A 72,089-nucleotide genomic window follows, 5' to 3' on the forward strand; every position below is an offset into this window, starting at 1 on the left:
AAGCTGTGGGTGGTGACCCACAACTATGCGAGCATCCAAGAGGCCGCTCCAAGTTTAGGTAGAAGGGCCCCGATTCAGAGCGAGCGCTCTGGTCAGAGCGTCCGGCTCTGAATCAGGCCCAGAGTTCCAGCAATATACTTTCATTTTATTTTATTATTATTATACAGTACTCCAGTCGGATGATTCTGACATGCATTGGGGGAGGTTTTGGGAGATGTTGTTTCCGTACCTCAAGAATTAGAATCTAGTTCTCAATTAATCTTGGCGGTCAGGCAGGTCCTTAATTTACCTGAGGACATAGGGCCTGATTGAGAGCCGCTCGTAAGCGGCCATTCGTTCGTAGTCAGACGATGTTGTACAACCACGCATGAGTCGGTGTAACAGTGCGCATGTGCGTACGTCTGATTGCGGTAATTTTTCAGTCGATCGTAGACACAGCGAACAGGAAGTGACATGTCAAATGTGATTGACAGAACTGTCTGTTTTGGGGTGGTGACGTGGGTGGAGATGGAAAAATGCAGGCGTGTCGAGGCGTTTTTTGGGCGTACATAAATTATCTTATGCGAGCGCCAAATGTGAACAGAACAAGTGATACGTCACTGTCTGATCCAATTTCCATTAAGACTGCTCGCTCAGCTTGTGGTCTGGTATAGTCTACCACAATGACGATGGTCTCTTCGTACTTCCCTGGGCTCATTGATGGTGTAGCGATTTATCAATTGAGGCCACAAAAACAATCATCTTTTAATTGCTAAACTGCTTGTAAGGTGTTTAGCAAATAGACCTTTTTTAGTAGCTAAAAACCGAATGCAGGTGAACTACTCAGCTGCTAATTTCTTGGTCATACAATCAATTAGCTAACAAATGTTTTTTTTTTTGTGGGCTTTTAAAATATTTGTAAGTGTTTCTTTTTTAGGGAAACAATATTGTACGCATGTTTGTTTATTTTCATATTTTTTTTTGGGCCAAGAAACCAATCGTCCTTTTGTTTTTTGATAAGTGTTAATTAAAACTCATAAATTGTTTTTAACCCTTGTTTTTTAAAAAAATATTAAATGTTTCTATTTCCGTTGTATTGTTTGTAAGTTTGTTTGAGGGATTAACCAGTTTTTGAATAAATCAACAATAGAATTTTGCAGATTTTGAACATAATTTTATTAAATGATCGTGTCCATTTTTGTTTTTTTGTTTTTTTGTTTTTTTACATAAACATATTTATTTTAAGGTAACAAAATGTAGAAATGATTTTGGCCACACACAAACAAAATAAGTGGCATTTGAACTAAAAAAATAAAAAAAATAAAAACAATTCACAAGAAAGGAGAGGGAGGTTTTTGGCATGAAGGAATATAGGGCAAACACAGAGATGGATTGTGGGGAAATTAGCCAGTGCTGTCATCACCTTTTAGGCCGTTTGGACAGGGGTTGGAGGGAGCCTGAACGGGTCCAGGATCTCCTTTGGCTGGCGTGGCCAGAGGCCGATGTTGTGGCCTCTGGACTAGGCATAGGGCTAGGCACATTTGGAGGGATGGCTGTTGTTGTGCCAGAGGTGGAGGGTCCTGATGTTCCAGCAGGAAGGGAGGCCGGCTCCAACATGTGCTGGCGAACGAGCTGCTCCAGGGCATTTGCAATTCTCTCGTTGGCCGCAGCAGTTTCCTCCAGGGCGTCCGCCACCCGTAGCAGATTGGCGTCCATCCTCAGCAGAATCTCGGTGTGCTGAACCGATTTAACATTGAGATCAGTGAGGAGGGCCACTGCCTGTGAGGGGGAATACCCTGGACTAGCTGCCACAGGGTCCCCAGCCGGATCTACTGCTTCCTCCCCTGCAGAGCCAGAAGAAATTCTGCGGCCAAAGCTCACCTCTGGAGCAGACTCATCCGCCTGCGTCTCTGTGATAAAAAAGAGAAAGGAGTAAAATTATAATCTAGATATTTTACAAAACACATTTCTGAGTTGTTAACATTACAACATTTACATGGGGCAACATGAGGAGCCGCAAAGTCTGGCATGTCGGTATCCATGTTCGACACGCCCAACACCTCCTCATCCTGCACACACCCCTGTGCCAGCTCCTCCAAATCCGTGAGCTCAAGTGACACAGGGGTGGGACACCCACCTGTCCCCCCTGCATGCTTAGCCCTATCAGCCAGTTTTTGTTTAAGCCGATATTTGAAGTCGCTCCATCTGTTGGTTAAAAAGTTGGCATTATTACTGCAGTATTTGGACCTGTAAACACTTTTTAGTCAAATGTAGTTTTTACGTACCGGCGTTTGGCCTCCCGGGTTGAACGTTCAAACTCACCCACCCCATTGACAGCACTGGCTATGTCGTCACACAGTTTCCATCTCTGGGTTGCACCCATATTCCTTGGTGCCTGTGCCAGGTTGTCGTTGCACATTTGCACCAAAACCTCCATCTCCTTCCTTGTGAATTGTGGCTGGCTTTTTTTTTGGCCCTAGTTTACCTACTAGGCCCAGCAGCCTCTTCCATGGCATCCTCCACACCTTTTTTTTAAATGGTTTAAAAATTTGTAAAGTAAAATGTTTCAAAATGTAATGTAAAACATAAGCATTTTCCCATAAAAAAACAAATACTTACATGGCGCCTCTTGGCTAGTACTTTGCTGCTCTGTACTCATTGTCTTTTCTCAATGCAGCAGACCGATTTGGGCCTTCAGTGTCGTTTTTATACATGCATCAGCATTATTCGGCCGCATCATTCATTGTGCGCTCCTATTGTCCGTCCTTAATTTGAGCGGGAAAATAAAGACTATTTATGGCTTGGTGTGACTCCATTCGAGGTGGCATTTTTGGATTGTTGGAGGTATTTCGGTGTAGAGTGGTTTGTTGTTTGGTTGGTGGAACGTGAAGGAGTTGTTTTTTGTTTTTTTTGAAGGAGCTTTTTTTATTACTTTCTTTGTTTAAGTTAGCATTTTTGCGTATTTTTATTTGCTATTTTTATTTATATTTTTGTGTAAGTATTTCAATAATTCCCATAAACATTTATTAATAAATTGTTTAAAAATTTTTATATTGTTTTTTTTTTTTTTTTACAGTTATTTTGGCTGGAACCCAAGTGACCTTTTATAACTTTTGGATATTTCTGTCTGTTTTTGGTAAGTGTTTTTGGTTTTATTAATTAACAAATTAGATGTGTTGGTCTTAGCATATGTTTCACTAAGTAATGTGTGCTTGTTCTGTGTAAAATCATGTCTTAAGTCTAAATGTAGCGTACTATTTTGCAAACTGATGTGTGCTTGTTCTGTGTAAAATCATGTCTTAAGTCTAAATGTAGCATACTATTTTGCGAACTAATGTGTGCTTGTTCTGTGTAAAATCATGTCTTAAGTCTAAATGTAGCATACTATTTTGCGAACTGATGTGTGCTTGTTCTGTGTAAAATCATGTCTTAAGTCTAAGTGTAGCGTACTATTTTGCGAACTAATGTGTGCTCCCTTCTCTAAATGTTAGTAAACTATATTTGGTTTAATTCCTAGTTTATGAAATGGTTTTCTTTGATAAGATAAGTATATTTTTCTTAACACATTTGTCTAAAACAACAACTACCTGGCTTAACATTTCAGGTTGATGTTGGTCGTATTCTCTTGGCCATGGTTCCAGAACCCGACCAACCTCAACTTCGTCCCAGGCATAGGCCTCGTAGGCGTGCAAGGCCCCAGATATATAGAACACGTGTCACCCTTTTTGGAATGCCAGATGATGAGGTGTTAAGGCGCTACCGTCTGTCTCCAAAAATCATCATAGACACTCTCTCATTAATAGAGAGTGATCTTGAACGGCAAATTGACAGTCCTACAGCAATAGCACCACTTACGCAATTCATGTCGGTGTTACATTTTTGTGCCTCAGGATCCTTTCAAACCACCGTGGGAATAGTCGCAGGAATCTCCCAATCCTCCTTTTCTAGGATCCCGAGGGCAGTGATGGATGCACTATTTAAACACCTCCATCATTTTATTAAAATGCCATTGGATATGGGTTCCCTTAATGTGGTGAAGGATAAATTTTACCAAATTGCTGGCTTCCCACACATCATAGGGGTTGTGGATGGCACTCACATACCACTTCAGCCTCCAGCAAGGCTGGAGGCAATATTTAGGAACCGAAAGCACTTTCATTCGATGAATATAATGGTGGTATGTGATGCCTCCCTCCAGATCCTGTCCCCGAATGCCAAATTCCCAGTCAGTGCACATGATTCCTTCGTCATCCGGCAATCAGGGATTTGGCACAAATTAAACAACCTTCAAGCTGGTGATGCGTGGCTTTTGGGTAAGTTGACACCTTCTGTTGAAACCAATGCAAAGCTTGGTACACAATGGTCCTGATGTTGTTTTTTATATTTTCACAGGAGACAGTGGTTACCCTTGCACGCACTGGCTGCTCACTCTTTATTTGGTTCCCACACCAGGGCCACAAAGTCAGTATAATTCCGCACTTACAGCCACCAGGCAGGTGGTGGAGCGCTGTATCGGCCTTTTAAAAGGCCGATTCAGATGCCTCCACCGCTCTGGTGGCGACCTCATGTATTTGCCAGCTATGGTTTCCAAAATTGTGGTCCTGTGTGGGATTTTTCACAACATCGCCATAAGGAGTGGTGTCCCAATGCAGCCAGAGGATGCCTTGCCTGAGGATGCCCCCCCGAGGTTGGTTGGAGGTCAGTATGTGGGGGTGCCATACGCGATCAAATTGTTGCCCGTTTTTTTAGGTAATTAGTTCAACAAATTAATTTAATTGACACAATGTAGACGTTTTTTTAATGTACACTTTTAACTTTTTTTTTTTATTTTTTCTTCCCTAAAATGACCATAAAAATCCTTGCATACTACCTGATCAACACAAATGACTTTATGTGGACACATTGGATATAACTTCGGGAACAATGATTTCCTCTCCTCATTTGTGGATTCATGTTGGCATGCTTCTTCAACAAACAGTTCATGATTTTTTTTTATATATTTTGGGTTTTTGGAATTTTTTGGACTTTTGTGTGTGTTTTAACTGTGTGATTTTGTTTTGACAATTCACTTGGTGTTTATTATTTGTGTGCAATAAATTTTTTTTCCATTAAATAACCATTTCCTTCGTAAATTACAAACAAGTGAAACCTGTTCCAAAAAATGCAAACATGCTTAATGCATAACACTGTAATTTATTAATTTCTAAACTTTTGTACCCTGCTTTGTTGCTAAAAACAAACACCAAAGGTATTATGGTCAATCAGTATGTTTACAATTCTAGGCCTAAGCAGGTTGCTTTAATTTTTACATTACCCAAAAAATAAATAAGACTATTTTTGACGTTAATTCTAAAAACCTATTGGTATTATTATGTGTTTAATGTGCAAGCTTACATACTTACTTGACCTTTCTACAAACAAATTGTCATTACTTAAAAACACAGGGACAAATAGTAGACTTATGTAAGGTTCAACAATCTAAGATTTACAGACAAGGAATGAGACTTAAATAAATCAAAATAGACTTTATTTTTTTTTGTTTTTTTGGGTATAACGCAAAAAAATTATTGGCGCAGGATTGCCAAAAGGTGGTCCAAGGCCACCAGCATGCCAATTACATGGCCCCGGAGTTCCGCCAAGCCTCCTACAATGGCCTCGTTACGCCTCTGGGCCTCTGTGGGGATCAAAAATGCGATGGTTACTAAAATGACACCTTCATTTAGAATGTTCAAACCCAAATAAAATTCTGGATATAACAAAAATAAACATCAGTTACAAAAACCTGTCCTAAAAAAAAGGAATGCAAAACAAAAAGATTTACAACAAATAAGGGGCCAAAAAGTAGAAATAACCAAAAAATACCTATGTCTTAAACCTAAGCAAAACTATGACATTTGTTGGTACCGTAAACAAGAAAGACACAAGTGGGAGTGTTTGGACATGTGTCATATGTGTAAGGGGAAAACATCCTTGACATTGTTTCACAAAGATATATCTAAAAAACATTTGAACTACTTTACTATTTTGAACTGCACAAGCAAACAACATCAACCAAATTAATTTACAAATTAAAAAACCAAAACTAAAAAAAAAATAATTTACAATGTAAATATACCAGCCACACTGTGGACTGGGCCTGGAGCCACGAAATCCTCCTCATCTGTGGTGGGCCAGTGGGTAATTGAAGGAGGGGTTATGGCTGAGGGAGTTGAGGGTGTGGAAAAGTGAGGTGGGGTTTGAGGGGAGGGGGAAGTTGGAGGGATGGTCAGGTGAGGAGAGGGGGATTGAAGGTTGGCAAGGTCTGGGGTGGAGGGGGAATTTGGGGAAGAGTGGGCAGGGGACGAGCCACACGTCAGCGCCGTCTGACTATCCACTCTGCCCCTAAATGATGGAGAAAAACAATTTTAATAACATATTTAAAAAAAAAATAAAATTTGCATTAAAATAAAAAAACAGGGATATACTGTAAACAAGCACACGCAGGTATGACCAAAATATATATATATATATATATATAAAAATTATAAACATACACAGAAACACTTACTTTGGCCAATCCGGCGCCGGAAAAGGTCCAGCAGGCGTGGTGATCTGCGCCGCAGATCCAACCACCTGCGTTCCAACTGCCCTATATTTCGGCGATAGCCGAGGGAACGCAGGCGGCGGCGCAACTCCGCGTAGGCCCTACGTTTTTGTATATTGGTGATGGGGTGCGGCTGGTTGGTAATGCGCTCGTCCATCACTTCTGTAAGCACCATTAGCTCCCGCCTACAGAAAGCGTTGGCAATGATTTTTTTTTTTACACAAAACAGTTTTAATAAAGGACCTAGAAAAAATTTGATTGGCTAATGTACTTTACTAATGTACTTTATAAATTAACAGAAACAATTCTATTGGTTACTGTATGAGTCATGTGACCTACACCCTCACAAATATAATGTGAGTTATGATAGGCTTGATGCAGTGACATGCGTAAGCTAATTTAAATTTAAACCAAAAAAAAAATCAAAAAAAAATCTGCTTTTAAAAAAAAAAAAACATTACTAGCATTCAAACAAACTTTTACATTTGAACAACTATCCCCTTGGTCAAACCGTACGTATTGTGCAGAAGAAATTACACACACTAACAAGAATAAATTTTATTGACATTGAAAAAAAAAACAGGATTGCAAACATGTGAATAACAATTAAGGTAATTAATATAGTGATTGCCAGTAATCGATTCAAGTATGTTTGCAGAATGAAATAGCAGGCAATCGAAAACTGAGAGGGCCACTTCCGGAATTGACTTGTGCGAGCGCTCCCTGCAACCAAAGAGGAGACGGACGCTCGCTATTTTGAACGATCACTAGCTAGAGGAGGGCTTGGGAGAATATGGGGCGGAAGGTTAGCTACGAGCGAACATACGAGCGAGCGCTTGGATTTAAATATTTCCGCTCGTACGGCGGACGAGCGATCGGCCACTTGCGTCCGGCTCTGAATCAGGCCCATAGTTCATGAAGCTCAGGAGTTTGATCTCTTTGATAAACAACATAAGAGGTCTGTTGTTTTTCCCTTCTCACAACAATTTCAGGACCAAACTTTCCGGGGCCTGGAAGCAACCGAAAAAGCGTCGCAAGATTCCACGACGTTTAGTCTCCAGCTATCTATTTCCTTCACCTATAATGGAAAACCCCTCCTTCAATGGATGCATCCAATATCTCGTCTAGCAAGGAAAACCCTCCCAGTCCCTGGTGCTACATCAATCAAGGACCCTTCGGATCATAAGCTGGATACAACACTATGATCTGTGGGCCTGATTCAGCAAGGATCGCAGGTAAGAATTTGCTCGCAGTTGGCCGATGTTGTTTCTATGTGCATGCTTGTGCGTCTTAATGCGCATGCGTGAGCCAGTCATTGCGATCAAGCAAGGGATGTTATGGCATGCGCAATTAGCACTGAGAGAGCTCCGATGTTGATTGACAGGAAGTGCCATTTGTGGGTGGTGACAGGGGGTGGTCGGGCGAACGCATTTGCGTCTGAAAGGAGTTAAAGTGGCGTGCATAATTAAGCTTGTGCGGAGGCATACGCAGCTGTATGTCTGGATGTACACCGGAAGCTGCCACAATTCTGTGGCTGGTTATGCGTATGGGGTCGATGGTTCTCGATGTCACCGATGTTTTCACTAGCCTGCATACTGATCAAGCATAGAGTAAAGGGAGGTGGGCTGGCCTTATGTAGTGCTTGGCGTCTGCATCTTGTGTTGCAATTGCCGTACGTATGCATTCATTAGCATATTCTCGCAGTGGCCAGCTACCTGCAATCTCTTCTTTGCGATCCTTGCTGAATCAGGGCATGTGTGCACTACAATGGGAGCATGACTCAGACCAACGCTTGTTAGTACCTGGGTTAACAAGACTGTAGCCTGCTGTGCGGAGCAGTGGATAACTTCTGGACTCTGGTACTTCCAGTGCAGAGCTACAAGTACTAGCGGAACACCATATCAGTATATGTATACCCAATTTCGCTATTGCAGCATGCAGAGCATTCTGGCTGTGCTCTTGGCAGGCAGACGCAGAATTTAAACAGGGGTTGAGGGTCTGCAGTTCTCTGGTAATATGCTTTTCAGTCCAGAGCTGGGCAGTGGATATTCCAGGCTACAGGGGGTAAGTCTACTTTCCTCCTTTCAACTGCCCCCACACCCAGAGGGATTTACGCTGATCCCACGTTTCATACCTTTGATGCCCTGCAGCCCTTTTGTGGTACAGCTAGAGGTGCTTCCACGCAGGCTAGAGGTGGCATAGGGAAAGGTGGTCGCACGTCGACAGGCACAAAAGCCAGTTGTAAAACAGGTGACATTACGGTGTCCCGTCCCACCTGGGATCTCCTAGAGTAGGAGCTCGCTTAAAGACTTTTCAACAGGTTTGGAGTCAGACCTCTTTTGATCCGAGGATTCGCAGGTTACTCGCCATAGGATACAGGATAGATTTAAAAGTTTCACCTCCAAATCGTTTCTCCTCTACGGGTCTGCCGGTGTCAGCAGACACACAGTTCTACAAGAGGCGATTCAGTCTCTCCTGGAATCGGCAGTGCTGGCTCCGGGGTACCCAAACCACATGGGCCTGTCAGGTCCATCTTGAACCTCAAGTCTTTAAATCAGTATCTGACGGTTATCGCTTCTATATGACGATCACTATTAGCTGCGGGCGTTGCTTCGGCACCCCGTGTCTTCACCAAGCTAACGTCTGTCATGATTGCACACCTTTTGGATATCAGGTGTGACCATAACTCCATACTTAGACAAACTGCTGATCAAGGCTCCATTGGAATCTCTTCTCTTGGACCATGCCTTGCTCACATGCAAGACCCTGAGGATCAACCTAATTCCAGTTTCTGGGGATGATCCTGGATACGAGGTTACAGCGGGTGTTCCTACCCTGAAGACAAGACCCTGGACATTCGGCTACTAACTCAACTAGTTATCAGACAGAAGAGGTGTCTTTACTTATTTGTCTTCATCTCTTATGGAAGTCGGCAGCTCCCTTAGAGGCAATACCATTTGGATAATTTGGTTGGCCACGCTACCCAGGGTCTCTCTCCTCTGGTCGATGCAACCCAAAATCCTCTTGGCAGGTCGATGATTCGGAGTGTGGGATGGGATAATCGTGACAACAGACGCCAGTCTCCGAGGATGGGGAGTGGTATTCCTAGACTATCAGTTTCAGTGCCACTGGTCTGCACAGGAAAGAAGGTGGCCCATAAAGGTGTGGGTACTCAGAGCAAATTACAATGCTCTGCTTGAAGCTGCACACTTACTAAGGTCTCAACTAGTGAGGCCGACAATGCGACGGCCGTCGTTTATATCAACGACAGGACGGGACGCGAAGTAGCATGGCTATGCGAGAAGTTACTCAGATTTTTCAGTGGGCAGAAAGTTAGTCAGTTATCCTATCAGCGGTGTTCATTCCGGGAGTGGACTCTGGGAAGCAGATTATCTCAGTTGCCTGGATCTCCACCCTGGGTGAAATGGATGCTTCACCCAGATGTATTCCAAACCTTGGTCCGTCGTTGGGGGTGGCCTCAAGTGGACCTCATGGCATCTCGATTAAACCATCAGCTACCAAGATATGTATCCAGAACTCTGGATCCGGCTGCAAAGGCAGTGGATGCACTAACAGTTGCTTGGACCTACAGAATGGTTTACCTGTTTCCTCCAATTCCACTTCTTCCTCGTCTACTAAAGCGAATAGAACACGAGTCTGCCTCTGTCATACTCGTGGCTCTTGGACCTTCGGACTCATTTAGCAGACGACCCGTGGCCCTTACCACTTTATCCGGTCCTCCTGCAACAGGGTCCTTTTGTGCACCCCAACCTAGCGCAGCTGCATTTAACGGGGTGGCTGTTGAGGCCGCTATATTGAGATGCAAAGGAATCCCAGAATCCGTTATCCCCACTATACTTCGCCCAGAAAACCAGTTACGGCTGCGCATTACCACCGCATTTGGTGGTTTTATGTGGCATAGTGTGAGTTAGTCGGGCCTTCCATCTAGGCTTTTTCGTTTATCTAGGTTATTGTTTTTTCTTCAAACGGGTCTAGATGCTGGTCTCCATTTAGGGTCCTTAAAGGTGCAGATATCTGCCCTTTCTATTTTCTTTCAATGCAAATCGGCCCTCATACCTGAGGTGCAGACTTTTCTTCAGGGAGTATTGCGGTGTGCAGCCACCTTTTCTTCCACCTACAGCTCCCTGGGACCTGATTTTGGTTTTTGTGTTTCTTCAGTCTTCCATGTTTGAGCCGCTTGATGAGGTAGATATCAAGTATTTGGCTTGGAAGACTGTTCTCCTCCTGGCATTGGCTTCGGCCCGTCGGGCTTTGGAGTTGGGGACCCTGTCTTGTAAGCCTCTGTACCTTTATCTTTCATGATGATAGGGCGGAGCTCAGGACACAAGCCGCTTTCCTTTCTAAGGTTGTCAGCTTTCCACATAAACCAGCCTATTGTGGTGCCTTCCTTGTTTGAGGATTCCGGAGTATCCTAGACTCTGGATGTGGTTAGAGCTCTCCGTGTCTATGTGGCTCGGACTTCATATCTCCGTAGGCCAGTTTAGTTTTTTGTTCTGTATGATGCTGTTTAGAGGGGTTGGCCAACGTCAGAACAAAGGTTGGCAAGGTGGATTCGACTGACTATACGTCAGTCTTATGTCAGCAGCAGTAGGCAACCTTCTCCGTCTTTTTCAGCACATTCCACACGCTCTGGGGTACATTGTTGGGGGAGGTATGTCGGGGCACCTCCACCATGCAACTGTGCCATACGGCTACTTGGTCCTTGGTACATACCTTTGTGAAGTTTTATAGGTTTTACACGTTTGCGGCTTCAGCTTCACAATTTGGTTGCCTTGTACTGCAGTTTCCTCAGAGTGCTCCTTTCCGTGCGAGAAAACTTTGGGACATCCCCAGTGTAATAGCTTCTAGGGTCCCCTGGTGGATTAAAGAGAAAATGGGATTTTTGTACTTAGCGGTAAATCCTTTTCTCTGTTTCCACAGGGGACACTGGACGCATACCTCAGCGCTCTTCGCCTGCCTGTTCAGTTGGTTCCGTGTTTGTGTAGTTCTGTTTTATTGTGTGATCTGCTTTTCTCTTAACTCCTGTTATTCTCCATCTCCTCTCGGTCTTAATTTTTCTAAACTGAGGGCTGCTGAAGCATAGAGGGGGAGGAGCTTCACACTTCTAAATTATTTACAGTGCCAGCTCCAACTAGCCACGCCTCTATACTCCAGTGTCATAGCTTCCAGTGTCCCATTTTCCAATATACATATACAAACACAATCTAAAAGTAATGCCTAGCTTTGCCTGGCTTTCTTTTTATTTTTTAAAACTATTGCTCTCTTTCTTCTGCTCCCTGTTTCTCCTTCCCTCTTTCCCCTTTTTATTCCACTCTGTATTTTCCCAATATCTCTTTCCTCCCTCCACTATTTCTCTTTCTCGCTCTGATATTCTCTCTGCTATTTCTCTCATCCCACTACCTTGTCTCTCTCTTCCATCCTGCATTTCACTTTTCCCCCTCTCGCTCTCCTGCCCCTCTATGTCTGTGTCTGTTTCCATTCTAACATTCCGTCCTGTTAATTTTTTGTAATTGATGGTGATTGTATGTTATTTAGCGTGAGTGCCAGGGTAAGTGTGTGACGGTAACATTGTGGATATTTGTGTGGCACTTAGCTTGAGTGATAGTGTGACTGGCAGGAATACTGTAATTGATGAGTTTAGGGACATTGAGGCTCAGTGTGAGTGATACAAAGGTGAATGTGACTGAGTGAGAGGACAATTAGGGTCAGAGTAAGAACACAGGAGGGGGGAGGGTGTAGTGAAGGCAAGGTTACAGCTAGAGAAGAGCACAGACGGTCTAATGGTTAGCATTACTACCTCACAGCACTGAGGTCATGAGTTTGATTCCCACTACGACTTAACTGTGTTGAGTTTGTATATTCACCCTGTGCTGATGTGGGTTTTCTCAGGGCAGGGCCGGATTAAGGTGGGGCAGAGGGAGAAGGTAACCCGGGCGTCCTTATCTTAGAGTGCCCCCCAGTCAGAGCAGTCAGCATACTGCTGCACTGTGACTCCAGTACCTACTCAGTCCCCTAATCCTCTGCACCAATATCTGGTCCGTCAGCCTCCCATATCTGTCTCATGCAGTGCACTCTGGGGGATGTAGTCATTTCCTTTACTGCTGTCATTAGCTGTCGTCTCCCAGAACTACACTTCCCAGCATCCCCAGCATCTGGCTTCCCTTATCTTGGCCTGTGGCTGCTAGTTGCAGAATGAATATCAAGCAGCACCACACAGTAGGGATGGCCATTGGAGGGGCGTTCATCGGTGGTTACCATAAATGGCACACAATCCATCTATGGTGAACCATCCATGGTTTGCACCCCTTGATGGCCACCACTGCAGTGGGGAATGGCGGGCCGCGGGCTAATCAAAAACAGGGGCGGGGCTGAGCTCCACCCATCCAGAAACAAAGAAATATATGTATCGGCTTCCACTCATCCATCAATGGCAGAGAACCATTGTTCTCTGCCATCAGTGGTAAAAGTATTTGACATTGGCCATAATCCATCGATGATTTTGAATCGTCGATGGCTAGATGGGCTGGTCCGGCATCAAACCCTGGCCGAGCAGCTCTGCCTCCCGTCGCATTGTTCGGCCGGGGATTCTGAAAGACGGGGGCGTGCCGCGAGGCCAGGCCATGTCCCTTTTGCAGACACGCGCGCACACAGGGGGACTTCCAGCTCATCAGGCCCCTGCCTACCACACAGCCCTGCATAACACCCTTTAATCGTAAGTACTTGTGTGTGACATGTGGGCATGCATAACTTTTATTTGTGTATGCAGAGAAATATATATATATATATATATATATATATATATATATATAATTTCTCTGTATACACAAATAAAAGTAATACATGCACACAGTCAGTAATGTATGTACATGGTATATGTGCCTAGCATCCTGAAAGTAAGGTACAATAAGCAAATATATGTAGTATAAACACCTCACTTCTATTAGTCAGCAGTTCAGTTTCTGCCTACACTGTAATGATATTAAAGAAAGATATCATGTTAGGAGGGTCTGGCACCTGGATTGCACAGCAGCCTGTGTGCAGACATGAGCTGTCACTGCATCCTCTGTATATTCTTTAGCTACCTGACTGTATACTAGGAACTCTGCAGCACTAGGTTATAGAGGAGTAGGATGTGGTGTAAGCTGTATGTGTTGCGAGCACATACTGTCCATAATTCCATCTGGAGAGACTGAACCCCATGTAACTGTCCACTGCGCTCCCCATCACTGCTAAACTGCATGCTATTCACCGAGTGTGCCTGAAAACGGACTAATCCCTGTTTCTTGGGTATGAGGGAAGTAGGAGGTTGATGGAGGAGAGAAGGGTCCGGAGTGTGAAGGAAGGAGCCGGGTGATGGAGGAGAGGAGGGCATGGAGTATGATGGAAAGATCAGCGTGATGGAGGAGAGAATGTGGCTGGGGTGTGAGGGAAATTGCAGGTTGATGGAGGAGAGAATGTGGCTGGGGTGTGAGGGAAATTGCAGGTTGATGGAGGAGAGGATGTGACTGGGGTGTGAGGGAAGAAGCAGTGTAAGGTTTAATTTGGCACTGCCTCCGGGTACTCCGGTTTCCTCCCACACTCTAAAAATATACTGGTAGGTTAATTGGCTCCCATCAAAATTAACCCTAGTATGTAAGTATATGCATGCACATGTGGTAGGCAATATAGATTGTAAGCCCCACTGCGGCAGGGACTGATGTGAATGGCCAAATATTCTTTGTAAAGCGCTGCGGAATGTGTGTGCGCTATATAAATAACAGGTAATAAATAAAATACTCCCCTTTAGCTAAAAGACCATGACCTCATTTACAAGCGGAGCCCGAAGCGTGGTGAACCCGCGAAGGTACAAGTTTCTACTGTTGGTGGCCAGATGCTACATTTGAGACAAAATAACAGCGCTTTCAGGGCATGGAACCGCACTTCTGAAGTCACGTCCGGGTCCATTAGTTGAAGGGGATCTAGGCTCAACCGTGAAGGCAGGGACAGTGAGGGGGAGTTACAGGGATGGTGAGGGTAGGGACACTGAGGGTTACTGGCAGGCTTAGAGTAGTGACATACATCTCTCTCATAAATATCCCAGAGACAGAACATTTTTCTGTGAGGTGGTCACTCAAACTTACTCTCTTTTGGTTCCTTTCTGAATAAAGTTAGGACAAAAGATACAGTAGAGCTTGTAGTCATGAGTCAAGTGTCTAAGAGGTTTGCTTGGATCGAAATTCAGAGGCTAGGTGTAAAGGCTGAATATGTCAACACACAAGAGATTATAGAGTGAGATATGAGTGGAGTGACTCTGGTAGCACAAAGGTTGCAGCCAACAAGTGTCAACTCTTGGGATTAATTATGTAATACCTCAACTGTTATTAAATAAACCAAAAGCTGTGCAGAGAGAAGACTGCTGCTGCTCAGCACACAGCAGCGTGTGGTGGGCTGCTCACAGGTAAGAGGGAATGGGGGCAGCGGTGGACCTGGGCCTCTCCAACAAGCCCACTTCTTCTCCTCCTCAGTAACATAGAATTTGATGGCAGAATAGAAACATTTGGCCCATCTAGTCTGTCCTTTAATACAACCAACTAATAATGTTGAACTGTCTCACATCAGTCCCTGCCCCAGTGGAGTTTACAATCCATGGCCCTACCACCTGTATAAACACACACACACGAGAGTTATGGTAAAACTTACCCTTGTTAACGCTCTTTCTTCGAAGTCCATAGGGTCCACACCTGGCTTCTATAGGTTTCTTTTCTTGGTCACTTGTTTCCTGTGTGATTCTTCAGTGTACCAGTCTTCCTTTTCTCCTATCCTGCTCCTGCCTTGGGCTTGTTAACAAAACGGAGTTGCCATCAGGCTGTGGGCGGGGTATAGGGGGAAGGACCGGAACACCCTGGGGTAGAGAAAAAGCTTTGCTGTTGATGTCCAGTCCTCCAAGTACCACCTACACCCCATTGTCTCCCTGTGGACTTCGAAGAAAGAGTTAACAAGGGTTACATTTTACCATAACTCTTCTTCAGGGTCCATAGGGACCCACAGAGAGACAATGGGAATATCCCAAAGCAGTTGTTCAAGGGCGGGGACGCTCCTGAGCTGAGGAGAACCCGGCGCCCAAAGGAAGCATCCTGAGAGGCAAATGTATCAAAAGCATAGAACCCATAGGTGTGGACAAAAGACCATGTGGTCGCCTTGCATAGTTCGGCAGATGCCCATGAGGGACCCACAGAGCAAGTAGAATGAGCAGATACTGTAGCCGGCACAGGAAGGCCAGTTTGCGTTTAAGCCTGTCAGATAGACTCTGGCCAGATGGCTTCGCATGACTATTTGTTAGCTGGCCATCCCTTCTTGTAGAATCCATATTGGACAAAGAGGGAGTCCAATTTCCTGATGGAACTAGTACAGTCCAAGTAGATCTTCAGAGCATAGACCTCATCCAAAGAGGCCTCACCTGCCGAGAGGTCTGGTAATTGAAAGGCTGGAATCTCGATTTCCTCATTAAGGTGGAAACGAGAGACCACCTTGGGAAGGAAGCCAGGGCGCGTTCGAAGAACAGCCCTGTTCAGATGAATGATCAGAAATGGGGAGTGATAGGAGAGCGCCCCTAAATCCGATACTCTATGGGCAGATGCTATTGCAGAAGAAAAAAAAGTTTCTTTGCAGTGAGCCATTTGAAGTCTACTGAATCCACGGATTCAAATGGAGGTTCCTGAAGTGCGTGGAGAACCACTGACAAATCCCATGGAGCCACAGGAGAGACAAAGGGATGTTGTATATGGAGAACACCTTGAAGGAAGGTGTGGACATCTGACAGAGGAGCAATTCGGCGCTGGAACCATAGGCAGAGCAGAGACGTGCACTTTCAGAGAGGCTAGGCAGAGTCCAAGATCCAATCCAGCTTGAAGAAAGGCAAGGATTTGAGAAACCCTAAAAACCTGAGGTCATAGTTTTTAGTAGCACACCACTGGAAATATATATGCCACACCCAGTGATAAATCCTGGCAGAGGCCAGTTTACACGCCCTGAGCATGGTCTGGACCACAGAGCTAGAAAACTCTTCAGACCTTAGGAGGGATGTCTCAAGAGCCAAGCCGTTAAAGACAGACAGACCAGGTCCAGATGTAGACAGGGTCTGGTTGTAGAAGATGTTGGCGTCTATGGATAGACTTTGAAGGTCGGAGTACCAATGGCGTCTGAGCCAAGCCAGAGCTACCAACAAGACCGTGCCCCCTTCTTGCTTGAACTTCCAAAGAACCTGAGGAAGAAGGGAGACTGGAGGAAAGTGGTACACCAAATGGAAGATCCACCTCACAGATAATGTGTCCGCGAAGGCTGCGTCAGGGTCCCTTGTCCTGGTCCCGTACACTGATAGCTTGTGGTTATGTAGTGAGGCCATGAGGTCCACATCTGGTAGACCCCATTTGTCCACCAGGAGCTGAAAGACTTCTGGATGTAGAGACCACTCCTCTGCATGGATGTCGTGACGGGTGAGGAAATTTTCCAATTGAGAATCCCCGGGATGACCATTGCGGAGAAGGCGTTTGGCCCATGTGGGAATGTGGGACACCTGCCATCGCTGACCGATTTTGACTGCCTCCTTGATGATTGAGGTAGGCCACTGCCATGGCATGGTCAGACTGTACTTGTACTGGCCTTCCCTGAAGAATATCCTGAACCAGAGTGAGGGCTTTGTAGATGGCTCAGAGTTCCAGGACGTTGATTAGTAAGAGTGCCTCGGCTGGAGTCCAGCATCCTTGGAAGGAGTGCTGGCCAGTCACTGTGCCCTACTCATGGAGGCTTGCATCCGTGGTGAGGAGTGCCCAGTATGGGATCCAAAAGGGGCGACCCTTGTTTAAGTGGGACGTCTGTAGCCACCAGGATAGGGACAGGCGAACTTCTGGAGAGAGACCCATCATCTGGGATCTGAGCATATGGTGCAGCCCATTCCACCTGGAGAGGATCAGGTGTTGTAGGGGCCTGGAGTGGAACTGAGTGAACTCCACCATGTTGAAGGTGAACACCATGGATCCCAAGGTCTGCATTGCAGTGTGAATTAACACTCAGCAACTGTGGAGTAACCTGCGCACTCGGTGCTCTAGTGTAGAGATTTAGTTTGCTGTCAGGAAGATTTTCTGAGTCCGAGAGTCCAGGAAGGCTCCCAGATGTACCATTCTTTGAGAAGGGGTCAGGGAAGACTTTTTTTTAGTTGATCAGCCAACAGTGCATTTGTACAAAGGCAATGGTCACTTGTAGATGGCGGTGAAGGATCTCTGTGGAGCTTGCTAAGAGCAAGAGTTCGTCCAAGTACAGTCTGATCCCCTGACGACAAAGATAGGCCGCCATGATCTTGGTAAAGACTCAAAGAGCTGTAGAAAGCCCAAAAAGCAGTGCTTAAAATTGGCAATACACGAGATACTGCTGATGAGAGGGTGCTATAGGTACATGTAGGTAAGAGTCCTTAATGTCAAGAGAGACCATAAAGTCCACAAGCTCCATAGCCAGGACAATAGAGCATAGGGTTTCCATAAGAAACCTGGGCACCCTGATAAACTTTTTCAGACACCTGTGGTTGAGGATAGGCCGGTTAGACCCGTTGGCCTTCTGAGCCAAGAAAAGGGTAGAATAATAACCCATCCCACGCTGTGATGAGAGGACCGGAATTATTACCCCCAAGAGCAGCAAGGACTGAATGGCCTTCTGGAGGAGCAGGGCTTTGCTTGGGTCCGATGGAGGTCCTGTGCAAAAGAACTGCTGGTGGGGGGGCCTCCTCAGGAATGAGAGGGCATACCCATGGGAGACCACTTCTCCACTTCTTGTACCCAGGCATCTGTGGTTGTCTGACGCCAGAACTGGGAGCACTGAAAAAGTCGGAGGCCCACCCAGGGAGAGGCCCACCCAGTCAGGCTGTAGGCATGTCCTCATTTGTCCTTGGAGGCCTTTGTGGATGCCGACTGCCATGGAAAGAACGGACCTTTAGCTTTCCCCTGGGGACAAAAGGACAGAAAAATTGACATCCCAGGCTTCGTAGTAGATGCAGAGGACAAGAACACAGTCTTCGAAGCTGCCAAGGTAGTCACAATCTTGTCCAATTCTGGGCCAAATTGGAGTCCTCTGCCTTACTCTGGGGAGATCCTAAGTCTAATTTAGAGTCCGAGTCTGCCTTCCATGAGCGAAGCCAAATGATACGGCGGGCTACCACGGAAGTAGCAGACGCCTTGGAAGCTAGGAGACCAGTATCCAAAGCTGCTTCTCCTAATTCGGAGGCTGCATCCCTAATGTGAGAGATGTAGGACAGCTGTTCCCTCAAAGCATCAGAGGGAAATGTATCTTCTAGGGCCTTTGCCAACTCTCAGTAAATTTTGCCCCTCATGCCATAGCCCTGGCAAGACAAGTAATAGCTCCTGTAAGAGAGTATATAGGCTTCAGGCAAGCTTCAATCCTTCTATCCGTAGTCTCCTTTAAGGACGTTGCTGTATGGATAGATAAGGTAGCGTTCTTAACCGGGCGTGTCACATGGGAATCTATTGCAGGGGGTACTTCCCATTTAGTGCAATCAGTAGCTGGAAGAGGGTAAAAAGAAATCAAGAATTTAGGTAGCTGAAACCTTTGATTTGGCATATTCCATGCTTCATTCATTAGACCAGATAGCTGATCCGAGTGAGGAAACTCTGGCAAACTACCTTCTGTCACTTAAAGAGTGTCTCTTTTGCCTTAGAAGTGGATTCTACCTCTTCTATTTGAATAATAAATTTTACAGCTCTCACAAGTCCAGGTATATTCAATTTAGAGGGGGGCTCCTCCTATCCTGTGGGGCAGTCAGAGTGAAAGAGGTCTGCGTCTTTGGCCTGCCCAGATGATAACTCAGAATCTGATAGCTAGGTGGACTGGGAAGATAACACAGCACGCTTAGTAGGTTTACTAGGTAAGGGTCTTTCTGTTTGCAACATTTGTTGAAATGCTGTAGAGGTAGTTGCCGAACTCTGCACTGAGGTAGAAAGTACGTCTACCCATGGAGGAGGCAAAGGATTTGCAGGGAGTACCTGCTGTGGCCATTCCATAGGGGGAGCTACCACAGAGACCGCTAGGTGGTAATAATTTTTGCCAACACCTGTGAAAAAGAAGCCCGGGGGAGTCCTGAGGAGAGGATGCAGGTGCTGATGGGCAAGGTGCCGTATAACAAGATGCACATAGACCATCTTGAATGAGATCCTCTGAAGCTAAGCCTGCTAAACTGGACTTCTAAGAAACCAGCGTGGGAGCGGCAGGCTGCTTGTTATTCTTGCCTTTGCTAGACATAGGGGCATATCCAATTAGCTGTGGGGTTTAGCCAGCGGCTAATCATCGCGCTGGTCGGGATTCAATTAGCGAGAATTCCACGTGCGCGTGTTCCCGAGTCCCCGCTATCGGACTTCACCCACGTTAAGCCGCCCGTTTCGGACTCGCGCAAGAGGGTATAACACACTGATTCAGCAGTCTCGCGGAATCAGTGTGTTCTCGCGCGGGAGTCCCATTCTAATGACGCGGGGAAAATGCTATTTGATTGAATAGCTAATCCCTGCGTTGCAGGACTTTTGCCCGACAATTAGCCCCTTAGCTGCAAGGATAACATAGCACACAATCTGGCACAGTGCAGTGAGCAAACCAGATATATGTACAATATGACACAGTGTAGTGCGCAATATGACCCAGCATTCCCGGAGACCTGAGGCTGTTGCAGAAAATGTCTGCTGTGAGTCTCTGAGGGGGCGGAGGGTGAGGGAGGAGCAGCTCAGGGGCAGCAAGACCGCAGTGGAATGGTACCCTGAGTTGGGGGAGGGGTCGCAGGGAGATTACCTTCTTCCCTATACTGACATCAGCCACCGGTCCCTGGCCTTAGCTGTCCCCTGCACCAGTATAGGTTATGGCCTGGTGGACTAGTGGATTTCCTGGATGAACCAGTGTCTCCTGAGACCGGAAATAAGACTCCGCATAGACGTGGGTCCCCGCCTTACCTGTCCCTTTGAGTCCCGAGTGCAGTCTGAGGTCCCGTAGCCCCATGGAGAGTACCTAGCTGATAGCTGGAGTCGCGGTGCAATGGAGGGGTGATGGAGCAGCAGTGCAAGCCCCACTGTTCTATTGGCGATCCAGCTCCTGCCAGACACCAATGAAACGGAGTTGTCTTCAGGCTGTGTGCGGGGTATAGGGGGAAGAACCGGAGTATCCTGAGATAGAAAAAAGCTTTGCTGCTGTGTCCGGTCCTCCAAGTACCACCTACACCCCATTGACTCCCTGTGGAGCCCTATGGACCACAAAGAAATATAATTATCCTATTACTTAACCTATCAGTATGTTTTTGACTTGTAGGAGGAATCCCACACAAACACAGTGAGAGCATACAAACTCCACACAGGGCCTTGGTGGGATTTGAACCCAAGAACTCAGAGCTCCATTTTGTTTCAACAATTCCTTCTCAGTCTTCATACCAGTAAGTGAAGCTCAGTAGATTTGAATGGAGCAATGGCCCCTGTTGCAGTAGATCTAATCTGATTGGCTCTTTCACTGCAATTTCTAGAGCAGTTGAGAATCCTGTTCTTCTTTGCCAATAAGGTAGAAATGTTATTACCTCCACATGCTCTTCCCTGATTTTTCTCAGATTGCTAGTTATCATAGGGAATGGTGATTAGACATAATACAGATAAACACCCACACCTTAGAAAGGAAATGTCTATGCCCTGCGTCTCTAGGAGAAGATATCTGGAGAAGCGAGGCAGCTTTGTACTCAGGCGTGTTGCCATCAGGTCTATCCCTAGGCAACCAAATCATTACTATGGCCTGGAATACCTGTGTATTCAACTCTCATTCTCCCGGAATGACGTGCTTTCTGCTGAGAGCGTTTGATGTAATGTTTTCTCTGCCTGGCACATGCTCAAAAGAGGCCAGCTTTTGGTACTGCCCTGGCAGTCAAGTGGGCCACCACTGCCATGTTGTTTGAGAACACTTTAGGTGAACTCCTGCCAAGTGGTCCAGAGGACGACTTCTTGCTTTCCATACTGCTTTTACCTCTAAAGCCGCGTACACACTGTGCGATATTTTTAACAACTGAACGATAGCGTTCAGTCGTTCACTATATCAGGCAGTGTGTACGCAAAAAAACTATGAACGATAATAACCAACGATGGGCGCTCCCGAGGTCGTTGGTCTTTGTTGTTCATCGCCCGAACATGCAGGCCAACCTGACGATATTGTCAGGTTGTTGCATGTTCGGGGATGAGGGAGGGTGCCCGGCCTTGAGCGATATCGTTCAGTGTGTGCTCAATGTCGTTAACGACATTGAGCAAACTCCTTCCTTCCAGGGACACACTAAACAATGTCACTCATGGAGTGAATTGTCTAGTGTGTACGCACCTTTACTGATTTAAAGAAAGTAATCTCTCTTGGGTGTCCAACATCCTTGTACTATGTGCTGTAACAGGTGTGCGCCCCATCATGACACTTTGTGGATAGTTTTCTAATTCACCATCTCTCCCTAACTGTAGTCTGACAGACAGTACTGTACACCTGATCTGCTTCTCTTGTGGTAGTCTCATAGACCTACCTCCCATCATTTTCTATAATGATAGAGTCTTCAAAGGTAATGAATCCTTATATGGTAAAATAATGCTAATTATTTTGTTTTAAATTAATATTTGAATGTGCATCTGCAGACCAAGAACCCAACCGCAATGTTCTTCATACTAAACCAGCAGCGATAGATCTCGCCAAGAATCTTGCTACATCCAGAGAGACCACACACAAATATATCACTTTCCTATATGATTTCAAAATTCTTAAACTAATATTGTTTTTAAATTATGTCCTCTAAATCTGTGTGCATAGATGAAGTCCATGGCCTTCACCCTGGAAACTGAGCCACAGCCATACCAGATAAAATGACACAGGTGCAGACACAAGCAACTTTTAAAAGGAACTACTATCTTTTATCTAGTGTCATTACTGAAGCTCCGTCCTAAAGGAATGGTTGTTCTCGACATTACCTCTGCACCTGCAGCATCCGCCCTGGGTACTGCACACAAATTAAGAAACTACTCTTTTTTCGCAGGATACCTGCTTTTATTTCTGCAAGACTGCCTTTCCAAATTCTGACAGTTTTAACTCCCAATTTCTTTCACAATCTTAAGTACACGAAAATTTCTGTCCCTTTGATGTATCCTCAAACATTAGGCTGTTTATACGTTAGATGATAAATAATACCCAAGTAGAGTCACAGGTGAAATACTTAGCATTCGTCAAGATGCAGAGTCACTGTAGATTGGTAGGCATTCGGTTTAAACAGAGCAATTGTTGAAACAAATTTGTTTCAACAATCTTTACTTTTCTACAAAAATCTTTACAGCAATCAGAGTACTTAAACTCTGTAGCAGAGTCCTAGCTGAGGAATCCAGATCCACAAGACAGGATAAATCTCCAGACTTGGAACAGATACTCCGCTTGAGGAACACACAATGGAGCAGGTATAAATCAAGCAAGTCTCAGGTGCAGCCAATAGCAGTTTAATTAGCAATTAGTCCAGGTAAGTAAACACAAGAGAGCTAAACAGGGAAATACTGCAAAGGCGCTTATCCCATCATGAAAAACACAAAATTAGTGCAAAATGTATAAAATTGAATATAATAGTAATACATATAAACAAAGACAAAACTAGAACAAAACTAGTTGCTCCCGGGAGTAAATAAATAATAACACATAACAATCAATAATAAAAACTATTGTATGAGAGCTTGATGACTGGTAATAACTGGTAGCAGGGAGCCTATGTTGAAACCTCAGTGATGCTGATTGCAAAACCAGATGGTAAATAGTCGTCTCAAATAGAAACAAAGTCTCCAGTGTTAATTGTAACAAAAGAGGTATAATATGGGTTCCACAACTGTTTAAATGGAGCGCAAATACGCTGAGATGGTTAACCTTTTTGGGAATAAGATTTATGTAACCTGTGTATGGGAGAAATCCCTTGATACTCACTCCAGTACAGTCCTCTTTTACAGACTCCAGTCTGAGTGTTAGGCGTGGTAGTTCCAACGGCTTATGGGTGCGATGTGACTGCTAGGCCGTGGATAGAGGGCCCGGAGAGTCTGCTCCAAACGATCGTCGTCAGATGACCGCCGGACTCCCAAGTGAGTCATGGGCCATGCTGGGCCTCTATGAGCAGGGTCTCCGTTCGGCTGTGTGTGCTTGCTCCAGCAAGCCAGTGAAACAAAGCGCTCTGGTGTGGAACAAGTGGCGAGTAAGTGCTCTAGATGAGATGTCACCTGTAACTTCGACGCGTTTCCCCGTGGTACACGGCTTTTTCAAGGAGTGGGTTGAAAAAGCCGTGTACCACTGGGAAACATGTTGAAGTTACAGGTGCCATCTCATCTGGAGCACTTATTTGCCAGTTGTTCCACACCAGAGCGCTGTTTCACTGGCTTGCTGGAACAAGCACACACAGCCGAACGGAGACCCTGCTCATAGAGGCCCAGGACTCGGGAGACTGGCGGTCAGCTGACCACGACCGTTTGGAGACGAAATTTATATTTCTAGTATGATTAGATTGATGTACTTTGGCTAATTAGTATTTTTACTTTAATTTTTTCATTTTTTTTTGGGATACTTTCCGTTTATCACAGATATGTTAGTTTATAGTGATAGATAGGACCGAGGTAGAGATACAGGCTAGGATGCAATAGGTCTTGGAATCAAATTCCACTATTGTCCAAGCTGGTTTAGTGGCTGAGACAGAATCAGTGTAAAATTAGCTTGGAGCGACGCCATCTTAAAAATAGGTCACATTTTGTCAAAACTACATAGTACACAAAACACAACGCTAAATTGCTAATAAGCTTTTTAACAATCTTCCCCAAACACATACCGATGGTGTTTAACATACATAAAAATGACTTTACAACACGTTAAAATCACCATGAACTTAAATAATGAACAGTGCAAAATAGTAGCAAATTAGTGTTTTCCCTGCATTCACATTAACACACACGATGTTAAACAGTGCACAACGCAAAATAGCTAATTATTAGCACGTTCAGCTTTTTAACGATCCCTACACAACCAATACCAACTTAGTCCCATACACTCAGAAATACCTTTCCAGCTTAGTGCTGCTCGCTAAGTACCCCACAGACCCACAACGCTAGTGTCGTTCTCCCTTGCATACATACACTTAAAGCAATAGTTCCGTAGCACAAAAGGGTTATTATTACATGATTCATTCACAATGCCAGCGTGTAAAGAAATGACTGTTTACTGCAACTAAGGTTTAATACCTGATAAGTAAGCAGTGTTTGGTGTTATACTGATCTGCACTTTTTCAACAGCTTTCCGGTATCATCGGTGTGAAGATCGCAACATGCATTCTCAACTTATGGACCGTAGAAAGTTAAAGCATCAAAATGTACTTTGTAAAATTAACAGCCTAGATTTGCGTGAGGCGGGAAAACGGAGATAACCAGCTGTCGGAGGCTGGTCTGTGTCCATTTGAATCAACCTGTTAAAGGTCCTGTAACAGAATCACCGTGATGGGGAACCAATGGGATCGCAATGAACCTCTCTATTGTGTAGTCTATTTCTGTAAGGGTATAAATATGCGTGTTCTGACCTGTCTTCATGCTGATGCTGTTGATGGAGGTTTCTTGCTGATGCCGGAAACTGGTCCCAGAGCGCGTGCGTATGTATAACTGTATCTTGGGTCTGTATTATTTCTTTGCGCTAAATTGTACTTAGATCACATCGTGTAACTAACTGAACTTTGCTTGGAATAATACTTTGTGCTTTGGAAACACATGTTCAAGGTCTGAAGTCTTTATTTTACTGTATGACTGCATACGCAAATAGCGTCAATTTTAGAAGGTATAGGCAGGTTTTTAGAAGGTTTAGGCAGGAGCGCATAGAGGTTTAAATCCAGAATCCTTACTATTGACTCACTTTTCTTTTATATTTATTCACTTTTATAAATTTCTATATTATAGATATATCTATGTACACATATGCTCATGTATAATATTGTTTAGTATAATTGTTAAAGATTATAATTTGTTTTAGAGATTTGTTTCTTGAAGAAACCTGCTATTGTTGGACTACATATTTTTTAATTATAGAGGTGGATCAGGAGGTGGTATCCTAACAGGTGCAAATAATAAAACGCAATTTGATTACCAATCAGAAGATCTCTGCCCTGTTATAAGGAAGGGTCCTATGGAGTAATAGATCACTGTTTGAAAAAGCCCCCATGCTGCGTTGCGAAACGCGTCAGTACTAAATATTATACCCATTGTGTTTACTCGTTAAGTACTTACCGTTTGCTGTGGAGCCCCGGAGAATCAGATGCTGTTTTGCGCGGCTGGACGCGCTGCTGTTGGTGGAAGCTGGGTGGAATAGAAGCTCTGCAGGATTGTGCACACTCAACTACCGTGGAGCTTTGGAGACAGACATACTACACAGCTGATACGTGTTGTGCTCAACCTTAATCGCAACAGTGTGAGTTACAGGACTGCATTCATTTGACAGATAGTTGTTGCCGGATATCTCCGCTTTGGAAAAGTGCCTCCCTCTGTCCACATATTCATATTGTGTGCATACCGTATGATTCGTATCTCAGAGCCAGCACCGCTATTACGGTGCTCCACAGAACTGTTTGAGTTCCACTGAACCAGCTACGGGACTCCAAAAATATATTGCATCAATTGATGTGAAATTTAATCCATGGAGTATCACACATTATATATTTTTATACTGGTAATACCAGGTTGTTTTAGGATCCACCTCCTTTAGGTTTTGATATATATTGTAGTTTAATATTGATATATATGTTCTTTATAAATCTCTTGCACACATTAATATTGTCTTATTGTGGTTTATTTCCAGTCAAGTCTTTATTTCAAATTAGCGCAGAGAATATCAACAATAGTTCTGTGTTCTACCTGTCCTACAGGTATATATTGTGCCCTCACAAGCACATACTTTCTTCTGCTGCTGTACTTTGTTTTTTTTGTATATGTACACTCTTAATTTTTTTTAATGTATGTTTTTCTATGTTTATTAGCGCTTGGGTGTTTTTTCCTTTTACACCAGAGCTAAAACCAGGTTATTGCAGGATTAACCCAGGTAGCTCCTTGGTGTAAAAGGGGACAGGGTTGAGTGACTCGGCAATCCAACCAAGGTAACTTGCAGGGTTTAACACGGGAATGACCTGTGAAACCCTGCAGTGCAAACGGCATAATAGGGGTTACGATGACCCGAAGCGTGCCACATGCCGGCTGATTGGCTGGCTTCCGTGGCGCTTGTGGATGACGTCATCTCCAAGCGTCCACATCCATGCCGGGTCACTGCAGACCTGGCTCCGGTGTGTACAGCACCAACTCGGGAATATCCTGGGTCAGTAACGGCTAAATTCCAGGTCTGACTCGGTTTGGAACCCTGTTCCAACCTCCTGGTCAGACCCGGAATTTAGGTATAAAAGTGGTATAACTTTCTACAGCTGGCTAGAAAACAGGTACAGGCCCCTGCACATAATCAGCACAGAAAACATTCTTGAATCCAAACAGTTTGGTCACAAGCTGCATGATAAGGGTTTCTTCTTAAATGCTTTTACTGCAAGCCCACTGTTGCACCAGCCAGGCACATAACAGATTTTTTTTTTTTTTTTTTTTAGACACAGTATGCATTAATTATCCAACATAATACATATTGATCGCTTGTTGGGGGAGGCTGTTATTCCATCTTGGCTGTATCCACAGAAAGTAGTACCAAGATATGTCATACTGTTCGTAGAAATGGAGCACTAAAAGGAAGCTCCTTTTTCCTGGGGCCGGGCACCATTTTAAAAGGTCCCTAGATAGGCCAGATGCATGCGTAGACCGCCCCCGCAAGGCATCCTGGTCTGGCAGTCTCCCAGGTCTTCGGCATGTGGCTATGTACTGTACCAGCTCACTGCCGCCAGCTTGGTATGGGTACTATTACTGGCTCCAGTTCCCCGCTGACCAGGCTACAAAAGCTCACCTATAGGTTGGCACTGCTGTGGCTAGTCAGACCTCTTTCCAGCATGCTGTGCACTCAGCCTTTAAACACTCTGGAAGTGATATCCCCGGGGTGCCACCCATATCACAGGAGGCACATGGCTGGGCTTACAATATGAGTTAAGTCCTATGGATGAAAATCAAAATGTCCTTACAGTAGTCTTTCTAGGAGACAGGAAAAAACAAAAAAGGGAAGAGGAGGGCAGTGCCCTGAAAAAAAACCCAAAAAACTTTGTCTAAACCTAGGAGGAGGCATCACTAACCCAAAGTTATGGCTGCCAAGTTGTAACAAACAAAATCCTATTAATGTGGAGTAAAAGGGTAAATAAAAAGACATTCAACTCTAAATCCTCGCACATCACTAAAAATCGGATTAATATAAAGTGGCAATAGTATTTGCGCATTACATTTAAGCCAGTTTCCAACAGTGAGCATCTGTAATGTAGAATGTCAGGGCCCTTGAGCTTTCCTGGTCCCAAGGAAGCACTTACAACTAGTTTGAGGTGGGCAGACTAAGGAGTAAAACAGCGATATGTTTTAATCTTTTTACCCTTTTCCTGATCAGTGTTCTGAAAAAGAAAAACCACTGGTCTGCACCCAGCCAAGTTCATTTTATGGCAAGTCTACTTAGATACAAATACTGTATATGCTCACACTAGTTCTCCTCCCAGGACTAGAACATATTCCAACAGAATGGTCAGTTTGTCCAGGCAAGGAAACAGGAGGCTTTCATGGGGGAGGGGACAACTCAATTGTTTAGATGGGAGCACAAGTGATGAGCCATATTCAATTGTTGTGCCAGTGGGCGCCCAATACTTATTATGCAGGTCACGCCCGAAGGAACCAGAATTAGCCGCATAAAGTAGCTAAACCGGTACAAAATACTTGGTCCACAAAACTTTGGGCAGATCTCTGCTCGTGACCTCAGGAGGGTGCAAGCTTAAATAATGAGCGTCTGCGGCACAATTGAATATCACCTGTCACTTTAGATAGGAAGGGCAAGCGCAGGTAAAACAATTGAATTTCCCACTATTTTTCATATGGTAGTGAATATTTTGCCAAACAGCATGACCATATAAAATCCCTATACAGTACCTCCCACTGAAACGCCATGCCCTACATTTGCATACTATGTAATGTATTAACAAATAGAGGGATTATATGCCCTACTTTGCAGATGCCCCACCAGAATAATAAAGAATTATGTTACATTTTTGTACAAGTGTTCAGCCCAGAAATGATAAATAACCACTTTATCATTAGATTTCCAAGGTTTGCTTCAGATCGCATTTCTGAATGAAAGTCTGCAGAGCAGACAAATGATCTCAATTACTGTAAAGTAGAAGGTATGAATACATTATTACCCCACCGAGCCCTCACTGACACTGTAATTAATCAATCAGGTATAACATCACCTCCCAAATCCCATTTGTGACCTGCTGGTCTTATATGTTACTTGTAATACATTGACAATGCAAGAAAAGGTTTATTTCCATACATTTTTATTGGTCAATAAAAAAAAAATTACATTTAAATTTCTGTGATGCACAGAACACCCTGTACATGTTTAGAGCTATTAGCAACATAGCTAAAAGGAGCAGACATGTCAGACCTAGAAAGGAGAGGCGTTACACACAGCAGGGAGGGAACTTCTATTATTGCACCGCTAGCTTTATGCATTACACTAAACAGTGTTGTATATGAAAAAATTCAACAAATTATTATTATAACAAAGTGGGAAAGTAGCACCATGAGCTAAATGTAAACATGGTAAATACATTCAAGTATTTTGACAGCCCCATTAACACTTAATAGATGAAGAGTGAATGGTTTGGTAACCCATACAGCATGCGCCATTCTGAGCATGCAACTTAGTGCAAATAAGCATCACCTTATTACCAATGGTATGACTACTATTATACCAATGAAAAAAAAATATATTAAAAAATACATAACTATGGTAAAATTTAAGTACGAGTCATCTTCAGCATTTTTAAAAAATGTGTCTCCTTCAAAAGAAGAAGTGACGACCAACAGCTAGGCTAAAATATTATATTAAAGGTGAGTGCATAAATGGTAAAAATACAATAAAAAAAAAAAAAAAAAAAAAAAGGTAAAATTTCAGGAATGACCATTACAACTGTAGTGTTAACGCCTATGGAACATACTACATTATGTTCACTCTCCTTCTCAAGTTCAACACGATACAGAGGTCCCTCAGAATGCTCTGTGGGTAGGGGAGCAAGGGGAGGTGAATAATATTTCACATACCAACAGATTCAAACAATGTTAAATTATGGTTGAGGAACAAGCTACTTGGTCCATCTGTGCACATTGTCATATTTCATAACAGATTATAAATATTGTGTTTTATATATTTAGTTAGTGACCACCTGCAATATAAGGTACATTCTTCCAAGAGGGGAATATACAATTATTTGGTGGTAATGTAAGGCAGAATACATTTGTTTCACATTTTTCTCTTGCTTAAATATATTGAAGATTTCTACCAAATGACTAGGATACAAGTAATCAATATTCAAGTAGTAAACCTAGGTTACCAAAATATGATGTGCCATTACCAGCGTTTGGGACTGGTGATGGTGGCTCACCTGAACAATAGTTAGTGTGTCGCTATGCAATTGGAAGTTACAGCCTTTGAGTCACACAGCTTGAACAGAACAAACTGAATCTGCAAACCCAGCGACATTAGTAACATGGACACCGTAACAAGTCAGTCAGTTTAGTGCTGGTTGATTTTTGCTCACATCTCCAACCCATCAAAACAGTACTTGAAGTAACCATTTTTATATTAGGATATGTTTGGTCATAGTTTACTGAAGACAAATTCTACCAGCATAGGTAAATTGAAAAGGATTTTTTTAAAATCCACTTACATATTTAGATCTAAGGAATGCAAATATAATTGATCCTAGAGGCAGAAAGCACCCATTTAGTCACTGCTGCAAATGTCCAGCCTCCTCTGCGCAGAGCTTGAGAGTCGGGCTTGAGGCCTTTCCTTTTTCTGAAGAGCTGGAGACACTCCCAAGCTGCCAGGTGTCTTGAAGAATGTGTCTTTGTGAACCGGGCAAATACTCTTTGGAGTTAATGGAGTAGGTGACTGAGTTGGAGGAAGAAAAAAAGAAAAAAGGGAAACATTAGAACATTAACATTTTCTTTCTAATAACAAACAGCACACATACAGTCACTTATAGTAACATATACCTAACAGAAAGTGGAAGTACATCAGATAGTGGTTTCTTTCCAGTTCTACTTAATAGTTGAAATCAGCACAATAGTTTTAGAGAAATTAAGACTTCAGTGAAACACTCTAATCAACAATTGCCCACCTTAATACAGTAACCAGGGCCTTACAACATACCAAACTATAGTTTTAAACATTTGGGACAGACCCCTCACTCAAAACAAACACGTTAAGTGTTAAGGTGCATACACACATGATTTTTTTGAACGATTATCGCTAAAAAATATAATTTAACGATAATTGTTTGAAAAAAATCGATCACTTTGAGTCAAACGATGAACGATTATTGTTCATGCGCGTTCACGTTTGTAGTTCAGTCAGACTTGTCAACTCAACCATTTTCATTAAGTTAATATGCAAAAATCGTTTGTAGTTCATAAAAATCGTTCATTACATTTAAATGAACATAGTAAATGAACAACTTTAGTAAACGATTTTAGTTCATTTTTTCAAGGTAGAAAATCTTTTACTAAAATCGTTCATTAACTAAATCGTTGTGTGTGTATGCACCTTTACAGATGGAAATGTGTCAAGGTACCTTATGTCGACTAGTTAATGACCAAAGAGTTTATCCCTCACATCAAGACCAATATTTAAGTCTAGGACATATAGGGCTTAAAATTTGGTAGCATTATGGAATAGTTATATTGTAAATGAGGAATATAGAGAAAGTGGGCAATAGGATTAAACAACAACTCCATTGTCCCAAAAATTACTTTAGATAATCATAAATCGGGTAGCCAGCCTCAGTCCTCAAGAGCTACTAACTGTTGACGCTTTGCAGACCACCTAGCTAGTGCACAGGTGTATTCATTACTCACTAACACATTTGAAAAGATCCACAGGTGGAGCTAATAATTTCACTTGTGATTATGTGAGACCTGGAAAATATGCACTGTTGATAGCGCTCGAGGACCAGGGTTGGCTACCCCTGCCATATATTTAAATGGCTAGTTGTCATGACTAAGCGTACATGGCTGGAGATGATAGGGTCCAGGAGACATTTTTGTTTCAAACTAATTCTTCCTTTTAACCTATCCATAGAGGGGATGCAAGTGGGGATACTACCTGGGAGTAGTAAGTGAAAAAAGGGGATTTTTGTCTTACCTGTAAATAATTTTTTCGGAGTCCATGGGGGACACTGGGTGTAGGGTGAGATGCAGGAGCATGGGCACCAAGAAGTTAACTTCTTTTGCAGCAGCAGCACAGGCTCCTCCTCCCCTACACTCCGCCTGAAGCCAGTTATTCTTAACAAGCCCAAGGAACAGAAACGGAGAAGAGAAGTCGTCATGCACACAGAATCAGGCACACCACCTGTCTAGGAACCAGATGCCGGAAGCATAAAACCGCCAGCCAACCAGGTGCCAGTGGGTGGGTGCCCATTGTCCCCCATGGACTCAGAAAAAAGGATTTTACAGGCAAGACAAAAATGTCCTTTATTCATTCAATGGGGGACACTGGGACGTCCCAAAGCTGTCCATTTAAGGGAGGGAGTGCTCCCTACGCCCAAAAGCCACATCTGCAGAGACGAAGGTGTCAAAGTTGTAAAATTTTATTAAAGTGTTGGCAGAGGACCAAGTGGCCGCCCTACAAAGCTGCTCGACAGAGGCACCACAACGAGCCATCCGAGAGGCCCCCCACAGACCTAGAGGAATGAGCCTTCACTGAAGGCAGAACCGGCTTTTCCAAAAGATAGGCATGATAAATGGTATGGCGCAACGAACGAGCCAGAGTTTGTTTTGAAGCTGGCCAGCCACATTTGTTGAAGTAATAAAGAACAAATAGAATCTGACTTCTGAAGGATCTTTGGTCCGATCAACGTCCAGCGTCGAGTCAGGAGAACCTGAAGTTGACAGGGAAGAGACCACTATCTCCTGGTTGATATGGAAGCGCGATACTACATTTGGGAGATAGTCCAGATGTGTGAGGAGAACTGCCCGGTCAGGATGGAACATCAGGAAAGGTGCACAATGAGACAATGCACCCAAAACTGAAACCCTGCGGGCTGTCGCAATAGCCAGAAGGAAAATGGTTTTCCACGTCAGCCAACGCAGATCAATGGAATCCAAACGGTTCAAAGTTTTTTTTGTAGAACTCTTAAAACCAAAAGAAAGATCCTACGGAGTTACCGGGGGAATGATAGGTGGCTGAATGTGGAGGACCCTTTGTAGAAAAGTCTGAACAGCTGGCAGACAAGCTATTTCATACACTGAAATACAGAAAGAGCAGACACCTGAACCTTCAAGGAAGCAAGACGAATGCCCAGATCCAAACCGGTCTGCAAGAAAGACAATAGTCTAGAAAGATATAACACCAGAGGATCCAGACCGCAGCCATACACCACTGAAAGTATGTCCGCCATACAGGATATTAGATCCTCGCTGAAGAAAGTTTCTGGTCGCGGAGCATGGTCCGGATAACCAAATCTGAAAAACCCTTGGCTTTCAGGATAGAGGTTTCAATAGCCACCTGTCAACCCCCCCGGCCGAGGTATGGATGAAGACACGGTCCCTGAGAGAGAAGATCCGTCCAGAGAGGGAGGCACGATGGATAGACTGAGAAGGTCTGCGTACCAAGTCCTCTGTGGCCAATCCGGAGCTATGAGAATGGAGGAGACGCCCTCTTGCTTTAATTTGCAAAGGACTCGTGTAAGGAGAGCCATTGGAGGAAATCGCTATACAAGCGGAAATGTCCACTGTACCGATCCACTGTGCGTCCACCAAGTAAGCTCGCGTGGAAGCTTGTTGTTGTGCCGGGAAGCCATCAAGTCTATATCTGGATGACCCTAGCGATGGATCAGCATCTGGAAAATGGCTGGATGGCGAGACCACTAGCCGGAGTGAACATCCTGTCCGCTGAGGAAGTCAGCTTCCCAATTTTGGACTCCCGGAATGTAGACCGCTGAGAGCTGGAACGTAGCGTTCCGCCCAACTGTTAGGATCCGCGGGTAGCGGATCATCTTGGTGGCAGGTTCCAGCCATAGTTGCGACTGCATCTGATCCGGTCTTGTCTGTGTACAGCTCATAGCCTGTCATTCCTGCCTTTCTGTGTACTGAGCTCATGTGCTCATTAATGAACTAGCTGTTTGCCTGCAGAGCAGATACACACATGCCTTTGATCAGGGATTACTCTCCAGGAATTGTCTGTTTGGATCGTGCATCTCATAAGTATACAGCCAGCCCTGCACTCACTGCCGGTTATATTGTCTGAGCTGCTGTGTTTGTTGGTCTGTTCTCAGAAGTCCTAGCCAGTCTTCCAAGTATTTCAGTTCCTGTTTATGGAGTCATTTCCCCTGTGTCCAGTACATGCCTGTACAGACTGTTTCACAGCTTCCAAGCTGCACCATTGCACAGACTGTCTCCTGGCTTTCAAGTCACACCAATGTAGAGACTGTTTTCCAGCTCATTCCTCCCACATCTCAGCTGACTGTTGTGACTCTGTGGTTCCAGCTTGCTGCTTCCTCAGTTACTCGCTCCGTGGAATATACGCTGGCATGCCAGCTACCTGGAGAGGCCTCCGAAGCCTAATCTACACGGTGCTGCTACTGCTCTCATTCAGCTATACACATCCATCATATGTTTAGTGTGTGAGAATAATACACTATTACTAAACCTGCATGTATAATTATACCAGCTGTACCTTCATCAAATCTGAACTCACTTTGCAAGTTGGAAATCCCACCTTACTGCTACAGTTGCTAAGCATATACAGAATGTGTACAAATGAAATGAGCATAACGAGTTATACACATTTCTTTACCTGCATGTATTCCTGAATCAGTTGCATCTTTGTCAAGTCTGGACTACGTTACTAGTTCCTTTTGGGAGTTCAACATACTTGCACTTTCAGCTTCATACTACAGGTACGCAAACCTGTTCCGTGACTGTTTCATGCGGCTCACCAGCCGCAACCCGGCTCGTGCCGCACCAATTGACCCTCAAGGTCCTACGTCCTCACTGTCGCAATCGCCACTTCATTCGGCTCCTTAGCCGCACCATAGACGTTCAGCCGCACAGTTTGTACTTTGGATTATTATTTTATACGTGCTCGCCTGTTTCTTTTTTGACAATAAAGTCACTTATTTAGATTTCACCCAGGAGAGCACCCAGATGGATCATTTGCTGAGACGGAGTCAGGCTGGACTTCCGCCAATTGATCAGCCAGCCATGTGACTGCATTAAGTCCAGGGTGAGTTGGAGGTGTTCCTGCAGAATGTCCAGAGATCTGGCTAGCAGGAGAAGGTTGTCTTGGTATGGTAGGATGCGGACTCCTCAGCGGTGATCACTTTTGTGAACACTCGAGGCGCGGTTCATAGGCCAAAAGGCAAAGCCCGAAATTGAAAGTGGTCCCTCAGAATGGCGAACCGGAGAAAACTGAATGTCAAAGGAGGCCATGTAATCGCCTGGCTCCATGATAGAGCGAAGTGACTCTATTCTGAACCTGGGAACCCTGAGAAACAGGTTGAGTGTTTTCTGGTTGAGGATAGGCCTGAAGGAGCAGTCTGGTTTCTGGACAAGGAACAGATTTGAATAGAAACCTGTCCCCTCTGATGAAGAGGAACAGGAACTATCACATTGGCGGCCAAGAGAGTCTTGATGGAAGCCCGAAGGGCGGTCGCCTTGCAGACGTGAAACCCGGTGGAAAAGAATTGAACTGGAGGGCTTTTCTGAAAAAGTCAAAAGAATAACCATGAGACACTATGTTCCTTACCCAGGTGTCAGAGGTTGTTTTCAGCCAGGCATCGGCGAACTGTAGGAGAAGGCCGCCTGCACTGGAAATTTCCAGACTAGCCCTGTCATGCCGCAGGCTTATCAGATGGTTTAGGGGCCCGACAGCCTCTGGATTTGGGACTTTTGCTGGAGAATCCCTGAGTTCTGGAAGAAGGTTGACCTCTTGCCTTTCCCTGTGGGCAAAAGGATCGAAAGGAGAATCCTTTGGACCATGGATCTGCAGAAGGAAGACAAGCAGTCTTGGATGCCGCTACAATGCCACAATTTCATCCAGTTCAGAGCCAAAGAACCTCTAAAGCCTTTTTGGACTCGCTGTCTGCTCTCCAAGAACCAAGCCATAGTGCGCGTCTAGCTGCCAGGGAGGAAGCAGACACCTTTGAAGAGAAGATTCCTGAATCAATGGCGGCCTCGTCCAAATAAGATCCTTGATGTTGGCCAGTAAGGAGAGGTGGTCTTATCGACAAGATCCAGATCAGAGACCTTCCTCCAGGGAATCTGCCCAGCGACCAAGTGCTATGGCAATCCACACTGAGGCAAGAGCTGTGCATAAAGCTGCCCCAGAATTCATAAAAATGGATTTAAGGAAATTTTCTAATTTCCTGTCTGTGGGGTTCTTGAGAAGCCACATTGGGGATGGGAAGTCTGGTTGACTTCACCAACCTAGTAATATGGGCATCCACTGGGGAGGAGACCCCCACTTCTTCCACTCTTCAGGCAGGAAGGGATAAAAAGTTGAGAACTTTGTATTAGGATGTGACCAGGCCTCTGCCAAAATACCCTCCAGCTGAGCAGAGGGGCGGGGGGGGGGGGAAATGTGGTGAAACCATTGGCTCCTTCTTACGTTGAAAGATGGGCACTTCCGAAGCCGGAGAAGCATCCAAACACTTAATGAGTAAGGCGGACATAATTGCTCTGACCAAAGCAAAGTCAACTTGAGCGATGTGCTCATCATGAGCTGAAACAGAATCCACGTCCGATGTCTGCGATAACTCACTCTCTTTTCCGAGAGGTTGTCAGACTGGGAATCAGCCTGAAAGGAGAGGCATAGAACTCTTTAAACGCAGATGTGCACCAAACCCTGGACCGGTTGGGACAGACCCTGAACCCATGCTAGTTTCAAGAGGATTGGCTGCTGGTCCCCAAGGACTGGGTGAGACAATGGTAGCAGGGGCCACCGGAAGACAGTTGAAGGCAGTGTCGTTCGGGAAGATGCGAGCTGAGTCGCCAACTCCCTCATGGTAAGTGACAAAGTGGCTGCCCATGCAGGCTCTTGCGGGGTCAAAACCTCTGAGACAGACACGTCCAGTGCCTCTGCAGAACAGCAGTCAAACACCAGTGTGATACTGAGCCAAGCATGTAGGTTGCAGGCACGCAGCACAGGAGCGGTGTGTGTGTGTGTGGCGCGCACAAGAGCACTGAACTGACAGACCACAAATAAAGGATTAAGTGGTCTAGTGGAAAAAAACTACTGTAGGCCCCAAATACAGTTTAGTGACTTCAAATAGAGAAATAAGTAGGCAGTGAGAAAAACAACAAATGGCTATACTGACTATCTGGACAGACAGCAAAGTGTACTCTAAAATTAACAATAAAAGTTTGACCTAAGCCATTAATGGTAAATGCAACCTAACTAACATTAACAGTGCTATTAGGTATCTAATAGACACACAAACATACAGTTAAAGTGCACAGTGATAGTAAAATAAGTATAAAAGTCGCAGCTACCAACACCAATAGGTGAGGAAGGGGATAAGTATAAAACCTGACACCACAAAAGAGTGAGGTATAGGGAAAGGGTCAGGAGAAAATCTCTCCGTGCAGGCAGGCTGCTCAGCCCCAGGGACTTGCCATATAATATGGCCCCCTTTGCAGTAATGTCCCTGGTGGTCTAGCGGTAGGAATGCGCCGCTTACCTGTCCCCGAGTCCAGCCGCGGCTGCTCCCTTGTGCTGGCCGGTGTCACTGACTCAGTTGTCAGAGTGCTGGCCGCATGAGGAGAGCGGCCCCTCCAGATGTAGCCGTCAGTGGCAGCGTGTGAATGCTAACTGCCCGAATAATATTCCAAAAAATATATATATATTTTCTCCACACACACACACTGCTCTAAGAGACCGTGCCCACCAAGAAAAACTGGCTTCAGGCGTTGTGTAGGGGAGGCGCCTGTGCTGCTGCTCCTGCATTTCACCCTACACCCACAATCCCAGTGTTCCACATTGGATGGATTAAAAATTGGGATCACACCCATTTTCAATTTATAGGAGCTATGTGTTTAAAGTTAGTTATTTGGCAAACAGTTAAGAAACTGGCGATACTTTAAACTATACATTACACTAATGAACAACCACTTTTTAAAATGAGATTCAAAATTATACAAGTAATTAAATAAAAACACACAGGATTCCTCACCTTTTGCAGTTTTACAGGAAGTGGCTGGCCTGTACACATCGGGGACTCTGTTGTAGCAGAACTGACAAAAGGCTGGCTCACATACACTGGAGGAGCACACTGTGGCACATCCTGAGACGGCTCAGGTAGTAGTGGAGATCCTACTGCCGAGCTGCCAAACATGATATGAGGAGGTGTAGCCATGCCAGACAGATTGTAATTTATACTTCCAGGACTCAATGCAGGCCCCTGGGAGGTGGTAATCGCAGGAGAGCAGATGAATGGGAAAGCTGCTAGGTGTGTGGACGGCACCATCACATAGGGAACATTGAGATTTGGTATTCTACTTTGGGAAACGCCCAAAGCTCCTGTAGCCTGACTTGCAGGAAGAAAGAGATTGAAGCCATTTAAACCTAACCAAAAAAATAAATAAAAAAACCACATTAACAGTTTGCATACTTATAAAAACAATAAAACAGTGTGTCCTCACTCATCATTGTTGCAGTTGCACCAGCCCCTAATTGCACCCAGTTCCTGCTGCTCATTGCACCGTGCGCCTTTTTTGCCAAAAATGTGTCTTAGTCTAAGACGCACCAGGAGACTATGCTGATTAATTTGCTATGAGACACTGTGTAAGACAGTCACTGCAACTGTACACTAAGTACAAAGCACTACGGATGCAGGGGCCGTGGCTGTTTTCCATGCCAAGTTCCATTGTGCTTCATATACAATATACAAGTGTTGCATATCAAATTAATAAGTAGTCTGACGCATCGCTTTGCGAACAAGAAGCATTTTTAAGGGAAAAAAAATAAAAATGCTCACGTGGCGTGGGGCGTGTTTAGGCTAGATGTGTGAAGACACATCTGTATGTCCTCTGTGGGCTTTCAGGATATCAAGTGCTTTGAAAGAGGACAGTTAAAAAGCTGGGTTCAATACAAATGTATATTACACAGTCCAAACCTCAGTCAAATGGGAGGTGGACTATACAACCCTAATACATGGTATTTGGACCCCCAAACCACCAGAAGTTTTCAGTGTTAGAACTAGTTTGTTTTAACCAAGTTCTAATTTCTCTCCTAAATAACAGGGCAGAATTTCTTCTGTACTTGTAGAATGCTTGCTTAATCTGCTCTCTGTTGATTTAACATAGGATGCTAACTACGTTAGTAAAAAAGCTACCAAAAAACAAATTCACTCACCAGATGCAGAAGGAACATAGAGATATTGTGTTAGTGCCGTAGATTTAACTTGCTCTTGTGGTGCTTGTTCTTTGGTTTTTAAAGCATCTTTAACTTCAATCGGTTCAGTCATAGCTTCCTGCACAATGTGTGTGGAGACCATGTTTATTTCATCATCATCACAAGGATGAGGGGGTGGGTTATGGGCAATGCTGGATTCACAGAAAGGAGTCTTGGGTGACCGAAGATTCTACAATAATAATAATAAAAAAAATTAATTAAAAAAAACGAAAGAAAAAAGAAAAATATACGTCTTCAGTATAGCAGTGAGAAGCACTACAATCAATTTATTGAAACTCTGAACAGTCTCAATATCAGCTAGGTTATTAACATTATAGTAAGTAATATGTACCACCAGATAGTCTATATAAGTACAGTCCCAAGAGAAGCATTGGATCTACCAACCACCACTAAAAATAAAAAGGTTAACATCATTGAGCAATTCAAGTTGTACAGGGTGTTGATCACACTGGCAAAAATACATTGTTCAATTTAATGGTCTGGACAACTAAAATCTACTTTTAGTCCTACCAAAGTAAATGGTGCATCATCACTGCTGCCAGTCCTCTGCCGCTTGGCTGGCTGACTGCTATCAGGTGTAGTATTTTGACTCGATGTTGGAGATGATCTGCCCACAATCTCATCACCGGCAGGGTTTCCGCAGAGCATAAAAACAGATGTGGATGGTACATACATGTATGGCTGGTTAGCAATAAAACCATGGCTTCTATTCTCAAAGTTAGATGGAGGTACAATATTTAGCTGTGGATTTATCCCATTCTGGGATAGAGAGGGTTCCTGGTGACCAGAATGTCTGCCAGAATAGTCAGCATCCACAGGAACAGGCAGAACAAAAGAAAAAGGCAGATGTCCCCCATTTCCATTATTATCGGAGGCAAGCTTGCGACACCTGAAAAGTAAGAAATATGCAGTCAGAATTATTCATGCTTATACGTCACATTAAAATAGGTAGTTGGCTAACCTATTCTGCATCAAGAAAAAAAAAAAAAAAATCACAAGACATATTTAAGCCAGTTATAATGTGCTGTACTGCTGCTTGGCCCAAGTGGTAGGATCAGAGTCCAAATTGACGAGATCTGGCTAGATCACTATACCAAATCTATCATCAATAGGGCCTTCTCCTCCACGGGAAGTATCAGTCCTCCCTGAGCTCGCCTTAGGACACCTGCGTTACGGTGTGACAGATGTACCGCCCCATTCAAACTCCCCACCTGCCACGGTCCCCGGAGCGGGTCAGACAAGGTGCAAACTTGCTCTTCACATAAGATGCCTATCCAACTCCATGCTCCCACCCACAAACATAAATCATAAGGGCTGGATTTGATAAAAACTAGAAATAAGGCCAAAGAGCAAGTAAATCTGAACAGGCCAAGTTACAATGTAATGGGAAAGCGCATTATTTTTTTGTGTTTTTGCATACAGGAAATATTCTGACTGCTTTATGCACACAAGTACCAGACAACTTTATTTTCACTTTGTTCTACAGTTGAGCCACAGAGAACATCTCGCTCCTAAAGTGTATGATTAAAGATATCTTGAAAACATGAACCATTTGAGGTGTGTGAGGACTGGCTTTAAGAAAAAAAAAATGCTTTAAAACAGAATAAGCATTTATTTTATATGCCATGTAATAAATAAATTAGTGTAACTCACTTGGTATCTTCTTCAATCTTCTGTCTACATATGGATGCTAAATGCGCCATCTTTGAGGAGTAGGCATCGGTACTTTCTAGAAGAAAGACATTGGTTTATATTTCTTACCACTTTAGCAGATTGTCATGTGTGAAGAAATCTGTGAATCAGAACGTTTTAGGACAAGCCAAGCTACTCTGTTTAGTCCTGAAACCAGCAAAAGGACTGAAGCCTCAGGCAGTAGCTTCTTCACACTACTTAATCATGGCTATAACAGCACTCATCTGATCACCATCACCAGAATGACGATGAAAGAAAAATGCTTTATTAAAGAAAACATTTTTTCTTTCTTTGAAACTTACTTTAAAATGCTGGGTCACGCATGTGCAGTAGGGAGCCCGACGTAGTAGCAAGTCTGTGCTTACCGATGCCAGCCTGTATAGCCATGGGGATGCAGGCATCACTCAAGCTGCCACAGTGACCTTTTAATGATAAACTAGCGGCAATAGAAGATACTCTATCACTGCAATAGACAACCTCTTCTATCGCTGTTTGTTACATAAGCCACCAATTCTGCTAGTCTAGACAGATACACTCCACCCCCCCCCCCCAAAAAAAGGCACAACCACTATCTTACAGTATTACTTGACAAAAGACACTCCCACACAATCACTTATCTTGAACTCAGTATTACTTTGTATTGCAAAAGAAATTATCCACTTTGACAAGTATCCGTATATATTCAAAGAAAGTTAATGAAAAGTGGCCAACTCTATTAAGGAAACTGCAATCACGCTGAACCCCACTCCAAGTGGGGTTCAAAGCTTTAAGTAGGTCAAAGAATGAATCAGCTACCTTTCTGTGGACTGTTTGGCTCAGAGCAGACTTTCCTCTTCACAGTATTGATGGACTGAACATGGTTAAATGATGAATGACGGAGAAATCGCTGTTTACTGTTCTCTGATGTATAATTGAAACCGTTACTTTTCGAGTTCGGAGAAGGAGTAGTAGTTGTGACTTCCATCTTATGGTCTAGAAACAGAATACACATTTTCAGCTTCTCAGAAAACATAATATTTTATTTATAAGAGAAATCCATAAATTGGTGGCGGACAGGTAGATAATTTAACAAAACAAACAGACTTGCAACCTTTTGTTCTCATTTTTGGGTCAGGAAGGAGCACAAAACTAGATAGTGAACACAAATTATGCCCTTTGATAGCTAGATATATTCATTAAGTTTACAAATGCATCAATACATCAGGAAAAGCTTTGGTCCCCTTTGGAACATTGGCAGTTAATATCCAGCCCAGAAACAGGATGGTAAGCTAAATCTGTAGTTTTTCAATGATTCATTTGAATTCAGGAACTTACCATTCACAGCCCTGAAGTCAACCGGTCCAATCCACTTGAATGCAGGTTTTCGTCCACGCTCTTCAGTAACGTGTACCTTCTTAATAAGCCCGAGACTGGTCAGAACATTAGCTATATCATACAGGCGTCGTACCTTGGCTGGATAAAGAAAAATGTATGGGTTAAAAAAAATAAAAACCACACACTATAGAATTTTGAGCTAGTTGGCCACATGTTCAGGTCAGCCCAGTACAGACCTGAAAGCCAAAACTTACCATCCACTATACAATTATCTGTCAGATATCTGTCCAATCTGGCTGGATGGAATGAAAACCTGGTAATGTATGGGAGCAAATGACAATCATCCATTTGCTCACAAACACTGGAAAATAGCCAAAAATGGTTGTTCAGACAAATTGGTTAAAACACAAAGTTTACCAATTTGAATTTTTTTTTTGTCCTTTACATTGTTTAAAACCATATGATCGACTCATTTGCTCCCATACATTACCAGTATTCGATTCCTATCTGTTTGCATGATACACAGTGGCCCTCTCCTGGGTTAAGCTGGCCATCCACTATACAATTATCTGTCAGATATCTGTCCAATCTGGCTGGTTGGAATGAAAATCTGGTAATGTATGGGAGCAAATGACATTCAACCATATGATCTTAAACACTGGAAAATGGACAAAATGGTTTGTTCAAATTGGTTAAATTCGTTTGATTTAACCAATTTGTCTGAGAACGACCATTTTTGTCTGTTTTCCAGTTTGTCAGCAAATGGTAGATTGCCATTTGCTCCCATACACTACCAGATTTTCATTCCAACCAGCAAGATTGGACAGATGTCTGACAGATAATTGTATAGTGTATGCCCAGCATTAGGAGACAGCTTGACAGCCAAGAGGTGAAATACACCAGAAATATATTGACTAATTATTGAGGTGTTTTAAGCCACTTCAAAGGTTTAAAGCGGCCTAGTGAGGATTGCAAAACTGCACAAGCCCACCTATAGGGGGTAAGGTTTATAATTTTTCATTTAGCTTTTAATTTGCAACAAAATGACACAAATTTATATTCAAAGTGTGAACTTATCTATGAAATCGGTATGGAATCCCGGCTGCCGCATGACCGGCAGTACGATTCGCGGCAGCCCGACAGATCAGCAGGGCGCGGCAGCCCGACAGCGCTGGAAATCCCGATCGTCCCTAAGGCAAGTATAAACTAACCAAACCCCCTAACCCTCCTTAGGGGTGCCTAACCCTAACCTCCCCCCCTTCCCCGCTGCCGAAACCTAAGTCCCCCTGGGGGTGCCTAACCCTAAACCCCCTTCTCCTAACCTAACCCTCCCGTGGGGGTGCCTAACCCCAAGTCCCCCTCGGGTGCCTTAAACCTAACCCTCCCCCCACAGCGGCTGTCCGCTCGTGGCGCCCAGCATCCCTTCGATCGGGATGCCAGGCGCCGGTCTCCCGGAGTCGGGTAAATGACAGGCGTCTAGATATAGACGCCGGTCATTTATCCCACGCCGAGATAAAGCAGCCAGGAAGCCAGCTGTCGGTATTAAGGCAGCCGGTTTCCCCACTGCATACCCTTATCTATAGTATACGCTTTCCTATTCACCAAAGCATAATCACAGTCAAAGGCTACTATCACCAGTGATCGCTCTGATCGAAAAAAAAGGTGTGTCCCAGGGACCCCTCACTTTGAAGAATGGGGTCCTACTCCCACTGTTTTTGCTTCTCATCACATTAATGGGGGGTTAGGGCAGGAAGCAGTTGGAACAGTGCTGGGGGCAGATAGTTGGGGTACAGGGGGCTAAGGACAAGCAGCAGTTAGGGCGCTAAGGACAAGCAGCAGTTGGGATAGAGATGGGGCAAGAGGGGAGTTAGGGCAGGCAGAGCTGGGGGTAGGGAGGGGTAAGTACAACCAGCAGTTGCGACAGTAATGGGGGCAAGGGTCAGGTAGTGCTGGGGGTAGGGCGGGGTAAAGGGTGGACAGCAGCTGGTGCAGTACTGGGGGCAAAGAAGAGGTTAGGGGCAGGCAGTACTAAGGGTAGAGAGGGGACAAAGGTAGATAGCTGGGATAGCATTGGGGGCAAGGGGAGGTTAGGGACAGACAGTGCTGGGGGTAAGGTGTTTATGCTGTGGAACTGCAAAGTAATTTTCAGTATCCGTCCTGACAGCTGCACACCACCACTAAGGTAGTTTACTGTAAGGAAAATCCAGTATCCCTGCCTATAGTGATGTGTATTTATTATGGGAAATAAACACAGTATGGGGGTAACCTGTGGTCTGTGGGGCGATTTCAAAGATTGTCTGGGGAGTTGATTAGATGGTCACTATGGACCAGGACAGCTGTGTAGTGAGCACTGACTAAGGACACTAAATACAGTAGCAGCTAGAGAATGGACTGCTAGCTCTGTAGCTCACAGCAGGTATAGGTGTCTCAGAGGAATGATAGCATCATATTATTGCTCTGAAAAAACGCTTTATATGAATAATACAGATGCCCTATGGTGGAATTATTACCCTGTGATAAATAGATCCCATATAATATTTAATCCTCTGCCCAGAATAAGTGCCAAGGGCACGGAACTAATGCCCCCCTACTGCAGTAACCAGAAAGAACCTCCAGGGGTCAGCACTGCGCACACTTGGCAATCACTGAGCGATGTCCCCTACATACACACGTGGGGGATTTGTAGAATACAGGGTGCACCCCCCTCCATCTTACCCACCCTGCCTGGAGCCCCTATCACCCCTCCTCTTCCATACCTTCGGGGCCATCAGGGCATGATCCCCTGCAATGTATAGAGCCACTTCCTGCACACATATACACAGGACACGTACATACTGCACAGGCACTGATTACAAGAGCTGGCACAGGGAGGTAGATTGCCAGCTCTTGTGATCAGTGCCTGCGCAGTATGTACATGACCTGTCCCACAGCTCTCCTCACATGCGCAGCAGCACTATACTACCAGCATACACGCCGTTACTAATGTAACAGTGTGTATGTATCATTACTCACCTGCACCTAAAGGATGTACTGCCAGTCTGCAGGAGGTGGAAGCCCACGGGGAGGAGGGGGAGCCACAGAGCAAAGGTGGGAGGTTCAGTAGAGAAGAGGCACAGGGAGAGTCCGAGGGAGCGGGGAGTGGCAGCTGCAGAAGGCGCTGGCGGACGCAGGAATTCTGAGAGCTGTAGTTCTCACGTCTCCAGTCAGACAGTCTGTGTCCAGCGGGGGAGGAGATGCTTCCAGCAGCAATAGGCTAATGAGAATCTGCCGGCGGCGATTGGTTGAGGAGACACCGCCAGTGGTGATGATTGGCTGCTGCGGCACTGCACATACAGCGGGTGCTGTAGGACCCGCTGAGTTTAAAAACTGGGTCCCCAACTTCCTGTAGCGCGTAAAAACGCGCTATAGTGCGTATTTTGCGAACCCTGTATAACAGTATAAAACCACCATAAAATATGGTGGAGAAACAGCTTGCATATGAAGATCTGTGCAAGTACCATGTATATTTGAGCAACTGGCATAATAAAGCAAAATAAAAATATGCAGGTCTATATTAAAAGTAAACTTACACAAGGAAATTGTGAAGACATAACTAAAGGACTCCTTACTTTTAAATTTGCTGTGATCTGAAACATCCTGGCTCTCCTCAATAAGGATTTTGGCTGCCATCTCAAGAGTAATTGTTTTAGTTGTGGATACAAGGAAAAGCATGACAAACTTCTGGCTCATGATCCTCAGTGATTTGTCCTTGCGGCTGCTTGCAGATACTGTGGGAAAACAAGTTTTTGGAATTAGATGACACAAAACCATTAATCTACACTAACGTTCCTGCTGGGCTATTCTAGCGGGGCGCAGCGCCTTGCTCTCCTTTTGGACAGCAAAAAGCGCCCTGCCCTTCAGGAGGGCAAAAAGAGTCCTGCCCTCACAGCCTGCGGGTGCCGTCTTCACCCGCAGGTCGCAGTGTCCCACGGGTGGGGAAATGTGCAGTGAATAGACGTCGGGCGCATGCACCCGGCATCTATTCTCCCTGTCAGCAGCGCTTGTGGGCTGCACGGCGTGTCCGCAAGTGCTGGGCACGCCCCCAAGAGTGACGAAAAGGGTAACGAGTCTTATAGACACTCCCCCTTTTCGGGTGCCCACGGAAGTGCCTTCTCTAGCTCCGGCACCCTGCCTGCAGCCGGAGATAGAGTGAACTTTACTACACTACTGTAATATTTGGAGAAGCAGAAACCTGCAAGAACTGAATTTAGCATCAAAATTATAACATTATGATTTTTCTATTATTAGCAATGTGGCAGGTACAATTGTTGAATCAGTCTTCGCAGCAGAAACATCTTTAATAACCCATTTAGTTTGTCTCACCTGACGGACTGTCCGCTTCAGACAATTCTAGAGCAAATGCACCTAGACCATTCACAGAATAAGATTTTCTCTGGTCAATGCAAAGATCTTTGTGCTGGAAGCAAGCAATCTGTGCACCATATTTTTGTCTCTCTCCTTCCAGTTGCAGATTTTGTAAGGTACCATTTAGGTTGTGCTGTCCATGCCAGCAGTACTGATTCTTTGCTACACGGCTCACCAAATTCAAGGATTCCAAAACATTAACAATGTCATAAATACGTCTACGCTCCACCCCTGAAATATAAGTAAAGTAAAATTTTATAATTTGAGTCCAGTAATGCATACCTCCATGCTGTTCATATAAAGTTAAAAAAAAAAAAAAAGTGAAATGAAAATTGAAAGAACAAATGTTCATTTAAATTAATTCCTCTATTTGAGCAACTGTCTTTCAACCAAAACAAAAATGACTGTCTTTCCCTAGAAGACAACAATCCTACCAAGGCTTGAAGCAGCTTCATCCAAAGATATTGTTGTTTTCTCTGTTGATATAGGGTAACTAGGGTACCGAGCCAAAAACTTCTGACATAGAAGACCAAGGCTTTTTTGCTTTCTGCTTGGCCTCTTTTCTAATTCATCTATATCATCCACCGTCTCAAACTGGAAAGAAAACAAAATATAATTTTTCATCTATATTGTTTTAATGACCAGTTATCATAAAACAAATGGTGAACATTTGGTCTTCATATATTAATGTATGTTAAACTGTACACCTTCCAAGCAAATACAGACTGTAAATCACATTCCTAGGGAGGGTCCCACCTCTTTACTCTGTGCACCCTTGTTTTATACCTCTTGCATATCCTGTTATGCACTTTGTTTTTTTTTTCTACACCTCGTCTATTGTACATCCTTACAATGCTTATTTTGTTGGTATTACTGCATTTATACGTCATAAAAAAATAATACACAATTGTCACATTTACGAACAGCATGTGCAAACAGTATCTATGCTAAAATACTATGTTAGAACACAAGTTTGTTTTTGTTTTTTTAAATACTAGCAAAGCTTCTCGTATATAAACAGGAAATTATAGTAACAAATTGATTAAAGAAACTGCTCAAGACAACCAAAATAATGTACAAATAAAAGTACTACAATTAAATATAATCATTGTTTTTTACTTGTTGATTATCTGGCCCGATGTCTTCTTGTTCATTGTTTTCTATAGGGCGAAACAGCTCTTTTTTCTTTTCCCTGTCCCGGATTTCTGGACTAGCAACACTAATAAGCATCTTCAGGTTGGCAGTGGGAGTCCATGGTTCTGTAAGAGGTTTATCCGTTGCTTTTACAGGAGTGATTGGAAATCTTTCTGGGGTGAGACCCTTTTGTTTTGATAGATCAATTGGTTCACCTTTTAATTGTACCCTTGGGCTTATTTTGAATCGGTCATACACATTCTCCTTCAAATATAAACAAAATACAAAAAAAGTAGTAAACAAACTGTAGACAGTAAACATTTCTATCAGTGACGTGTGGCAAGCTACATGGCTGGGATGCCACTGGCTAGTATCAGAGCCAGACTTAGATACTGTATATGAACCAGAGGGTACCTGTGGACATTATAGAAAGGTGCAGCAGTATATAGTGCTGGAAATTTGGTGAGTTTTGATCAGGGATGTGTGGAAAAGGTAGACAGGGGAGGCAGTGCCTCACCTGCCATACACTTTTTACACCAGAGTTTTGACAATAAAAATGATTAGAATAATACAAAGATGATATTTATAATATTTTCTTTACTTTTTTCTTATAATTTTTATAGTAAAAACAAGTATTACAGGAAAGGCTCTGCCTCACCTGCCCGCGCTGAAAGAGAATGCTTGTAAGCTCTTTTCTTTTTTTCCCCAAACAGAAAATTATTATATTCATCCATAAAATAAAAAATATGGTTCCGAAGTCTATAAGCACCACAACCTGGTAAGTTAAGTTCATTAAAAGGTTCCTACACACTACACGATATCTTTAACGATTTGGCCGATTCCGACACATCAGAACGACAAATCATTAAAATATGTGTAGTGTATACACTACATTGTGTAGTGCGTGCTCCCGTGGGGTGCTGGGTAATCATCCAGCCATCATCAGTAATTGAATTGTGTTTATAAGACTCTGCCAGGTAAATACAAACTGAAAGATCACCTCTTTTCCACCAAAAACCCGGCTCTGACCTGGGTTTTCAGACATGGTTGCAACCCAGGTCAGACACAGTTTACACAGCACCATCGATCTGGGTTATTCTCAGGTCAGCCCCGTTCACACTGAACCTGGGTCTGCCCTACTAAACTTGTGAAGTCATAAAAAGCGGGAGGTGACTTCTCCACAACCTCCAATCAGCTAATTTTAGGCATGACCCAGGTCAGATAACCCAGGTTGCGCCATTTACACTGCACCATTACCCAGGGTTGGATTGCCGTGTCACTTGACCTGGGTTATTTTTCAGGGATCCTTTTAAACTAACCTGCAACCCGGGTAGACCCAGCAATAACCCAGGTTATCGCAGCAGTGTAAAAGGGGTATAATATTATTTGGGGTCAATGCAATTAGGTGCGAATTGAGAGTTTGTTTCTTGAAACTCGCAGACTTTGCATGAATGCGCACTCCCGAGAATTCTACAATCCAATTAAAAATGCCTATTCGCTGTACTCGCAGCAGAGGTTTGCAAATTGACTGCCGAATGCGATGTGAAAGAAGTGCATGAAAATGTGGGGAGACCATCCTGGACCCCCAAACATTAATAATTGTGTTAGCAGGACTGTATAAAAGGCTGTTTGTGGGCATTAGGAATGTACTGTAGGTTTTTAAATGGTGTCAAAAGGCTGGTTTGTACTTTTTAAAGAAAATACATACAAATTATAAAAAGCTAATTTTTTTCCCGTTTAATCTTAACGGATTAAATAAAAAAAATGCATAAAAAAAAAATAAAAAAAATGACATGCAATTATTGGACTAATTAAGCTAATTGGAAACTTCCAATTGCCTAATTAGTCATAGGAGAGGGTCCAAGGGGTTCAGCACAGTGTCCCAACATTTTAACCTTAAAATAAAAAGGTTCCTTTCCATCACCCACCCTCAGGGAGGTGCGAATAGAAAAATTAGAATTCAGTCCGACTGGTTCAGTGCGAGTTGCTAATTGGATTGCAAAATGAAATCGCTATGCGAATTCGAAGAGAAAATAGCAGCTCGCACCTAATAGGACTGACCCCTTGAAAGTTATACGACACATTATTCAATCCAATAAGTGATACAATTACTTGAATCAGTATTGCTAGAAAAATAAAGCAGATGACAAAAAAAAAAAAAAAAAAAAAAAAACCAATGTAAAGGAAAGCGGTAAGGACACCTACCTTCTGCGCACTCCACGCATCTTTCTCCTGGTCAACTTTATTTTTCTTTGCACTTATTAAATCTTTCAACGTTAGGCAGCCTGTTATTTCCATCTCTATAGAGAACAGAAAAAGTTGGAAAAAGTGAATAAACTGTGAATTAGTAGCAGGACGCAGCACAGGGACAGAAGGTGTATGTCAGGGAGATATAGCAGAATAATAGTGATCAGCAAAAGGTGGGGGGGCGGCACTCCCCCAGGTGTAGGAGCTGCAGCAGTCTGGGCGCCGGAATCGCCCGGACCAGTAAGGGGGCTGTTAATTTTGGCGCTAAGGAAATGGCCAAATCCCGGGAAGTTGGCGGGTGTAACACTACACCCGGGGGTGTCTCCCCACTAACTGCAGGGCGGCTGGGTAACATTACACCTGGGGCTGACGGGCAACTTTAATCCCATCGGCGCTGGCCACAGCTCTATGGAGGGAAAACCCTTACCAGCAGGTCGCGGCTCAGCAGTAAGTGCCCCGGGACGCCGGTGAGTGGCCGGCTACATGCAGCAACCAAGTTCCGCAGCCGTTACACACGATCGGGTGGCCGCTGAGTGAGCAATAGCAGGCAGAGCGGCGGCGCAGGAGTATATCATACATTACCTCTGCCTCCCGCCCAGGCACAATGAATGGATGGATGCTGGATAAAGTGCAGCCAGAGCGTGGGGGTCACTGGCACAGGATGACGAAGGAGCCGCCACTGACGGCCGGGACATGGAGAAGTACTGCTGGGCAAGCTCTCAGTCACTGGCTGCTCCCCGCATACATTACATACATGTATCCCGCTGCAGCTCGTATTCTGGCGCCCTGATACGTGACATGTCCGAGCGGCCAATCCGGAACTTCTCCGGTCACCGCCGGCCAATCAGCGCTCATCTGAGACCACGCCCACCAACCCCTCCTGCTGCTGGGACTGGGAGGGAGATTAGCGCGCTCTCCTCTCCCGCTCCCGCTGCCGCCACGGTTACCCCGCCCGCTCTGCTGCAGCCGCCACTATAGCGCCCCCGGGGACAGGGTCAGTGACACGCAGGCGGGTGGCCCGTCTGCGCCGCTCACTCACTCACTGATCGCAGCAGCGATGGCTCTCTAACGCACTCTGCTACAAGCCGGGCCGGGTAATGGGCTGTAGTTACTTCTTAGGAGGGAAGTGGTCATGTCATTCATTCTAATGTAGCGACAATAACCTTGTCACCCTATTAGTACGCACACTGCTGCTAGCGGGAATCTGCTTCTTTATGGTGTTACACATTGGAGGCTTTCTGTATATAAAATGCTAAAATCTAAATAGTAACTAATACCATTTTCAGACAGGAAAAGGCAAAAAAACAAACAAAAAAAGCTTTTACCCGGCATTTGTGTGCCGGGTTGTTTCGCCGTTCCCTGCCTGTGCCCCCCTTCAGACAGAAGAGCAATTTACCGGTCATACATTTCTAATCGGTAATTTGCTGTTCAACACTGGTATTCTGTCTGAAAGGGTCAATCCGAGTCTCTGACCCTGGTATATTCCTGGGTCGAAGTCCTGGGAATTATGACCCGGGTTGACTCTTGGACAGAAAAAAAACACGTGTTGATCAGCAAATTACCGGGTAGAAATGTATGACCTGGTAATTTGGTTTTCTGTCTGGAAGGGGTGTAACAAAAATTCTTGCATGTCCTGACGTGCCCATTCTGAATGGTGGAGTGTGCCTTCACCCCCCTTTCTGCTAACTGCTTCACCCATGGTGGGCGAACAACAACATAGAAGATGTTTGGCGTAAGTAGAAGGTCAGGCTGAGGTGACCTTCCATATGCTGGATCCATTTTATTAGTGATACAAGTAATAACATACAAGGTAATGGTGGCCTAGACCAAATGATAGTACAATCTAAAGCTGGATACACACTACATTTGTAAAAAGCACCGTCCCAAAGTGAATCGGAATGATATACCATACACCTGATCCATCATTCCCGGCCATTGTTCATTTCAATGTTCCATCTGTCCTGCATGGCACAATGAGTAACGTACATGCAGCATGTAACAATGCAACGTACGCTGGCTCGGGATGTAGTTATGAGACCGGCGACCGCGATGCCCCCGGTCTCAATACTGTCAAGGGACCTAAGATAGGCATCGAAATACCGACATCTATCTTAATCTGGAATGCCGAAGGATGCCAACCCGACTGAGGTAAGTCCGGGGTGCCCATAGCATTAGCCGTGGGGGGGGGAGTGTTAGGTTTAGGGAGCATAGCAGGGTAGGTTTTTTTTGGGGGGGAGGTTAGGGTTAACATGGGATGGTTAAGTTTAGGGTGCGGTAAGGGGGGGTTTAGGCACCACTAAAGGTGCATACACACACCGATTTTTTGAACGATTATCGTTTAATGATATCGTTTAACAATATCGTTCACTTTCTGATCAAACTGAACGATTATTGTTCATGCGCGTTCACGTTTGTAGTTTGGAGTTCAGTCAGACTTGTCAACTCAACGATTTTCATTAAGTTAATATGCAAAAATCGTTTGTAGTTCATAAAAATCGTTCATTACATTTAAATGAACATACTAAATGAACAACTTTAGTAAACGATTTTAGTTCATTTTTTCAAGGTAGAAAATCGTTTACTAAAATCTTTCATTAACTCAATCGTTGTGTGTGTATGCAGCTTAAGAGAGGGGTAGGGATAGGATACTTACCTGCCATGTCGGGATATGGGACTTCATACTCATTCCCGCCGGATCATGCAGTGTGCACGGCGTGCGCAATGTATTATTACATTTGTTGCTGGGTCGCACCGTCATATTGTTTGCACCAAGTCTTACACGGGGTCAGTAACCACCAGCCTGCAGAAGGTTGGAACTTTTACCAGCTAGGACCAATATGTAAGTTCCAAATTTAAATTTAGGCCTTAAAGTTTTGAAATTAAAAGAACAATTTATTTATCTATACTAATATAAAAAGAATGTGTTTGTATCTCTACAACTAGAACACCTCAAATAAAAAAAAAAAAAAGTTGAACAAAGCTGTGGGCAACAGCTAGGCAATTCTAAAAACAAATGGTCTAAACAGAATGATTACCTATAATGGGGAGCCAACCTCGGTCCTCGAGAGCTACTAACATCTCACGTTTTCCAGACCACCTAGCTGGTGCACATGTGTATTCATTACTCACTGACACATTTGAAAAGATCCACAGGAGGAACTAAATATTTCACTGGTGATTCTGTGAGGAGACATGGAAAACATGCACTGTTGGTAGCTCTCGAGGGTCAGGGTTGGCTACCCCTGACCTATAAGCTCCATCAGTATATTCGTCTTGTTGGCTTCATCTACCATTTGATCCCACTGCTCTCACTACTTCCCCCACCTTATTGTGTGGTTTTAAATGCATTTACATAATTCCTATATTTTAAAATATGCATTATGTTTATTTGGTAGACCCTTTATTACAAATTATTTATAACTGGCACACTAAACTTAACTAGATTTTGACCAACACACTGATAGCAAAGTGCTGCTGACTTTGGAAATAAGGTGTAGGATTCACTTGATAGGTAGTGAAATAAGAAGATGTTGCTAATGGTACATTTTCTTGGATACGGGCAGTTGATAATCAGTGGCACAGCGTAAGAGGAATATCTATGCTTGCCTGGTGATGGATATATAATGCTAAGCCTAATATTTGCGATCAATATAAAGCATAGGCTTTTACTCTGCTGTGAGGTTAATACCTAGTCTTAGGCAGCATCTGGTAGCAGGCAACAATGGGGGAGATACAGTATATACTTTCACTTTACATTTGGCAGCATGGCATCGTACACGATATCTTCTGATTGACCGTGCAGCACGGCCAACCAAAAGATATTGCATGCGACTGTAGGAGCATGCAAATCGGGCATACGCACTTAACGTTATCTACTATTTGTCGTTCCGATATTCCCAGAAATTACAAATCGGGCTGATATTGTTTGTATGTACCCAGCCTAAAACCTCCCTTATATCATCATCCCTAAATGAGTGGTATGATTGGGCTGTTTCAAATTATTGCTATTCAGGATATGAGCGTTATAATTCAAGTTTCAGACACAACATTAATATTGTCAAAGTTGTGTGAATTCTCTTATTTGTATGGATGAATTAAACCATAATCTCAACATCATCGATGACCGATTTAACTTTTTGGCAAGGTTATGCACAAAGTACCTTGTGCATACATACTTACCAATCGTCCACCCAATATGTCTGGCCAGTAGAACCAGCTGTATTTTCATTACCGCTGGTTCTTGTGGCCAGCATATGGGTTGGTCTTCTGAAACACAAACAGTTATGAGTTGGGATTGTGTCACACAAGCAGATGTGAAAGATATATTTTTCAGATACAGTATATAGCATGTGCCGTGCAGCATGGCCGATGCAATATATCTGTGAAAGACATCTTTCACAGATATTGTGTGTGCACACTGCCAAATGGGCTGATCGATATATCATTTGTTGGCTGTACAAATGATATATCGCCTAGTGTGCACCCAACATTGCAGTTGCTGTTAGATGCACATTTAATTTAATTGCTTTATGTATATCAACTAGTGTAAAGTTTTTATATTTTATATCTACCTGTGGTACATTGTCTTGTGCTGTTGTAGTGTTTGCGCTATGTCTTTTTAGTGGGGTGCCGCACTTTGATCGTTTTTTGACTGTTAATATGTGCCTTGCCCCGTTTGCAAGTGCTGGCTTGCGCCCTGCATCTGCACTTCCCCGGAGCAAATTGACATTCAAAATCTGGGAGCAGACGGAGTAATGAGCCAGCCCCCAGGAAGTGGGTGGCACACTGTTCAAGTAAGAAGAGGGAGGTCTTTGGTGACCCTGCTGGCATCTGGTGGCCCTCAGTGCCACCCTTACAAGCCGGCAGGCCTGTACTAAACCCTGCTATCGTGGCCTGACTCATTTCAGAGTGCCAGTCTTAGCATGTTCGTCTGCTGTCTCTCCACGGTGCTGCTCATGAACTCTTCTCTCTGCTTGCATGGTTATAATCCTAAATATTCATGTAATACACTGGGCTAGGCTGTACAGATTTTACAGCACTGAGAGCCATGTTAAATTTCACATCCATGCATGCTTACTGCATGAAAACTGTTTAGCAATGAAATGGGCTCCTGTGTGGAATACTATGAATTTTGGGACCTACTGTGTGTCTTGCTATGAATGGGGGGCCCTACTGGGTGGCCTACTATGAATTGGGAGTCCTGCTGTGTGGCAAGCTTTGAATTAGGGGCACTATCTAGTATATTATTAATTGGGTGCAAGAAATGTGGATGGATCTGATGGGCATTGAAGGGGCATGTGGTGTTCCAATTGGGGGAGGAGGGGAAGTTTGAGAACTGTATAGTAGAGCTTGTCCAACACGGATTGATCGGGGGAGGGAAGGTTCTTTTTGAGAGCATATCACATATGCTCTCACCCCCTGCACAGAGCTAGGCAAGCTCTGGAACTAATCCAGAGATGTGGGGATGAGAGAGTATGTCATACATGCCCCCACCCTTGCACAGCAGAGCTCACCTAGTGGGGACCGATCAGAGGTGTGTGTGGGGGGGGTGATGGCTGCACAGTAGCGCTTGACCAGCACAAGGACTGATCTGGAGGTTGGGGTATGTGAGAGAGCAGGTTACATATGCTGTCCCCTTCCTGCACAGTAGAACTTCCTTTCCTGGGACTGATCCAGGTGGTGAGAACATTTCACACAAGCTCCCTCTCTTCTTGCCCAGCAGAGCCAGGAGCAGAATTAGGTGGACAGTGTCCACTGGAAACTTTCCCCCCATATACTAAAATGATTATTGACAAACTAATTGTGAGAAATTAAACATTTGAATTCTCACTGTAGTTGGGCAGTCCGTTCTGAGTGTGTGGGAGCAATCAGATTGTTTACTTCCCCTGCAAGGAATTATTATCATTACAACTAGTTTTCTAGTTGGAACAATGGAGCCGATTCAGAGCCGCTCGCACTATGTTTATGAAAATTGCGTAGGCAGTGCAATCGCACAGCAATGCATTAGCACACCCAGTATTCCCTAAAGAGCGATCACATAGTGTATGCAGACACCCAGCAGCCGGTCTTAAGACGCCCATTTGTGCACGTCATGTCCAGGTAGTGTATGCAACCATTGGATGTGATCGCAGCACTTGAGGTTGACCATACCCAGCTGCGAGCACTTCAGTGTAAAAACAAGCCAGGTGACATGTACTATGATGCTGTCTTTTAATTATGCACACCTCTAAAATGCAGTTGAGATGCTCAGTCACACCTGCGTTTCCACCTCCACCGTTACCACCTACAAAAGGCTTCCCCTGTCACTCACTCTGCTGGGCTGTCTATGCGCAGCGAGCAAACACATTGTGAACTTTCGCTATGGTATGCGCACGCTCACTACGATGCATACACATGTGCACAATGCATACCATCGGCAGCAGCGAGCGTTTGCATCTTGGCGAGCGGGTCTGAATGAGCTCCAATATTCGTTCTATCTTCTTACTACTGGTCAAAAATTTTAGAACACCTCACATTTTTCCAGTTTTTATTGAAATGTTATAGAGGCAGTTAATGCCACTGTATACTCTAAAACAGAGGTTCCCAAATGCGGTCCTCAAGGCACCGCAACAGTTAAGGCTTTAGTCATGTTCATGGATTGAGTTTGGGAACCTATGCTCTAAAATGAAAGCATGAAACAAACAATGGGAGATGAGAGAGAATTCATAGAATAATTTTTCTTAAAATTTTGTCTACATTTTTGACTCCTCAAAATAGTCACTTTTTGCCATATCATTTTTTCTACAATGGAAATCAAATATTGTTCTCAAAGTTCTTCCTAACACTGTTGCAGAAGTTCCCGCAAATGTGTTGCACTTGTAGCTTGTATTGCTTTCACTCATCCATGAGTTCATCCCAAACCAGCTCAGTGGTTAAAGTCTGGAGATTGTGTTAGCCATTTCATGAGTTGAATCCTACCGTCCTGTTCTTTTCTTCGAAGGTAGTACTGATATAGGCCCTGATTCAGACCCACTCGCGAGCGGCTGTCCGCTCGCAAGTGGGTCGATGTTCTGCACTGAGCATGCGCACGACGGAGGGAGCTCCGTCGTGCGCATGCGCCAGACGCGACGAGCGAAGGAAAGTCCTTCGCTCGTTGTGTCTGATCAAAGGGGGCGTGCCGTCGATGTTGATTGACAGCATGCCCCCTTTGGTGGGCGTGCCGGGGGCGTGCCTCCCTGACGGGGGAACGCCTCCCGTCAGAAGCCGGCCCACTGAAATCACTAGTGATGTCAGTGGGAGTGATTTTGGCTCTGATAGAGCCAAAATCACTCCGGAGCTTGCGGTTGAAAACCTCAACCGCAGGCTCCGGCTCGCAGTTTCGATGGTCGCGATGGTCAAGACCATCGCGGCCATCAAACTGCACACTCGTATAGCCTGTGGGTGGTGACCCACAGCTATACGAGCGTCCAGGAGGACGCTCCATTTTCATGGAGGGGGCCCTCATTCAGAGCGTGCGCTCTGCTCAGAGCGTACGGCTCTGAATGAGGGCCATAGTCTCAAAGTATGTTTTGAATCATTATCTTGCTATAGGATGAACCCTTGACCAACGAGGTGATGACCAGAGGTGCTGCATGGCGCTGCAAAATGCTGTGGTAACTTTTTGCTTTTAAGGTGCCAACCACCCTGTGTAAGTCGCTGACTTGGGATCCAGCAAAAGTGCCCCGGACAATCACGTTTCCTCCTACATGCTTGACAGTTAGGGGTAGATTTACTTTCCATCAGGTTTACAATCCGACAATCATCGATTGATTTCAGTGTGGTTTTGCAGTAATTACTATTGGCCTTTGAAATTCATCAGTTAAAGGTGGCTTTGCAAACCTTTTGTTTCACAGGTTTGTTTTCTGAGTGGCTGTTTAAGCCCTGAAGTATCAAAAAGGCACTATTGTGCTATTAAAAGTCACCGCTTAGACGCCACACTCTGTGAAACCATACTTACACCTATACAAAGGCATACAAAAATCCTGTGTGATGAACCACAGATTTAAAATTTTGATTCATCAGTCCATGAGACCTTTCAGTATTTAGTAGTCCACTAGCGGTGCTTTACGGCCCAGGCAAGCCTTTTTTTCATTGCTGCAGAACAACTAAGTTTTTAACCCATTATTTGTTCCCTGAAATTTACATTAGGTTAGTAAAAACAGAAAAATAACCTTTTAACCTCTACCAGTTCACTGCTTACATTTTTACCATTTTAGGGCCATATTCAATTAGCGGCGAAAAGCCGTTTTCGACGATAAAGTATCACTAGTGATGTCATTTCGCCATCCGAAAAGTTTCTTCCGTATTTAATTCCGGAGTCTTTTCGCTGGTGCGGAAACTCAGTGGAATGGAACCGGCGAAAAAGTTTTGCCTATGAATAGGTGTCGAAAAGTGCAGAATTGGGGTTTTGGGATACAAACTTCGGAAAACCCCCCTGCACCCTTGGGACAGTCCCCCACAGGTAAACTGCGTCATACATAGTTTAAAAAACACATTAGATCACCTCAAAAAAGTACTTTCATTTTGAGGGCAAAAAAGTCCAAAGTTGGGGGACAAATTTAAACCTAGCGAAATAGACTCCAGGGGGGTCCCCAAGTATGCCCCAGGTGTTTTTAAGTTTGCAGGTGGTTGTGGCAGGTGTATATTTTACGATTTTTAAAACTTCACTTTAACAACTTTAAAATATGCTTGAACCCATTTTCGTGTATCCCAAATTTGCTGGAACTACTTATTTTCTGCAAAAAAACTGCTAAATACTATTCTTCACCACTTCTGCAAAGACGCTAAATAGCCGCTAGTGAGAGCATTTAAGTACCCAAAATACCTTCAGCAGGCCTATTCGGGGGTATCTAGAGTGATCCCCAATGTCAGTGCATCTTTTGGGGGGTGTCAGGATGATTTCCCCAAATCTGACAGCAATTTGCCGGGTCCCGTTTTCGCCGATTTCTAATTGAATGCGGGGATGCGCGCAATATTTCGCATGGAAAACCAGCGATGTCAGCAAAAAGTCTGGCATGTGAAAAGTACAGGACTTTTCGCATCTACTTGAATATGGCATTTAGGTTATTAACTGAACTTGAATTGCTTAATTTTCAAAACTGGAAAACGGGATGTTCTAAAACTTTTGATTGTTTGTGTATCTGGATGCTGTGGTAGCCCTTTTGGTTCAAGCTGCCAGACACTGCAAGTCTCCTGATCCAACAAACTTGCTACAGACCATCACGCTCTATATTTAACAGCTTAAAAGCTGCCAATCATCGGTCTTCTAAATAAGACAGAAATATCCTCTTCATTTACATTTCTACTTCAGGGTCCATAGGGTATCCACAGGATACCTTGGGGTATAGGTGTGACGTCAGTCGCAGGGCACCAAAGAGTTAAGCTTTAAGCCTCCCAGGATGCACTAGGTCCCCCTCCTATACCCCGCCCCCGGGCCAAGGCACCTCAGTTTAGTTTGGTGCCCGGCCGGCGTCGGGTGCACCTGTCAGAGTGGGGGCTAGAAGAGCCCCTGAAGCTTTCTTCAGTGCAGCTGTGGCTGCACATCTGGATGTACAGCATGGACAGTCAGTCCTGACGTCCATGCTGTCTTCCCTACACCCCCGCTGGTACCAGAACGCCGGTACCGATCCGGGGATGCTGGTGAGCATCTGGGGTCACAGCTAGCGGTGACCCCAGATGTTCCGGACCATGGCCGGATCAAAGGGGGACAAAGGTAAGCAGCGGGGTCCCGCGGTGGGTCCCCGCTGGTCACATGGTCCTAAGTCCCCAGGCAGGGGGCTCCCTGGAGACTGGCTGCAGCGTGGAGCCAGGTACTGAACCTGCGCTTTCCATTACCCGCTGGGACAGCGGACCGCAGCAGAGCGGTAGCGCTGCGGCGTCCCAGGGGTTAAATGCATGCCAGGGGAGCGCGGCTTCCCTGTCTCACAGCCGGCGCCTCCCCCGCTGCACACAGCCCTCTCTGCACTGTGCTGACTGGTCCTGTGTCAGCGCTCCTCCCCCAGGCCAGCTTCTCTCTGCTACTCGGCGGCCATCTTCTCTGCAACGCATGGTGAACGCTGCTGGAAGTCTGGAAGGAAGCATCGTGGTCTGGGTCCCCCCGCATACCTCTCCTCCGCTGTGGCTCAGGTCTGTGTATGCAGCGCTGTGTCCTACCAGGCCCTGTGTCTGTGTAGTTGAGTGATCAGCGCTGTTAGTGCAGGAATTGTTATTTCTCTGCATTGTATGTGACTGTGCTAGCGCTGCCTGTAACTTTTCTTCTCTAAACTGTCAGCTTTATTACTGTCCCTGTTCTTTCTGCTAAAGCCCTTGCGGTGCGGTGCTGCAGGGTGGTCTCTCGCCTATTTAATACTTAATTGGTGAGAGAGGTCACATACGTGGTGCCATCATGTCTGAAAGTGATTTTCCCCTCCGGCTACAGTGTACCACGTGCAAAGTACCGTTAGCGGAGGGGGAGGGTAGCGCGGAGGGCCTTTGCCGGCAGTGTTTGTCCATGGCGCGGCCTATTACGGTTACAGCATCGGTACAGGAGCCGCCCTGGGCTTGTTTCGCTCAGGCGTTAACAGCTTTAGTGGGCCAGTTAGCTCCGCAGCCCGCGTTTACTCCGATGGGTTTGTCCCAGCAGTCTGTGGTGTCGTCACCCATGCAGGGGTTCCCACGACAATTGGTGGTACCCCACAGTCTCCCTATTTCCCCGCTCCCGGGTTCTCAGGAGCCAGCGTGGGTTAACTCCCTGACGAGTTCTGTACAGCACTTGTCGGATGTGTTGCAAGGGGAGTCTGTGATGCGGCCTCATAAAAGGCCGGTGGCGTCTCTGTCCGCTCCTTATGAGGATAACGAATGGACGTCTGATGATGGGGAGATTCTGGATCCTTACGATCAGGAACCTCTCCATACTAAGGACGCTGATGCTAAGTCCAAAGTATATATTCCTGGACTTATTCGGGCAGTCCGCACAGCCTTGGTGATTGAGGACGAAGTTCCCCCAGCGGCTAAATCTAAGTATGCCTTTTTCAAAGATGTGAAGGGCGATGCCACAGTCTTTCCTCTTTCGGGTCAGTTGGTGGACCATTTAGAGGAGGCGTGGAAACAACCTGGCAAAAGATACCAGCCGCAGAGACGCCTGGCGGTGGCTTATCCGTTCGCGGATAATTATTTTGCTAAGTGGGAATCCCCTCCACAGGTGGATTCTCACGTGACCCGTCTTGTCCGTAGTGCCACATTGCCGATGCCATCCATGTCCTCCCTTAAGGATGCTACGGACCGCAAGGTAGAAATCTGCCTGAAGTCCGCTTATTCCCTTGCAGGGGGGGCAGCACGGCCGGCTATGGCCATTTGCTGGGTTGCCAGAGCGATGGAGCGCTGGGCGGATTCATTAGAGGCTTCTTTTGAATCCGACTGTCCGGCCGAACAGGCGGAGTTGATTGGCAATCTCCGTGATTCGGCCACCTACATCAACGAGGCGGCTCTAGACATTAGTACTCTGGTGTCTAGAATTTCTTCAGCAGCGGTAGCTGCTCGTCGCACCTTGTGGCTGCGATCCTGGAAGGCGGACGCAGATTCCAAGAAAGGTCTGGAAGCGTTGCCGTTTACCAGAGAAGCTCTCTTCGGTCCGGATCTGGATAAGCTTGTGGCCACGCTGGCGGCAGCCAAATCTGCTTGTCTCCCGTCGGCCGCTGCTCCTTCTGGTTCTGGACCATCGTCCTTTCGGTCATCTAGGGCCCAGGGCAGGCCCAAACCACAGTCGTTTCCTCGACAGGCTGGCCCTAAGAAATCGGTCAAGCCCAGGAAACAGGCATGGAGTACCAGACGTCCGGCCCCCAAGCCAGATGACAAGCCTGCGGCCTGACGGTCCGGGTCTCTCCTTGGGGGATCCCAGGGTGGGAGGCCGCCTGCTGCAGTTCTCCCGGTGTTGGTCGTTCACTACGACAGACACTTGGGTTCTGGAGGTGGTCTCCCACGGGTACGCCCTCTCCTTCCGGCACAGACCCCCGGCTCGATTCTTCACCACGGGTCTACCATCAGACCGGAACAAGGCTACGGAGCTGCGGAAGGTATTGCACACTGCTCCAGGCTGGAGTTATAGTGCCTGTTCCATTCTCCCAGAGGGGCCAGGGTTTCTATTCAAATCTATTTTTGGTACAGAAACCCAATGGGTCATATCGTCCGATTCTCAACCTCAAAGCACTCAACAAGTCTTTGCGGGTCCCGAAGTTTCGGATGGAGACCCTACGGTCCATCATTCTGGCGCTGGAACCTGGGGACTACATGGTGTCATTGGACATACAGGACGCTTACCTGCATGTCCCTATTCTTTTGCACCATCAAGAGTTCCTTCGGTTTGCAATCCGCAGCGACCACTTCCAGTTTCGGGCGTTACCTTTTGGCCTGGCGACAGCACCACGTGTTTTCGCCAAGGTGATGGCGGTCATGGCGGCTTCTCTGCGGCTGCAAGGAGTCCGCATGTTGCCGTACTTGGACGACCTGTTATTGGTGGCAGGATCTCCAGAGCTCCTGTTACACCACTTGGACCTGACCATTGCACTGCTGCAACGGCACGGCTGGCTAATCAACTGGCAGAAGTCCACTCTAATCCCGTCTCAGAGGATTCTGCATCTTGGAGCCTTATTGGACTCGGGACAGCAAAGGATCTTCATGACGGAGGACAAGATCTCTGCTTTACAGTCAAGGGTGCGCAGTTGTCTGCACAGCCGCCGGGTGTCCCTACACTCGGCGATGAGGTTACTGGGCTCCATGGTTTCGGTGTTCGACATGGTGGAATACGCCCAGTTTCACTCCAGACCTCTGCAGCACCTGATCCTGTCCAAGTGGAACGGGCTGCCTCAGTCTCTGAAGTTCCAGACGATTGTGCTCACCCCGGAGGTTCGCCTGTCCCTTGCGTGGTGGTTACAGACGACCCACCTCAACAAGGGACGTCCGTTCTGGGTTCCAAATTGGGTCCTGTTGACAACGGACGCCAGTCTTCGGGGCTGGGGAGCAGTTTCGGGTCCACACTTGTTCCAGGGCAGGTGGACGCCGACAGAAGCGGAGCTTCCAATAAATATCTTGGAACTCCGTGCGGTCTTCAATGCACTCCTGCAGGCACAGCGGTTTCTCCAGGGTCACCCGGTGCAGGTCCAGTCGGACAACGCTACCACCGTGGCCTACATAAACAGGCAAGGAGGAACTCACAGTCGGGCGGCTCTCGTAGAGGTCTCTCAGATCCTGGTTTGGGCGGAGTGCAATCTTCCGGCCATATCAGCGGTCTTCATCCCGGGAGTGCTAAATTGGGAGGCGGACTTTCTAAGTCGCCAGGACGTTCATCCAGGGGAATGGTCCCTGCACCCGGACGTTTTTCAACTACTGGTGGACAGGTGGGGTCTTCCAGAAATCGACCTCATGGCGTCCCGGCACAACAACAAGTTGCCGGTGTACGGGTCTCGCACAAGAGACGAAGGGGCGTCTCTGGTGGATGCTCTGTCCGTCCGGTGGACGTTCCGGTTCGCATACCTGTTCCCTCCGGTCTCCCTTCTTCCACGGGTAATCCGGAAATTCAAACAGGAAGGAGGGACGCTCCTGTTGATAGCTCCCGTGTGGCCCAGACGGCACTGGTTCTCAGACCTTCAGGGTCTGTCCGTGGACAGTCCTCTGCGGTTGCCGCTACGACCGGACCTTCTGTCTCAGGGTCCTTGTCTTCACCCGGACCTGACTCGGCTGTCTTTGACGGCGTGGCTGTTGAGACGGCCATGCTGAGGTCCCGGGGGTTTTCCAGCTCTGTGGTGCGTACCATGTTACGAGCTCGGAAACCGTCTTCCGCGAGGATATACCATCGCGTGTGGCATACGTTCTTCCAGTGGTGTCGACCGAGAGGTTATGCACCGCGGGAGTTTCGTCTGTCTCGGATTCTCGCCTTCCTGCAAGCGGGACTAGATCATGGGCTTCGCCTTGTTTCTTTGAAGGTACAGGTTTCGGCCCTATCTGTCTGGTTTCACCGTAGGATTGCTACAATCCCGGATGTGCGCACCTTTATGCAAGGTGTTCTCCGTATTCAGCCGCCCTTTGTTCCACCTGTGGCACCTTGGGATTTGGCTGTGGTCCTGAGGGCTCTCCAAGGACTGCCGTTTGAACCACTGGGCTCAGTGGATATTAAATAGCTAACAGCTAAGACTGTTTTCCTTCTGGCCATTGCTTCGGCCAGACGTGTTTCTGAGTTAGGGGCTCTTTCTTGTAGACCCCCTTTCTTGGTTTTTCATGGGAACAGGGCAGTGCTCCGCACTTGGCCCGAGTTTCTTCCCAAAGTTGTTTCCCAGTTTCATGTTAACGAGGAAATAGTTGTTCCGGCCTTTAACTCACCGGGTCTTTCCGTGGGTGAGGCCTCTTTGGATGTTGTGCGGGCCTTAAGGACTTATGTTGACCGCACTTCTTCGTTTAGGAAGTCGGACGCTTTGTTTGTCCTCTATGGCTTCCGTAAAAACGGTTGGCCTGCTTCAAAGCAAACTTTGGCAGCCTGGATCCGTATGGCTATTTCTGAAGCTTATCTTCATGAAGGCCTACCGGTCCCTCCTTCTCTGAAGGCTCATTCCACTAGGTCTGTGGGTCCTTCGTGGGCAGCTCGACGTGGTGCCTCGGCAGTTCAGATCTGCAAGGCTGCTACGTGGTCTTCTGTCCATACCTTCGTGAGGTATTACAGGTTTGACACCTTCGCCTCTCAGGATGCTTCCTTCGGGCGGCGGATTCTCCTTTCTGCACAGGAGCGTCCCCACCCTTAAAGGATACTGCTTTGGGACATCCCCAAGGTATCCTGTGGATACCCTATGGACCCTGAAGTAGAAAATATGAGATATGGTAAGAACTTACCCTTGTTATCTCTATTTCTACGAAGTCCATAGGGTTCCACAGGACTCCCGCCCTGTCGCACCTGTGCTGCAGATGGGCTTTGCTCTGGTCACCGGTTTTCCGTCTCCCTCTGGTGAGAATGTGATTCTTGTATGTGTCCAGATCTTTGTTCTCTCTCTTCCTTCTCCTCCTCCGGCCTATGGCTTGGTAACTAACTGAGGTGCCTTGGCCCGGGGGCGGGGTATAGGAGGGGGACCTAGTGCATCCTGGGAGGCTGAAAGCTTAACTCTTTGGTGCCCTGCGACTGACGTCACACCTATACCCCAAGGTATCCTGTGGAACCCTATGGAGTTCGTAGAAATAGAGATAACAAGGGTAAGTTCTTACCATATCTCATATTATCATAGAGTGAAGGAAAAAAAGAAAAACAGACAGGGGTAAATTTACTAAAGGTCAGTATGCCATCAGTTTAAAAACTGACGGAAACTGACTGCTAACAATGGCATATTTCTATGCCAACATCCCTGGATTGGCTAAGAGCGTCCAGCTTTTAGCCAATCAGTGCTTTCACCTAGACTCCTATGACAGTGACCCATGTGGGAACTGTCATTGCGGGAAGCACTGTACATACAGGGCATATCCGTGGAAAATGGTCGCAGTGTTTTTTTTTTAATTTAATCTCTTTATGAAAGTGGAAGACAAATATAAGAGACAATCAGGATCATATACAACATACATAGTTGAGATATAATAAAAATCAAATGTTACAGGTTGTGGTATAGAGATGCACTCAAAATTAGCCAACCACTTTTATTTATACTTTTTTGTTGCATCATATAAAACGTACAATATTATAACAGCATAAAGAGGGAGATTTGGGGGAGGAATAAGAGGCAGTTACCACTGCAAATTATGACAAATAAGACGTGAATAAATTATTACATTGTAAAAGGCCTATATCCTACGAAAGGATCATCAAGTATTATATGTTAACGGGGATTTGCCTGTGAATGTAGAGGTACCTGGGGTTCCAGATGTCATGAAATGTATCCACGGTGCCATGGAGCAGGATGGTAATGTACTCCACATTTTATTAATTAGTGCTTGTAAGGAAGGGGCGGTAGGTAGTATCAAATGTATGGCAATGAGAAGTTTGGCTGTGTTAAATGGCATGGGATTGTTATGTCGGCGGCTGTTTAGCGCCGGTTCAAATCCCGGCAAGGCTAGGTCAGCAGGACGGAATCCTGATTGCGGAGGTAAGTAACCCTGGCTCCTCCCCCTAACCCTCCCTTTGGGGTGCCTGGCCCTATCCTCCATGCCCCCCCCGCCACCAGTGCTGTCAGGGTTCAGCCTAGGATCGGCCTCTTTCACCTCCTTGCCGGCTTCCCCTGACTTCCTTGCGGTCAGACGTCTGGTGCAGTGATGGATGTGGGGATGAGTATTCTGCCTTTGGTGCTTTTTGCGAGATTCCATGGTCGGCTGTGTGTGCTGGGGATCGGAGTTCCCATCATGGGTGCCGCCATGACAGTTCCTCTCATGTGACAGTACTCCTAACCTATGGTAGCTTGATTTCAGTCAGCTGATGCTGTGCTCCAGTAATCTGCTACCCCTGGGTATAAATCCGCCTCCAGAACTCCAGGAAGTTGCTGTTCAACTTCTTCTCTGTTCCAGTGATACCAGCGTTGCTCTGTGCTAATCTGTCAGAGAGTTACTTCAGCCTGTTCACAGTTCTCCAGTTTCCAGTATTAGTTCCCAAGCTATTCATAGTCTGAGAGTAGTTCTCTCCCAGTATCCAGACTGTTTTGTTTTCTATGTCTGTGTGTCTTTGTATATGTGCTGCTAGTATTGCAGCTTCCTTGTGTCACTGAGGTGTCAGATTACCTGCTGGTATTAATTAGCTCACAGCTGGACCTCCCAGCACACGTCTGTGTCAATCTGCCCTGTGTCTTGTCAGTGCAAATCTGCACTTGCATTTAGCACTCTCCTAGTGTATGCCTGACTTCTCTTTGCGTCTTGTCTGTGCAGCCAGCACCTACATTTATAGTACCCCAGTATATGTCTGTGTTCTTTGCGCAGTGTCTTGTCTCTGCCAATCATTTTCAGCATTCCCATATATTCCCTGGGTCCACTCTGCTCTTGTCTGTGCAATCTCCAGTATATGTCTGTGTTCTTTGCCCAGTGTCTTGTCTCTGGTAATCAGCTCCAATCATTTCTAGCATTCCCATATATTCCCTGAGTCCACTCTGCTCTTGCCTTTGCAATCCCCAGTATATGTCTGTGTTTTTCTGCATATTTGACTGTTTCTAGTCCATGCCTGTGTTATAGCATTCAGTTCCATTTCCAGAGTTAATTCATTCCATTCACCTCCAGTGCTATTGTATTCATTATAGTTTCCGGTCTTCTGCCATTCCCAGGTACCTGTCCAGAGGGCCGCGACCTGCTCACTTGGTGCAGCTGAAAACCAAATCCCAATTGAAGGGGTCACTGGAGAAAACCACCAAGTGAGTTAGACTCCGCGCCTCTGGGCAGGTCTAGCCAAACCTGGGTTTGGCCGCAACTAGGAGACCTAGTCTAGTCACTCCCCTAGTCACCCGAACCCCTCGGCTCACCGTCCTTCACAGAGGAATTCTTGCACTGGATCGTGACAAGTGCCTAACCTCCCCTCAGTGCCAAAACCTAAGCCCCCTCCCCACGCACTAAACCTAACCCAGGGGTTAGGTTTAGTGAACCTAACCCCCCCTAGCCTAACCCTAACCTTCCCCAGGGGTGTGCCTAACACTAAGTCCCCCCGGGATGCCGTACACCTAAACCCCCCCCATCCCCGGGCTGAATACTTACCCCATCTGCGACGATCGGGATGGCAGGGGTCGGGGTTCCGGGCATCAGGATTATGACAGGCGTCAGTATCTTGACGCCTGTTACGAATCCCTAGCCGGCATTCTGCCGTCGGGATTGTCACATAACTACATCCCAAATAAATGTCTATGTAGTTTATTCAAGGGCTTAGAAACCCCCTTCAGAGGTTTGCATAGCAGAAATGTATGGGGTCTTTAGGAGAAGACAGACTGAGCACCTTGCTGATGAGGGAAAGAACTTTGGGCTTGATTCAGCAAGGAATGCATGGAGGTGGACGCACGCAATCGGCCCCTGTGAAAATATGCTGATGAATGCATACGCACTGCAATCGCAGCAGAATAAGCAGACGCCCAGCACTACATAATACCACCCACTTCTCTTTACTTGCGTCCTCTATACCTGGCAAGACAGCAGAAACATTAGTAACATAGAGAAACATCGGACCCATACGCACAATAGTAGTTGACCTGACCCTCCCGCAGACATGGCGAGACTTCCTGTGTGCAACTAGACCTCAGGCTGCATTCGTCACCGCAAGGGCTTAATTATGCATTCCCCTGAAATGCCATCCAAACGTACAGGCACCCCTGCATTTGCTTGACCACCCACAAATGGCACTTTGCTCTGTGTCTGCGTAGCCTCTGCAAACGCAGTTCCCATGGCAATAGCAAGTTTGCGTACTGCGATGCTTACGCATGCAAAATAATCGACCGATTTGCGTGTGTCGGCATCCATGCGTTCCTTGCTGAATCAGGCCCTTTGTTCCAGTCAAATGAAATTGAGAGACAGTCTCACCAAACTTGCAAAAATGTACCTGTGCCCACATTGTCTCCAGCACAAGTCTGTGGATGTTGGGAAATATGGTGGAGCCTTTTAGGAACCCCATATACGAATGCATATAAACTTTATAGGAGTTTTCTTTAAGGTTGGTGTTGATAGACTTTTTGGACACCCAGTCTAATATTTGACCAATCCTCTTCAGCCATTATTTCCAGATCATTTTCCCAAGCCTGTTCAAAGGGTTCTTTATATTCAGTAGGTGGAGTGGCCAGAAGGGAGTATAAGATGAATATGGCATCTCTGCGACCCGGGTTGTGACACTTATATGGACTGGATTTTCTAAGTTTGCCGGACTGACTTATTTGTTTTACCAAGATCCGTGGACTGCTACATGGAGTAGGGGACCCTGCACATCCAAGAAGTAGGTAAGTATGAAGTGTGAGTGTGTTTAATACAGGGTTAACACATTTGGTCTCTGTCTTGTCATTTTAATATTTTTTTAACTGTGGGCCAACAGGTGTCAGCAGGTCCATAATGTCAGGGCATGCTGGCACTTGTGGTTCTACAAGTGCCGGCATGCCAGGGCAAGCTGGCCTGTTGTCCCATTGTAAAGAACAATATTTATATTTTACACAATTAACCCTACATCCATCACCACCAGGAATGTGAAGGGGAGCCCTGAGCTTTCAGTCTGGGGCTGGCAGATCCTTGGGAAGGGTGACCTATTTTATATTTGGGTCCCCACTTTTTGTGGATTTCCAGCCCTGGGCTGACCAGTTTTGGGGCTGAATTTACATTATGACAGGGGACCACATACTGTGTGACTCTCTTCTATAGTGTAAGCTCGGTGCTGGTTATAGGAAAATGGGTTGCCCCATGCCGGGATTTTCCCCTTATTTTGCTGTACCAAAAACAGGTTGAAAGGTTGAGGGATGATTATGGGTCTACGGGGGGGAAGGACCTCACACTTTTTTTTGTTTTTTCTTCAGTGTGGTCTGTGAAGTGCTTCTCCCAAACTCGCATACCACAGACGTGTATTATTTGGGCATCTTTTTCGGTCAGTTTACAAACTGACCGATAGTGAATCTGGGTTCTTCTATAGTCTTCTATATAAAACTATCTGTTGCATGCCCAATGTTCTAAAGTATTCTAAACAGTGCGTGTTTTAGAATCCTGTCAGGTTTGGCTTTAGTAAATTTGCAGTTTTGCTCGTTTTCACATTTTTTTGTTTAGAAAAATGTGTATGTATATGTATGTATGTGTGTATATATATATATATATATAATGTATGTATACATGTATGTATGATGGTTTTAGGGTGGCACACAAATTAACACCCCAAATGTTTTTTATGTGCAATAAGCGTAATATAAAACCTGAATCCAGGTGTGCAAAAAGTAAAACAAGTAAAAACACAAAAGTCCATCTGGTAAAGATGGCAGCGGTCTTTCCGTATGTCCTTGTGGAAGTGGTATGAATGTGATCTGCAAATTGGAAAGAACATGCGCCTGATAGTGGTGCGCACATTCATTTTTGAGCACGTGCACCTTACTTTTGAATTTACCACAGTATCAGGCGCATGTTCTTTCCAACCCCCCTTTATATATATAGATATAGATATATATATATATATATATATATATATATATATATATATACACACACACACACATATAGTCAGGTGCATAAATATTGGGACATTGACAGAATTTTCATACTTTGGCCTCTATTCACCACCACAATGGCTTTGAAATGAAACAAACAGGATGTGCTTTAACTGCAGACTTTAAGATTTCATTTGAGGGTAATTACATCCAAATCAGGTAAACGGTGTAGGAATTAACAACGGTTTCTATATGTGCCTCCCACTTTTTAAGGGGCCAAAAGTAATGGGACAAACTAAACAATCCTAAATCTAACTTTCACTTTTTAATACTTTGTTGCAAATCCTTTGCAGGCAATTACAGCCTGAAGTCTGGAATGCATAGACATCACCAGATGCTGGGTTTCATCCCTGGTGATGCTCTGCCAGGCCTCTACTGCAAATGTCTTCAGTTCCTGCTTGTTCTTGGGCAGGGCCGCAACTAGGGGGGGGGGCCGAGGGGTCATGTGCACCGGGCGCCATCCTGCAGCGGCACCGGCCACACACTTTTCTGTGCCGGAGGTCTGCAGATAGAGACTTTCGGCTGGTGCGCGCCGAAATCGGTGGAAGATCCCGCCCGCCCTCCTGCTGCCGGAAGGTAGGGTAAGCGCTCAGGGGGGGCGGAGAGGGGCGGCAGTGCTGCACTGGGCGCACTGCCATCTAGCTACGGCGCTGTCTTGGGGCATTTTCCCTTCAGTTTTGTCTTCATCAAGTGAAATGCATGCTCAATCGGATTCAGGTCAGGGGATTGACTTGGCCATTGCATAACATTCCACTTTTTAGCCTTAAACTCTTTGGTTGTTTTTGCAGTATGCTTCGGGTCTTTGTCCTTCTGCATTGTGTAGCGCCGTCCAATGAGTTTTGAAGCATTTGACTGAATATGAGCATATAATATTGCCCGAAACACTTCAGAATTAATTCTGCTGCTTTTGTCAGCAGTCGCATCATCAATAAATACAAGGGAACCAGTTCCATTGGCAGTCATACATGCCCACGCCATGACACTACCACCACCATGCTTCACTGATGGCATGGTATGTTTTGGATCATGAGCAGTTCCTTTCCTTCTCCAAACTCTTCTCTTCCCATCACTCTGGTACAAGTTGATCTTTGTCTCATCTGTCCATAGGATGTTGTTCCAGAACTGTAATGGCTTTTTTAGATGTTGTTTGGCAAACTCTAATCTGGTCTTCCTGTTTTTGTGGCTCACCAATGGTTTACATCTTGTTATGAACCCTCTATATTCACTCTTGTGAAGTCTTCTCTTGATTGATGACTTTGACACATATACACCTACCTCCTGGGGAGTGTTCTTGATTTGGCCAACTGTTGTGAAGGGGTTTTTCTTCACCAGGGAAATAATTCTTCTGTCATCCACCACAGTTGTTTCCGTGGTCTTCCGGGTCTTTTGGTGTTGCTGAGCTCTCCGGTGCGTTCTTTCTTTTTAAGGATGTTCCAAACAGTTGATTTGGCCACACCTAATGTTTTTGCTATCTCTCTGATGGGTTTGTTTTGATTTTTCAGCCTAATGATGGCTTGCTTCACTGATAGTGACAATATCTTTGGATGTCATATTGAGAGTCGACAGCAACTGATTCCAAATGCAAATGTCACACCTAGAATCAACTCCAGACCTTTTACCTGCTTAATTGATAATGAAATAATGAGGAAATAGCCCCCACACCTGTCCATGAAATAGCTTTTGAGTTGATAGTCCCATTACTTTTGGCCCCTTAAAAAGTGGGAGGCACATATAGAAACCGTTGTAATTCCTACACCGTTCACCTGATTTGGATGTAATTACCCTCAAATTAAATCTGAAAGTCTGCAGTTAAAGCACATTTGTTTCATTTCAAATCCATTGTGGTGGTGAATAGAGGCCAAAATATGACAATTCTGTCAATGTCCCAATATTTA

At 45.2% G+C, this 72,089-nt stretch overlaps 1 protein-coding gene across 1 annotated transcript; it reads right to left on the bottom strand.

Annotated features, from left to right (window-relative positions):
• Positions 1-29,112: 29,112 nt before the first annotated feature.
• E2F7 (E2F transcription factor 7) lies at positions 29,113-50,836 on the bottom strand. The gene is made up of 13 exons (XM_088478130.1): positions 50,627-50,836; positions 50,003-50,097; positions 47,783-48,061; positions 47,098-47,257; positions 46,622-46,894; positions 45,868-46,026; positions 42,260-42,397; positions 41,741-41,917; positions 40,907-40,982; positions 39,764-40,142; positions 39,194-39,422; positions 38,013-38,404; positions 29,113-30,733 (listed from the first exon to the last, which is right to left on the bottom strand). Exons 2-13 carry the CDS (start codon positions 50,093-50,095, stop codon positions 30,566-30,568), a joined length of 2,523 nt encoding a protein of 840 aa, XP_088334256.1. The 5' UTR covers positions 50,096-50,097; positions 50,627-50,836; the 3' UTR covers positions 29,113-30,565.
• Between the last annotated feature and the right edge of the window lie 21,253 nt (positions 50,837-72,089).

Source organism: Taudactylus pleione, unplaced genomic scaffold (genome assembly GCF_031769625.1).
Source record: "Taudactylus pleione unplaced genomic scaffold, aTauple2 ptg000207l, whole genome shotgun sequence".
NCBI classification, from domain to species: domain Eukaryota; kingdom Metazoa; phylum Chordata; class Amphibia; order Anura; family Myobatrachidae; genus Taudactylus; species Taudactylus pleione.

What these genes read in the sequence shown, in the direction of transcription:
- E2F7 (XM_088478130.1), bottom strand. Translation starts at nt 50,095, where the DNA reads ATGGAAATAACAGGCTGCCTAACGTTGAAAGATTTAATAAGTGCAAAG. An exon ending in TCGGGCCAGATAATCAACAA is followed by an intron (nt 47,258 to 47,782) that starts GTAAAAAACAAT and finishes TTTTCTTTCCAG; the next exon opens with TTTGAGACGGTGGATGATAT. An exon ending in TGAAGCTGCTTCAAGCCTTG is followed by an intron (nt 46,895 to 47,097) that starts GTAGGATTGTTG and finishes CTTATATTTCAG; the next exon opens with GGGTGGAGCGTAGACGTATT.